At 42.2% G+C, this 72,089-nt stretch overlaps 1 protein-coding gene across 3 annotated transcripts; it reads right to left on the reverse strand.

Moving 5' to 3' along the window:
* Positions 1-4,542: 4,542 nt before the first annotated feature.
* On the reverse strand, positions 4,543-33,590 carry CD96 (CD96 molecule). 3 transcript variants are annotated; one of them, XM_082062171.1, is made up of 15 exons: positions 33,480-33,590; positions 31,599-32,024; positions 27,230-27,339; positions 25,530-25,752; positions 21,201-21,256; positions 18,815-18,905; positions 18,292-18,468; positions 17,029-17,082; positions 15,114-15,158; positions 14,124-14,198; positions 11,328-11,402; positions 9,039-9,119; positions 8,297-8,386; positions 7,016-7,139; positions 4,543-5,502 (listed from the first exon to the last, which is right to left on the reverse strand). In XM_082062171.1, the coding sequence occupies exons 1-15, from the start codon at positions 33,535-33,537 to the stop codon at positions 5,394-5,396; spliced, it is 1,794 nt and encodes a 597-aa protein (XP_081918297.1). In that variant the 5' UTR covers positions 33,538-33,590; the 3' UTR covers positions 4,543-5,393. The 3 variants fall into 3 exon arrangements, with proteins under 3 accessions (XP_081918297.1, XP_081918296.1, XP_081918298.1); XM_082062170.1 differs by having other exon boundaries at positions 11,328-11,405; XM_082062172.1 differs by lacking the exons at positions 25,530-25,752; positions 27,230-27,339 and having other exon boundaries at positions 11,328-11,405.
* Positions 33,591-72,089: the final 38,499 nt, after the last annotated feature.

The following is a 72,089-nucleotide window of genomic DNA, read 5'->3' on the forward strand; positions in this document are numbered from 1 at the left end:
AGAGAAGCTAATTGCTCAACATTTCATGTAAGTATACTCAGACTCTTCCAAGCTGTTCATTACCATTTTTACCCTGACTGCAATGGAATTATTTAACATTTAAAACCACCAAACACACTCAATCGCCAAGCTCTGCAGACATCACTGCATTTGAAACACTGCTGCTTCAAATGTGGTAGACCAAAGAGTGGTGTTCATGTCCCATTTTACATCGGGTCAGGAAAACACCGTGACTATCACAGCACTTTTTGCATTTCCTAAGTTCATTGCAAATACTTAGCTGTCTATCATGTCATATACTCTTTATAATGTTGACTTCCCTGCTTTCTCTGTCCATGGCTCATAGCCTCAGTGTCAGTTCATATCAATGTCTTACCTACTTCTCTCTCTTGCTTTTGCTTGCCTCTTTAAGCCAAGCACTGGCATCTGTGAGTCACCTGTTTGACAATACCGAGCTATTCAATACTTAATTTACACCACATGAGGTATTTCAAGCTATGTAGGATGCCAGAGTTAATTTGGAAGTCCTCCTGTTTGGAAAGGAACCAAGGGGCAAACAGACACCTTTTTTTTTTCCCCCACTGATTAAAAATCTTATTGGGGCAACCTGGTACAGGAGACTTTGAAACGAAAGAGATGTAACATCACATGCTAGGAAACAGATGGAAGAGGGGTTTTAAAGACATAATCCGATGTTCCCTGAAATCAAATAATCCTTGCTGGGGACTTCCCTGAGCTTTGTCTTGTCCTTAAGGAACCATTTTAAATATAATATGATTTCATATTATTGCCATTAAAATCTCCTCAGACAGGATTAAGTAATCATTATCCCCCTGCAGAGCTTTTTAGAAGCTTTCCATTGGCTTACTGCTCAAAGTTAATTGCAGAGTCAGGAAGAATTATCTGCTAACATAAACAATAAATGAAACAAAATTTCTACTTCATATACTGATTCTTCTGGAGTTAAAGTGTACGCAGATCTTTCTAATGTTTGCCTGCTCTGATAAGTGATGGCTTTAAATCTAGCAAAGACTATGCAAGGTAACTAATACCCTGTTCTGTTTAGCGGGTAATTTTGGTGCACAGCTTTTTAAAACAAACACGTACGTGAAAATGAAGCCAGAGCACTTCACAAGGCTTTCAACACAGCTGCAACGAGGCAAACATCTCCGTGAATGAGAAAACTCTGGGTCCATGTGAAGATGGGCTGTTTCCCCAGGAAATCCCAGGCAGCAAAGCCTATTATCAGCAACTCTTAACTAATGAATCAGGCCTTGGGATCGCCAGGCAGCCTGTGCTCTCCCACAGCCGGCTTCTGTGATGGCCAGAGCATGCTATGCAAACTATAGGGGTGCTTCTTAAATAAAGAAGCCACGCTTAATTAATTTACAGGACAGAAAGATACCTTGTAAAAAAAGCTACTGCAATACTGTGTAAGAAAAAAAAAAGTGAGGCAAAAGGTAATGAATAAATAAACTTAACAGCAGAGTCAATTATACTGTTGAGCAGCATTCTTCATTTTATCAGTGCTGGGGAACCCTGGGGATCATCCTCCATAAGTGCTCCAAAGACTGGATGTTCTTGTGTTGCTTATTTTCACATAATTATTACATATGCATTACAATTTTTTTTAAATTTGGACGTATGATACATCTATACTAAGAAATAATTGATGATGTTAGTTATAATTGTTTAGTTTCTTACTTACAATACATGTATTAATTATTAGTTAAATATAAACTAAGCACTCTGCTTCTAAACAATGTGTCACTTAATCTTTTGTCTCCCTCTTGTTATGCAGAAGGATCTAAAACTTGAAAAATATCCCCTCATTTTGCAGGTGGTCAGAAAGTATTTCTCTCATGCCAATTGGTTAGTGATGGGTACGTCTTTTATAACTTAATCACGGTATACATGAATTTGGCAGCTTCTCTTCAGTAATTCAGGATACAGGTAGAGGCTTGCCAGGACCAGGGCATCCTCACAGCTGTCCCCTGTGTGTCAGAGAGGTGGAAACCAGGCAGGGGCTGAGGGGGCCCACCTGCCCTATGCACCCCAGGGGCTCGGGGCTGGCAGCCCTTCCTACGCCCCCGGTTGCAGGGCCCAGCAGCACCAGGACACAGCCACAGTAACACGAACTGCAGAGGTCTGGAAAAGGTCACTCCTTCCACTGAATTTCCCAGGCCCTGCCACTGACTTCACCAGGCATGTTCGTAACTGAAAACAAATACAATTTTCTTGCTTCTATCCATAAGCAGATGAAAGCCACTTGTACGCAAAAAGACCTTGCTGCTTAGCTTTCCAGTGTGTTGCTTTTACAACTGCATTATGCACGTTTTAAAGACCATATACAGCAAACCCAGGTAATGTCACAGCATTACATTTGTGTTATACGTGACCTCAGATTCTGACTCAAGTCTGCTTTACAGGTTTCATCATGCCATGGAGTTGCATTTAGCGATGCTTCAAGCCTCTTTTAAAAAATCTTTTCTGTACCTACACAGCAAGCTTTGAACAACTTACTCTTACAGAAGAGCTTTTATGTGACACTCACATACCCATTTTCAGACATTTGATAACTTAGACTTCCATCTGGGCCAAATTCTTCCAGGGTTACTGGAATCCAAGTCCAAGCTCAATGATTTAAGCCACATACTGGGGAACCTCATGCCAGAAATAATGGCTTGAAGGGTTAGTGTTTTTTTTTGTTTGTTTTTGTTTTGTTTTGGAGTGTGTTGTTGTTTGTTTGTTTTTATTTTGTGTGGGGTTTTTTGTTGTTGTTGGTTTTGTTTTGTTTTCTTTTGTTGCTGGTTGTGTGTGATATTTGGTTTGGTTTTCACTTTAAATTAAAGCAGGGAGGGGTCGATTTCAAACCTAATCACAATTCTTGAGTCACTGTATGTTACATGCCTGTCCTGGTGAGGACCAGACGAAGTCAAACAGAAATATAAACTATTCTACACTCAATTTAGCTGGGAAAAAAAAAAAAAAAAAATTTGGAAAGAGGGTGGCAGGCAGGAATTTTCTCTCTCTCTGCCTGGGTACCACACGGCGATGCCCAGCGGCCATCGACTCATGTTCCCTCTCTGGAGCTGGCAGGGGCGGTCAGGAGTCCTCGTTGTTCCCGCCCGTCACGCCCGGTCTGCCAGGGGCCGGCAGGAGCCGCCGCCCCACCCTGGCACCCCCTCTGCGCTGGCTCCGGCCGGGTCCCCTCAGGCGGGGCCGGGCGGGAACGGGCCCCGCTCGCCGCCGGCTGCGGTGCTGCGGCGCCACCTGCTGGTCGCCGGGGGGGAGGTACCCGCCCGTACTTCCCCAGTGTAGGGGGGTGCGAGGACGACCCGCCTGTCCCCCCGGCTCCTCAGCCAGTCGCCTGGAGATTTCTTTTCACTGCTGATCCGGGTTTGTGGAAGCAGCAGCGTCCTTCGGGGATGGATGGGTCAGGGACCGGGACACCGCTGCCGGTAGCTCGCTCCTGGCAGCCTGGATCCCTCAGCAGGGAGTGGTGGGAATCACGACAAGCCTGAGTGCTTCTCAAGGCGCCCTGCAAAGCCTCAGTGTCAGAGGGGACATCACTCACCAGAAGCAAGCAAGGGGCTTAAAATATCTGAGATGATAAAATAATACATCTTTGACAGGTATGGTACAGACATCCTCAGTTAATGACAAAGAAGAGAGTCCTGGCTCTCCACATCCCTTGGAATATGGCTATCCAGCTGTTTTGTCTCCCTCTCTCTATTTTTTTTTCTTTAAGAACAAAAAGCTGCTTTCCTTTGCAGTGACTGATGGTATGACGAAAGTCAAACTACTTTGCTTCTACAAACTCACACAGACAAGAAGCGCTCAAATTAATATTGAGCCTTCTGTGCATGCAAAACCTGCACAGTTTCGTAAGGAGGAGGGTATATTCTGTTCAGCACAGATATTGTCTTAGCGATGGGTTTAGAACTGCTTGTGCTATAATGTAAATAACACAACGAAATACTTTTAAAATGTCTGTGAGATTATTCTTTCCAGTAAGTGATTCATTCATCTAAAGTCCCGGGAAATGCAGTGCTCTGAACCCTGATACTCATCGACCAGCACTTAGCAGTAAATAAGACAAATCCCATTCCTAAATCAGAATATCAATTTTAAGCTTGACATAATTGAATTTTAGTTGATTTGCATTAATTACAGAAATACCATTGTGGTAAAAATATGTTTTCAACTAAGCTTGGAGGGACAGTTTCTTGGCTGCCAAAAAGCATTGTTCCTGCTGTATCTCTCATGCCTTGCATTAGTGATCACCCAGCTGCTGACCTGGCTGAGAACTGTGCAGTGGCTTAAGCTGATCCCACCCCCAGCACAGTCATTAAATCATTGGTGTCAGTGCAAGGAAATAGGCAGCCTGGGCAGGATAAGGGTGAGTCTGGACCATCCCTTCTGCAGGTTTAAGCCACCTGGGAAACTACCCCGAGGTCCTGAAGAATGTGAAGGTAGCAAATGCCAGACACTCATTAAGAACAAAGGAGAAGAAAACTATTATATTCCTTTTTTTTTCTTCACATATACCTTAAATATAATTTCAGAAAAGCACATACAAAAGTAATTATTGTTTCAAAGGCACAGCAGTTTCAAATGGACTGTCATTTTCCAGTACCCTTGCGGTCCTTATTCACTTCAGTCCTTAAGTCTTTGGTCCATAGGTGGCTTGTATATGAGTCCAAAGTTAACTTTTTCTTCTGACTTCACCAATGGCAACAGAGTCTTCTTCATGAACACTTCCACTGTGCCCTTTCATCTCACCAACCCTCCCCGCAGTCCTGGCCACAACCCGGTGATGACAGATGCAGACTATTTTATTTCTGCATAAGGTGCATATTATTTTTGTTTGGTTTCACAGTGATAAGAAATTATATATTGGATCATACTAGTCAATACTTGCAGAGGAAAAAAATAACAATTCTAAGAATGGCTTGTGTAGGTATCAGAAAGCTTGTGTTACACTAATGATTCACATGTAATCATGGTGTCCATACGGCAGAGCTGTCATCTCTATACACTTAGAAAAACAAAAAGCTTCAACACTCTTCAGGCAGGCTGGCAGAATGATGCGTTAATCTGCTCCCATTAACAAGACAGAAAATTCCCAGTTGATCACCCAATTCAAATTAAGCACATGTAATCTCTCTGTGACACTCACAGTGGTGTTAACATAATGCATACATAGAGATAGACAGAATGAAGTGAGTTAAGTGTCCTCAGGAGCTCTCAGCTTCCAACATTAATGTCATTTAGGCACTCTGAATTTTAATATGGGTCATTAACACCAAACTCCTGTAATTACTGTTTTAAAGACAGAGCCTTTTAGCTGTGTCAGTCTTCTGTGCACTATACAAGGGGTGTAGGCGATGTTATAGGTTCTCCAATTCGTGGCAGGATGGGGGTGTCCCATCAGACTCCACCATGGACATGTACTTTATCGGAGGTGGTGGTGGCTTGAAAGACGGAGGTCTGTTCATACTGAAACAGAAGAGAAAAAAACATGCTATCACACAAAAGCTGTATAAAAGACTGTTATAAAACATTCACAGGAGGAGATAGATGGACACTAAATCATTATAAGAGCACCTGACATTTGCTCTTACATACTGTGACTTTCCTGTTTCTGTTCTGCAGCTCTAGTGCACCTCCTGGTATTCATTTGGCTTTCCCAGCTCCCACCTCACAATTTTACTTTATTCATGCTTTAAAAGAACAGATCATGGTCCTGGTGAACTATTCAAAACTCTTGCAGGGATCATTTGCTCACTCTAGTCTCTGAAGGTATATTTAGAGGCTCATAACTTTTTTTTTTTTTGGTCACTTTATAGGCCAACATAAAGAGAGGCCCCATCCCAAATGCTGGAGAGGGTCCAGCATAGGGCAACGAAGATGATTAAGGGAGTGGAGCACCTCCCTTATGAAGAAAGGCTGAGGGAGCTGGGTCTCTTTAGTTTGGAGAAGAAGAGACTAAGGGGGGACCTTATTAATGTTTATAAATCTATAAAGGGTGAGTGCCATGAGGATGGAGCCAGGTTCTTCTCGGTGGCAAACAATGATAGGACAAGGGGTAATGGGATCAAGCTGGAACACAAGAGGTTCCACTTAAATTTGAGAAGAAACTTCTTCTCAGTAAGGGTGACAGAGCACTGGAACAGGCTGCCCAGGGAAGTGGTGGAGTCTCCTTCTCTGGAGACATTCAAAACCCACCTGGACATGTTCCTGTGCGACCTCACCTAGGTGTTCCTGCTCCAGCAGGGGGATTGGACTAGATGATCTTTTGAGGTCCCTTCCAATCCCAAACATACTGTGATACTGTGAAAAAAAATCAATCCCATTTTTACCTTCAATATAGAAGATTTGTAGTCACGTTTCAAAAGGGCTTTCTAGAACTGCAAATGATTCATTGTCACCATGATTTTTCAAACATTTTAGTTATGTTAGTAAGATTAAAAATAGATACTACTTTCATCAGTAGATTGTCAAGTGCTTTGGTAGGGAATTAAACTTTGGCAATAATTACAAACTCAATGCTTCTTTGAGTGGGATTAAGTTTCAGGTAGCCTACTTTCACATATATTATTCACAACTCAAATAGTGTTGCCCTAGAAGTACGATTTCATTAAAACATGTCCTCAAGTAACCATGCAAAATGAGAGAGCAAAAGCAGCTGGCAGGGAGGCTAATAGAAGTGGGGGGCTCTGGGGAAAAACGATTGACTTGTATTCTTCCCTCACACCCTGAAGCTGTACCGTGGCTCTTTTTTTAAAGTTTATTTTATAGAGAACCCATAGAACAGATAAAAGGACTGAGAACACTCCATGTTTCGTATTGCTGTATGAAAAAAATTGTATTAGCAATCCATGAGCTTAAAGGCCTTGTGCACTACAGATAGTCTCAATGAAAATGTGTAAATCCAAACAGCTGGGTTACAGTTTGTGTTGTCCTATGTGCCACCACTCCCACCCCTGTGGCTCCCCTCCTTAGTACTTACATCTCTTTCTGGTACCGACACCATTTCCTGATGCCTAAAGCTATTAGAAAGCTGCAGAAGAAGAGCAGGATGGCCACCACTGTTGGCCAGGGGAAGTGACTGGATTTCGTGTTCTTCATGCCACCTGGAAGGGACACAGGAGACAGAGCTCAGCCAGATGTCCACAGGGGAGGAGAAAAATCTGGGCTTGCTGTCTGTGGCTCGCTGCTCCCGACTGGGCACAGTGCTGGTGACAACGCAGCCCCAAATCGACACCCGACTGCCGGGTTCCCAAGCTGAGGATCCCAAACTCTGGGCATTATAGCTCTGTTTCATGGACTTTTAACCCACTTTTGTTCTGACTGGGTTTGTGGGCTGATTTCAGCCAACAATCAGTTCACATTATGAGATTATTCGGGCACAGCCCAGCAAGCATTTAATCTAAAACCCATCAGTTTTCTTTATTCCCCCATGAGTGTCTCTGAGAAGAGGAAGCGTGTCCTGTTGCAGCCGAGCATAGCTGCCCACCCCAGCCCTCCTTCACACCAGCTTATTTTTCACACTGCTGACACCAAACCCTGCGAAAACATCTGGCCAAGGGTGCAGCCGCCTTTTGAGGTGGGGTCTCACTGGCAGTGCAGAATCCCCACCTCACTCTGGCTGCCTCTCCCCACCAGAGTGCTGGGATCCCCCTGCTGCCCCCTTCCGCACAGCCACCTTTGGGGTGCTGATGGCTGAAAGAGGTGCGCTCAGGGTCCTGGCTATGAGGAGAAAAGAGAGGAGGAACACGATGCTCCTCCAGCTGCTGCTGAGGATGCAGCATTGGGCTGGGTTTCAGAGAGGGCTGGAGCACGAAAGTCACTGGGCGATGCCACTTCAGTGTCACCTCTCATGTGCTGGCGTCATGACACATTGCAAGGTTGGTCGTACTGGTACGTCACCCAGCCTGGGTTTGAGCCACAGTGGCAGCCAGTGCCACAGCCGGGTGCCAAGTCCACCATGCTGCATGAACTGTGAGTGGCACCTGGGGCATGGGAGTGTGACCGGCCAAATTTTGCTGCTGGAAGAAAAGATGCACCAGGGCATTGCTTGTGGATGGAGAAACACGTCAGTAATGCCAAAAGCCTGTGACAACCCGCGATGTGGGGACACAGCAGCCATGACTCTCCTTTTCATATCTTTTCCCTTTTTTGAACTCCCCTGCTCAAATGTACGTGATGCTTCAGGTTTCATGCTTCTCTGCTTTTCTTGCTCACTGCAACAGCATGCTGAAAGAAGAGGGTTTGTTTGATAATGTCTCACCAGTGCTATTGAGCAGACTGCTGGTAGTAAAGAAATCTTTCTCTTTGGTAACTGAAATTGTCTGGTCTGTGATGCTGAAGGACAAGTTACCTAAAAAGATAAGGGCACAAAACATTTTTAGTAACTTCTTTTGTTTTGGTTTGTTTAGTTTTTTGTTTTGTTTTGTTTTGTGATGAAAGTTGTGTTTTGAAGCCAGCTATTCACCCCGCTGAAGACTGAGAATCAAATCCCAGAATCAGGGTGTCAAAATTCACTTGCCAAGATGCCTACATTTTTGACCTACAACATGACAAAAAATGTGCTTTTATCAAATTAAAGACTATTAGAAGAAAGAAAGACTATTAGAAAATACCTATTAAGCTGTTCCAGCAGGCCAGCATTGAGCTGCACAGCAGTCTGGGAGAATGATAAGCTTTTTCCCCCTTTGATGGTAATGAAAAAGCTAAAGATATTAAGTGGCTTAGTGGCAACACAAAGAGTCTGCTTCTGCCGTGACTGAGTGAAACCTCAGTCTCCTCTGTCAAGTACTGTGTCTGAACCACAAAAATCATCTTTCATCTGTTTGTAGGCAGATATTTTGCTTTTCCTAATACAGCTAAGCTACCTACGTTTAAGATCAGTGCTGCCTAAGGATACGTTCCTGTTTTTTCTAGCCATCTCTGTGTTTGCATCTTACGAAATAATAGCTAAAATATGCAACTAGACAATGGCACAGTGTTTCCAGAGCTGCCACGACACTTACAATGCACCAGGGTTGTATTCTCAGGGGAGCGTGTGGCATTCCTGAGGCTTTGAGGGGATTCAGTGGTGGAATTGTTCAAATCTGTACAAAAAGAAATAATATGCTTCAATTATCTCACAAGCCTGAACGTGACTGCTTCATTAGGCTCAACTGTGTCTATTTTATTCCCTTCACTTTTCTCTGATGCAAACAACAAATGAAATAGCTGAGATACCTGAAAGTCTCTAGTATAACTGCTGATTTCTAAATCTGAGAAAAACAATCCATTGTTTAAATTATGTAAACGAGTAACTGGACAGAGCCAGGAAAACCTCTGTCTCATGAGATGGTGGCTCTGATTAAAAGTGACCACACGGGCATGTGTGTGTATAAAAATAAATATCTATATGTATTAAAAAGTTTTACCAAAATCAGTCCAATTTTAGGGCAATCTAAAAATTCACTTGAGAGTTTTGGACATTAATTCAATTCAGTTCTCATTTTCTCCTTGTTTATTGGGTGTTCAATTTTATGCGGATAAGCATGGGTAGATATGACATTTAAAAAAGTTATATTAAAAAAAAAGGACATACGCTTGGAGATCTCATAATACTGTGCTCTATACAGCATGCCGATGAGCATTACTTATTATCTCTATAATGGCTTGTGTTAGAGCATCAGAGGATTGAACTGGTAATGGTAACCCCTTGTTATATGAGGCCAGTGGTGCTGGGAGGGCACAGGGACGGGCTGGTAGGCCTCAGGCCTCATCTGCTCTGAGATTGCCCTCAATGACATCCACAGGCCTGAAGACCCTCAAAGTCCTCTGGTGGTGAGGAGGGCATGACAGTAGGGAAAGCAACGAGTGGTGCAACGCATGGTACCTCCCACAGATCGCAGCGTAATTAAGCACAATTTCAGCAAAAATCAGAACCAGCAAGCCACGCCGGAGCAGGATTGTGAAGCATTAGAAGTTGCCACAAGGTTTCGGTCTAATTGTGTGGTTGTGTGCTCTATGCTGCCAAAAAATATATTCAGAAAATGGAAAGCGCCTGCTGCATTTACACTTCAGCTAAAAGATGGCTGTCATACAAATGCAAAAGTGCATTGACAGGTTCTGCCTGTTCTGAAAGCACAAAGACAAACCAAAATGTTAAAAAAAGAAAGTAACTCCTAACTTTCTCCTGCAGAGCAGAGATTTTCTAAAGGGAAAGATTTGTGAAAAAATGTCCACCCCTAGGGGGTTTTTTTTATTGATTTATTGATCTTTAATGAGGCTGCCTTTCAATGTTCTATTAGCCAGCCTTTATTGCCCCATATTATCTCATGACTTCATTGCTACTTTGTGATTTTATTCAGCTTCTCCAGTAATTTATGTCATCTATAAACTACCCTTAGTACTCACTACATTTGCCAAGTAACTCTCTCAATTTTAATATTATGAAATTAAATACTTATAATAAAACTAGGATACTCAAATGCTTTTTGTTCTTCTTTTGCTGCTGCAAATCCTTGACAGCTTGAAAGACTCAAGCCTTTTTCTTTTAACTCAGTGCAACTCAGCAGGGGAATTGTTTCTGTGAAGTATTGACAAGCTGGTACAGATTACGCCACCCGAATTTTGGCCTCTGCTTGGACACAATTTTTCCATGTTCAGTAATAATTTTTGCATGATGTGGTGACTATCAATGAGCAGCTGAAAATTAGCACCACAGAGCTAATATTCTTGGCAGAGGTATCACAGACTGAGGACCATGTAAAGCTGAGTACCTGCTGCTGTACTTTTTGCAAGATAATCCAGATCCCTGTAGATTTGCAACCCAACACTTGCTAAATTTGTGACACATTTTCAGCACCTGTATTTAGCATCATAGAATCACCTTGGTTGGAAAAGACTCTCAAGATCATCGAGTCCAACCATAACCTAACTCCGGCACTAAACCACGTCCCTAAGAACTTAATCTACATGTCTTTTAAACACCTCCAGGGATGGTGACTCCACTACTTCCCTGGGCAGCCCATTCCAATGCTTCACAACCCTTTTTTTTTTTTTCTCCTAATATCCAATCTAAACCTCCCCTGGCAGAACTTGAGGCCATTTCCTCTCATCCTATCATTTGTTACCTGGGAGAAGAGACCAACATCCCCGATGCTACAATCTCCTTTCAAGTAGTTGTAGACAGCAATAAGGTCTCCCCTCAGCCTCCTTTTCTCCAGGCCACACAGCCCCAGTTCCCTCAGCCTACATTTAGCTACATAGCTCCCCTGTTAATAGTCCTATGAAGCAAAGGAGATGCATCATCTACTCACGTGCCGTTGCCAAACTCTCAGTGAATGCTGTGGTGCTGGTATAGCTTTTTGTCTCCGTGGTAGAAATCAGTGCTCCTGCTGAAAAACATACAAGCTGTAGAGGACCCTTTTACTTGTTAATTTTTCCCTCTTTCTTCCCTGTTTTCTGACTAAAGAGGTCAAAGGGTTGTAACCTGCTACCTGAGATGCTGCCTTCCCTCAGACATGCACACAAAATTCTGAATCTAGTCTGTCACAAGCTGAACTCAAGAGGAGTTTGGTGAGATAGATGAATAAACTTTAAGAAAACATATGGGTCATTTAAGCATGCGTTTTTGGATTTCAGCTGAGTTTCAGCTGAAAATCTGTTGTTCTGTGTGCACTGGCTTGCTTCAACCTGAAGGCAATAGAGTCTTATAAACAAACCTACATAAATCAGAATTTAGACAGGGTTTTGCCAGCTCCAATGAGACAAAACTGTTTCCTGAACAAGAAAAGAGAAGTTTTGAAGACGTTAGTGTACAGGAGTCACACCTGCGATGCCTGGTGCCAAATACCATCTTATTTAACATTTTCCTTTAATCTTTTTTTGAAGTGCTAAGTATTCTAGACCTGAACGAGATATTTATCTGATATTCAGACACAGACAGATGGTAGTTAGCAAGTAGACCTCTATTTTCCCAAGAGGACTATTTCACATTTACTAAAAAGTGTCCGTATTTCCTAACACCTGTCACATTTCTGGAAAAAGCATCATTAAGCCATCTGAACAAGCCTGAGAAGGTGAAATGCAGCAGTAACCCAGCACTCAAAGCCTGAGCTTCGTTGGGCTCAGAGGTAAAACTATTGTGGAAACTAAGCAAAGACCAGCCTGCAGCATTAACAGCCTTGGTTTTGTCTCCCCTCCTCCTTCTCTGGTCTATTTCTGTGCACTCTTCCCTCTTATCAGTTCTCAGCTGCCTCTTGGATTTCATTAAAAACTTGCAAAACAACAGGAAATGAGTCAAACCCCTTTTTTACAAGGGTAGACTTGGACTTGGTGTCTTGAGTCAGGTGCAGCCCAAAGGGGTCTGCTCAAGAAGCTGCTGGTGGCACTGATGTGGGAAGCAGCAGTGAGCCAGGAGGAGAAGCACTAACCCATGGTTGGAACACCATGACTGCCACACGTCAGGGGCATTGGTTAAAAGGCAGATGTTTCCTGGACTATTTACAGTAGAGAAGTGGCTCAGCTCCAGCTCACACTGTGACTTTGACCTCGTACCTCTTCAATCAGTGGAGATGTACGATCCAGCGAGGAGAATCCCCTCTGTTCACATTGTGTATTTATAGCCTTTGTTGTGAAATTGTTTGCTGAGACAGAAGGGCTTTCAGTCCACTTGGACAAACACTTTGCTGCCCCTCTGTCAGCCAGGCTGGGCAAGTGTTCGTGCTTTGGGGATGGGGAAGGCAGCATGAGAAGCAGCACACTTTAATCCCAGTGCTGCTGCAACCTGTGCTCCTCCCCTGGAGTATCTCGATTGTCATGCCCCAGGGCTTTATGTTGAGTGATTCAGCTCCCAAATAGCACTCTGCTGGGGCAGGACCAAGCCTCGTGTTCAGTGTCTTCTGCCAGCATTACCCCACACACTGCCCATCGCATTACTTGCTCGTCTCTGGGTAAATGCTGCTATAGCCTAATATAGGCTACTTTAAGTGCAGGTTGCACGACTCAGTTACACAGCTTAAGGAGGATGTTCAATGTCCCATAGACTCATGAAATTTAGTCTGTTGCAACTGATTTTTTTTGGGGGGGATGGAGAGTGTGGGGAGAACAAGGCTGCCACAATTACCAATGGCCAAATTGTTATTTAGCTGCTTCAGTGGTGGATCAATTCCAAGCCAAAGCTTCAGTGCTGCTATGGAAGGGAAGATGGCATCCAACAACAACTTGTCACATTGCCTCTTCCCCATGCTGCCTGTGCTGCCATTTTGCATGGGCTCTTTTTGTCTCCAAAATAGGAGTGTGTGCCATGCCTGTGTTTATTCAGACCTCATAGCAGTGATCACATACCTTGCTGTTGGTGAAGGCAGCCCCAATGCCTGTCTAACTGCTGCTTAAAACCAGCCGGTCCTACAGGGATCAACAGCCAGGCTTCAACTTGGAAAGAGACTTCAAAGAAAAAATTGCTCACAGGCAGGCTGTGCTGCAAGAAAATGCGCTTTGCTGGGCATCAACCCTTTATTTTGGGATCAGAACCCAGCCGCTCAGCAGGCAAGAGCTTCCCCTGCTCTCCATTCAGGCTGCTGCCTGCCTCAAGGTGCATGAACCTCTTCCTAGGGGGGGCGAGGTTAAATCCTTTCAAGTGAGTCACCCTGACCTCCCCTGGCCTTGGTGTCATCAGCTCGGAGAACAAATCACTGAGCTGAGTCACCTGCTGTAAATATTTTGTTTATCAGTGCTTAGTATTTGTACTCCCATGCTCAGATGTTTGGGTTGCACTTTTTCTAGCTCTAATGTAATTCTATTTTTGTACGATATTTAATTAAAGATATACAAGGAATATGTATTGTAAAAATATATACACTATGTGTATTCACTTGTTGAAATTACTGCACATATCCTGAATGGAGCATTAGAAAAAAAATAAATTAAGACATAATTTTCTCATACATTGATTTTTGAACTGTGGACTTCCTAGTGTACAATGCACTCAGAAAAGAGCTTCAACAGACATTATATTGTTTGCTACAAAAAAATGCAAGATGGTTATTGTGTTTATGTAACTTTCTCTTACACTCCTGAGGTAATACAGAAAATATTTTGGCCGAATTTATTACCTTGTGTTGTGGAAATAGAGGCCAAGCTTGCCTGACTTGTGAAATCCAGAGAGGTCAAAGATGTCAAGTGATGCTCTAAAGACAAACAGATTACACAGTATCACATTCAGTCAATAAGGTCTTTTAAAAATTATATTAATAGATCATAAAACAACCCAGATCAAAGAGCTTGCAGTAACTGTTGGTTAAACGTAGACTCCATGGCAGGAATTCTGTTATCATAGTTAAGGTTAAATGTTTAGACAACATCCCAAAAATTCAAGGGGCAATCAGAGACAGCTGACTTTATCAATGCAGAGCTTTTCATATGGGTTAGCTGTGTGTGTTATTTATTTACATTTGTATACACAGGGTTCAATTTAACTGCTATGGGGTGGATTATGCACTTGATGGTGGGATGGTGGTGGTCCCCTGCCTATCCAGGGCCCTGCTAGAAATGGTTCTGACAACACGCAGCAGCCATATAAGCCCAGGAGATCACCTACTCTTGCAGATTTTCCTCTCAATTGTTTGAGATAGTTTTATGTGGTTACCCATATGTGTGGTCTGGTAAACAGTGTTATTTTTCTTATGTCACTAATGAATGGGAATGATGTGCTAATATTGGGTCAAGGAAAAGTGATGGTTTTAACTTTTCTGCCACATGCACCTCTCATAATTTGTCATAATAGGACAAATTTATTCATAGTTGTATAGGGTTTTAATTTGATTTTATAAAAAGACATAAGAATAATATGTGATATTCAGCATGCATTTTACATGCTGTCTTAATATGACAGTTTTAGCAAGATTTGTGTCAGATTTCTTCATGTGTAACTCCATAGGTCGCAAATTCCTGTCCAGCAGCACACAGGTTCCATCCATACCAGAGCACACTGACCTTTCCCCAGCACGCCTCTGGCTCTGTGTACATGACATTTAAGCACAGGTCAAGCAGAGATCATACATCTATTGATAGAGTAATAAAGAAGGCTCTTTTTTCCCTGTTACCTGAGGTAGTCATGACAGCTGATGAAAGTGCTGAATTTCCAAGGCCTACGACAAAACAAAGCAAACACTTTGAGAAAGGTGTTTATTTTGCTTTAGAAAAGTGGCTCATTCAAGGGTTCAAGAGTAAGAGTGCATCACACTTAATTTCCAAATAATCTTTCAATGCAAAACCCAACCAAGTGATCCAAATAGAAACAAGAAGTACCTGAGGTAAATGTCCTGTGAAATCCCTAGGGAGACAAAGGTTTGGGGGAAAAAGGTTTGAAGCCTCGGGCACCTCCAGTCTGCACCTCAGCTCCAAAAGCAGAAGTGAGTTACATGGTTTTATCCTATACACAGGCACCTTATTGGCATGCAGGTTGAAATAACACACATGACTTGGTGGTGGCACCTGCATAGTTCCATCCATGAGGCATTTCAGAGACTGCAACCCTGACAGGAAATTTCGGGGACACTTTGCACAGAAAAGTGCAAGCTGAGTCCTCAAAGAAGGGGAGAGAAAGGGAATTATTCCTTGTAATTAAAGGACTGTTATCCAGCCAGCAAAGCACAGAAGAAACACTGCCGTGCCCAAGCAATATTATACATTCTGGGTAAGAGAGTTGTCTCATTTTTATTTATTTATTTATTTATTTTTCACAAGGGTTCAGGCAAAGTATCCCCTGAGTAGATTAGGAGGAAGGATTTAATCTCCCCAAAGGGTACCATGAGGGAGGTGAACCACGAAAGCGCACATGCCTCATTAGAAAAACCTCTGGGAAAGCAGGCCAAGTACCTCTGGGTGGTCAGGCATGTTGGGAGAGTGTTGGACAGGGAGTGACCCTCTGCAGACTGTATCTCAGCATAAGCAGATAATCATCAACTTCGCAGCTGCTTTCTTTTGCAAGCATTTGCACCTCCTTTGACTGTTTTGAGCATTGCTCTTCCATTTGCATTGCATCTTAGCATACCTTGTGCTAACAAGAATTTCGTAGGAGATAGGTCCTCAAGAGGATCCCTTAACAAAAATGCAACGGGTCTAAAACCAGGAGTAGCGGGGCACCTCGAGGTGTGCCCAGATCCCATTATGCTGGTATGTCACTACAGAGCGTTCAAGGTGAAGCAGAGTGGTGACCTGACACAAGCTGCAGGGACTGCTTTGAGACATCACCTTGCAGAAGCCAGTGAAAGAAAAATTCCCCTCCCTCTGTGACACCCAGTACCTGGGACGGCTTTCTGGTGCCCAGCAGGGTATTGCCCAAACCCCCAGGTCTTGCTATAACCTGCACACACAGAAGTAAGCTCATATAGAAAATAAGACTTCTTTCCATGCTGTTTGTCTACAGTGTTTCTCAGGTGCACTCATGTAACGCAGTGCTGGAACGCAGCTGCCCCCCGTGCGGACCAGAGCGAACAGCCGCAGGAGGTGTGTCTCCAAAAGGCTTCAGCTGAGGTGCGGAGGGAACGATTTGTCTGTCTGCAATAAGCTGATAATAAGACAAACTTGCAGGGGCAGAGAGCAGATTTACCAAATTTACACAAATTAAGAAATATCCCTTTCAGTTCTTTAATTAGGCAAAAGTGTCGAGGATCTTGGCTGTATGCTTAAGCAGAAGGTAGAATCATTAGTAGGGCTGTTATTTTTAATTATCAGTTTGATGCTGAAAGAGCTATATTCAAATGCCAGCTGAAGAATCAGAAATAACATTAAGTGCCCCTCAAGGCTGGAGTTTAATTATGCTTGGGCTTAATTATGATAGATTACATCACTAAAATATCTGCTTATTGTAATTTCTCTGAAGTCATAGCTGCGGAAAGGGGTACCTTAATACCCATTCAGAAACACATTTGCAAAACCACTTCTCCAACAGCTTTAGGAATGTGTAGCCACACCTCTAACATAACCCAAGTTATTCTGTGCTCTAATTTATCCTACCTTCTGAAGCCATGGTGGTAAAAGCTTGGGATGAGGCTTCATTAGACTTATTGTCTGTGAAATAAATAAATAAAAAAAAAAGATGAAAGGAGTTCTTAAAAGTAGTTAGGCTTTTGTTATAAAGGCTGAAAATTTATTTTGGGGGTTGTATCATGCTGTGCATTAGTATGGCACCTTCACAGAATATAGCTGAGAATTAATTTAATTCTTTCTTTTCTGTCACATCTAATACATTAACATTTTTATACAGATCTATCTGGATCTATCTTAGTGCTAGTATAGCCTGCAGGCAAGAATGTAGACTTCTTTAATTGACATCTCTCTGATTTGAATACATTTCTACAAAACTGCAAATTGTGCGAAATGAGCCATTTTGGAGAAAAATGATTATTTATCTGTCTTTCCTCTGAAGCTATATTTCCAGGGGAGTAAGCTCTGGTTTTTAATGCAGTCTTTCTTTGTGGAAAAACATACCAACAAGAGTATCCAGAGACACAGGTGAACACAGCTGAGCTGCAAGCAGGTCACCTAAGGGTCCAGCAGTTCATTTGTACTATCTGTGCAGCAAGGAGCACACATAGTAAAAAAACCCAACCAAACAAGTGTATTTGTGCATCTGCACCTGAAGGCAAAGCATGCACAAGAGGGTGCTAAATGAAATTAGCCCTTCTTGCTGGCCAGCCTCCATCCTCAGGAATGCCATAAACCTTTGGACTGCCACGTCTCTGGCTTTCACCAACTGCTTGAGACCGTATTTCCCCACAGTTCCCTAATCTCGTAGGTAATTCTTATAGTACAGGTTATGGAGGAGGTTCTCTATTGCCCAAAAAGGTTTAGGGGCCCTTTGCAGGTTTCATTGATGATGTGCAACATAGCCCTGAATCCAAGGGTTTGATTTTCCAGAAAGCTGCATTGCACATGCAGACTTTCTACCAGGAGTGCTCAGTGAGAAACACACAATTATGAAGTCTTACTGGTACTGTATGGCTGAGCTAGTGTATTTTTGGGTATGGGAAGTGCAGCAAGATGCTGCCTAACAGATAGCAAGCATCTTATGTTTGTGCAGGAGTTTCTTAGCTCATTTAGAGACTTGAACAGAGACTTGAGCCAAGAAACCACAAAGTTGAAGCTATGTGACAAACTTGTACAATAAACCTTCCATATATTTGGCATTTCTTCAGTATTTTAAAAAATGGAGAATACATGTATTTGGTGTTCTTGGCATTTTATGTTTCAGATATGTCCTGTCTGTGAAAAACATACCGAATGAAACAAATATTTCTTCTGATGAAATATTCAATTTTTCACTCCCGAGGAAGGAAAACAGACATGCACATGAGAATGTCTTATGTGCCTGGTGGGTCTCTTGCAATATCAGTGTTGATCTCAGCTGATAGAAACCTTCACTGTCTTGCGAGTCTTCTTGTTCAACAGAAATTTCTTGGGGAAAGAAAAAAAAGAAAAGCTGCAAGACCCTGTTATTATGCTCTAAACTATAAATCAGAGCTGTGCAAAATAGTGACACTGAAAAGCAAGCTCATAACAGCAGCAGGTTTCTTTTCTGAGACACTATCAAAGATTTGGCAAGAGCAGTGCAGTTATGCCAAGCTACTGTTCCCATTTCAGGGGGCGATGACCACAGCTATTTGCCAGCTGTTCCCTTTGAGGTCTTATCCTCCCCTTCACCCTGACAGGTTCCCCACAGCAGGAGCAGACAAGCAACTATCTCTTTTCTTTGTAACTGCTTCCACAGCTGCCACATTGCCCTATGGACAGGTTGCTTTACCTCCAGGCTGCTCCATGAGGCTCACTCTGTCCACGTACCACACAAGGCTTGGCTTGGGAAATGCCTTCCTCACCACGCAGCTCACGTTAGGCTGTGGGCAGCAAAAGTCAGTCGTTAGCCTCTGGCATTTCTCACCCAGCTGCCAGCTTCCAAAATCCCTTACAGACAGAGCTTATTAACTCACCATCCTGCTTGGGAAGGAAGCACTTCCTTCCTCTTCATTGCATTTCTTTCTATCCCATTTTCCTGGTTGCTGACACCATTGAATGAGAGCCCAGGGACATCCTCATCACCCTGGGCCAGGTTGGGGTGTGACAGGCCTCCAACACCCTCCAGCCCTGTGCTGTGTCTGGAGAGAAGTAGAGGGACCCTTCACCCTCCTGCTCCCAGCCCAGCAACTTGATGACAAACACCCACGTGGAGAAACAGTGGAATCAGCAATGGGCACGCTGTGTGTGAGGGCAGAATGAGATGCCTCCTGATTGCTGTATAAATCCTTTCTTCATTTGGCAGATAGAGACAAAACCCATGAAAATGACTGCCTAGCACAATGCTATGTTGAATATACAAAATTAGACACCCTTGTAGAGGGCATGATGTGTAAGAGGTTTCGAGAAGTCACAAAGAATTGCATGCTTTAGATTCAGTAGTCCTGGCTGTATGCCAATTGCTCAGAAAAACTCTGTACTCAATTTGATTTTCCATCAAGCAACAGATGGGAAAGACCTCTAAATCAAGGCTGGATAAAAGGGCTGGGCACTAGCAGGGTGGGACATCTCATCCTCACGCTGCCTGGATGTTCCCAATTATGTTTACTTAGCAGCTTATAGCACTAAGAGAAATTGCCTTGTCCATTTAAACAAAGAAAAAGAAAAGAAAAAAGCATGTGCTACTCATGCAGTACAAACCCTCTTGCACCCACTTTTGAAGGAAGTGGTTCACACATTTCATTGAAAGCAAGATTGATGCATTTCAGCAAGCAGAAATCAATCAGTCAGTATGAAGACTGAAACTGCCCATCTGGAATGCTTTCCTTGTCATGGTAAACAACCTTTGAACTCATAGTGTAATTGCTTTCCCCTCTCTTCATTAATCCCTTATTTTTCAGGCACTTTTAGTTCATAATATTTTTATAAATACATCCTATGAAGAAATACAAATCTAGCATCCAAAGTAGATTTAGGCCCTGCAAGAAAGGGAGGAAAAGAGAACGAAAGGAGTTGGTGTTGGTTTGGAGGTGAAGAAGGGACAAAGTCTCTTGGTAGAGTTTCACCTGCTTGGTCCCATGACAGCAGCACCCCTTGGTCTGCTCAGCAGAGACGGTGCAGACAAAAGCCTGCAATGTCCAACACTACACCTGGAAATTGGCCACCAGGAAAATTATACCGGTTTTGCAGAACCAACTGACTCATGGCTTGTCTGAAGCAGGTGGATATGGTTAGTACAAGGTTCTGCCTGCCTACAAGCACTGCTTCCAAGGAAAACTTTCTTAATTTGGGTTTCTCACGGATCAGAATCTTCAACTTGGATGGATACAACAGGAAGCAAAGTGCCATAGCTAGTAGTCAGAGTGGTCTGCTACTCAGTTTTATGGGCCACAAATATATTTTGTGCTAAGAATGGCCAATGCGGTACAGCAGACCTTTAGGTTTTGCTGTTACCAAGCATGTGATAAAAGACAAAGGCCCCAAACCACATGTGTAACTGCTCAGGCCTAAATAGGGGCCCTTAGATCCAGCCATGCCATTGCATCTGATTGCTCCAGCTGAGTTCTGAATGCAGCACAACACATTATGCCTGACATGACCATCGCTTTTCCGTCAACACACAAGGCCATGTTGGTGCCCCAAGTACTGCTCCCACAGGACCTGCTTCTCCCTGTCCCCAGGAGGGCTGTGTGGCAGGTGGGGGCTGACACTGCCTGGCCCCTCGGAGCAGCATCCCAGGTAGTGGATGGCCTTCTTCAGAGGGGGATTTTAACCAGTGTGGAGAGAACAGGTTGAGGCTACTGGGTGGTAGCCAGCAAAGGGGGAGGGAAAGGGAGTATCACACCCCCCTGCAACACCACCGACTCCTCACAGCTGCTCAGCCCTGTCCTGGAGACTTCCCTAGGGCTAGAGCAAAGTCAGATTCTATCCACACCATGGAGAAGCCCTTAGCTATTTCCAGTTTGTGCTCACTGAAGCAGTTCATTGCTGTGGAGGTAGGAATCTCTCAGAAGAAAGGGCATGGATGTCTGACATTAACACATTAACTTGCTTGTCACCCTGTGAGCTCGGTCAGTTTGGAGGTCTCACCTATAGCAGATTCAGCTTAGCCTGCTTGGCCCTGCTGGGATGGCATGATGGCAGTCACAGGCATTACTCTTTGTTCCAAAATTGCTCACCTTCTGCAAGGTGCCAGCTGAGCCCTCCTGCAGGCTAACAGAGATCTCAGGGTAGGCTGGAAAGCAAACAGAAATGTGTTAGTGTAATGGATACCAAAAGGTCACAGTAACAACTTCTAACGAGACTTAACAGCCTTGTTTCGTAAAAAGAGTGGAAGCTAAATCGTGCATCTACCTACGCACCTAACAAGATAAAAACTTGCACAGCTCCGATTTGAGGTCAAGGAAGTGGTTTACAAGCATGTATCAGCAGCTGCTACCACAAGATCCGCGATGTATTTCACTGCCTATCTAAACTAACTCTCAGGTGGCTTTGCTGGAGAAATGAGCTCAAATCATTCTGCAGTCACAGCTCTGGCAGCAAAGCCACCCTTCCCTGGCTTGCTGAAGCAAAACACTCCCCAGTTATAGGTTTCTCCAGGCGTTCGCCAGTCAAAGTCATCTGCAAAGGCTTTAGCCATGCCCAAAGACATTGTCTGACCTTGGTACCAGCTTTCCACATCCTGTCGCCTGGGCAGACGTGTGACAGGCTCACACCACAGACACTTCCTGCCTTGCCAGGAAGCCCAGAGCTCACCTTCATGTCACAGCAGCGCATCTCTGATGGACACATCCACAAGAAATGGAAAAAGCGTTTTCTTTTGTTTTAGTAGCATTTTGGTTCTAGGTGCATCTGACTGTATAGGTAAAAGCTGTCAGGTACCATAAGCCTCTCCAAGTTGGCATTTCTAAATTAGCCATTGGGATCACTGGTTTGCAGTAATATTAACTGACTTATTAAGTGAGGACTGTTTAAACTGTGCTAACATATAGCAAGTCTCAAAAGCCTTGGATAAATTGTGCTTCTGGACATTTCTGAGCCTTAAAACTGGACTGGAAACAAGTTCAGCCCCTGGATTGCTTAGGAAATATGTAATTCTTCCCTTCTAACTTAAACCTCACTTAATCTCTACCATTAAGCATTCTTTTTTTTTTTTCCTCCTAACACTGTCAATTGGTATGGGTTCGCCTCAGTTCATTACATTCCCCTCTGACCTGAACAGCTCAGGTTTCCCTGTTGTTTTATACAGCGAATCCACCAAGGACTCTCCTGCCTTCTTTTTTTTTTTTTTTTTTTTTTTAAATTTCAAATTTTCTGCATAGTTTTTCTGGCAGATTATGCTTGGGAGTGATCTACATTTAAATATCATGACCTTAAGTTTTTCTGGACTTAGGGTACCTTTTTAGGTGGATTTTTTTTTTTTTTTTTTTGGGGGGGGGGGGGCGGTTAGGGCGGGGAGGAATTCTTTCTATCAGAAAATGAATGTCTTCAGATTTTGTCCTTGTTTCTGCCTTGCCAAAACTGTCAGATGGTAGTGGGGCTGGCAGAAAACAACCATACTTTTTCAGACATGAGGAAAAGTCTGATAAACTGTTTGTTCTAATCTCAGCTAAAAGTTGGCTGGGAGGCTGAATAACATCTAGTCTAGTATCTGTATCTAGTCTAGTACCTGCTCCTTTTCTTTTTTTTTGTGAGAACATATATGCTTTTCCACATCTGCCTTGGATGCTTTTGTCTGCTTCTCAGAAGGCATGTTTGTTGGGTAACTATTCTGGCAGGCAGCTTTCAAGCACAGCTCTGAACGATCTAATAGATATTTTCCATTTAACATCTCAGCCCCTGTTAACAGTTTGACATTCATTTGTCTTGCTAGGATATTTACCAATGTTTTGGGTCTAGCAGAAATTCAATATTTAGTGTAGCAGTTTCTGCTGCTAAGCTTTTACTCTCACAAAAAGGAGAAATCAATATTTGGCAAAGTTAGACATGAAAAGGCCATACATTTTCTCAGAAACTTGTATCTAAAAGAATCCTGTTCTAGAAAAGAAATATTTTTAAAGCATTTCAGTCCAAAAGTACCCTCTTAAAAAAAGCTCTCTAGATTGAATGTCTGTTTTTACTCAACCTATCAAGACTGTCAGCTTGAGAAACTTGTTCATGCCTTCCCCATCCTCTCCTGCCCAGCTCCCAGTTGTACTCGGGCCACCTCAAGCATCTGTGGGGAAGTGCCACTGCCACCCCTCAGACTTGTGCTGTCTATGGTGTGTTTAGCCTTGAAGCATTTTTCAGAGGGAACGTGGACAAGGAGCTTTCCCCAGGTGACAGTACCTTCCTCTCCTCCTCCTGCCTATTACAGCACCATGGTACAGCAGCTGCCCATTGTCTCTGCCCTTCTTCCGTTCCCCTCCACCCGTGGGGTTCAGTTGCATGAGTGTTTGGGTGATGGGGGAGTGCTGGCTTGCTGAGATGAGAAAATCTCCCCAGGTCTCAGCTGGCCTTGGTCCTCTAGCTATGTCCTTTCTAATGTCCAGGACAGCAAATATAACCAGTATAATGTGCTGTTAACATTGTATGCACTTACTATTACGCTTTAGATCCCATGCTGGCCATTTGAGGCTGGTTCTACCTGCTAGGACATAACCATTCATTTCTTCATTCCCTGATCAGATTTGGCACAAGGAACAAGAGAGGTGCTGTCATTGGAAGTGGCTGTTTGTCTATGCCCAAATGTCAACTGGAGATTTGTGGGTTATTGTGGCCACTGTCTTTGCCTGTTCTCTGCCTGTTCCTGCTCTGCCAGGGCAGGGGCCTGTGGGCTGGGGCAGGGGCGGCTCTGGACCATCTGCTCTCAGATGCTGCTCTCCCACTGCAGCACAAGTGAGGTAAATGGAGAAGAGCTACTATGACGCAATTGTAAGCAGCCTGACCTCAGCAAATGGTAATGGAAAAGAGTGAGACCGCATGCAAAGTAGTTATTTTACCTGAAAAATATCAGACACGAAATGGCTAAGAGCACAAAAATGCACTTCCTCAGAGATCTGGACTCTATTGGCTTGAGGTCTGAGAGACCTTCCTCGGTACCCACCACAAACCATCTTTCTGGGAACCCCTCCACCTAACTCTGCCTTCAGGACACCTGTGAAAGAGGCTGATGGCACAGCACCCCAATCCAAAAACAGCCAGCAGTTACTGGGAGCATCACAGGCTGTTCACCACCAAGACTCACGGTTGCTTTTTCTTGTTCACCTCTCTCCCATTGTGCTAATCTGCTAATGTGTGTGCATGCACAGGGGACTGCATGTGATGCAGTAGTTCAGAGAATAAGCCAAATAAAGAAACCTCTTAAGCTAACAGGTACACAAACCAAGGCAAGAGCATCAGCAGAGATGGAGGGAAGAGAGAGTTCAAGTATGTTAGTATACTTGAATGATTACCCGGGCAACACTGTAGCTATTTAATAAATGTTGACTTTTAAAAGTAAATCTATGTCTGAATCATGCAGACGCAAGAGGAAATTTCAGATTACTAACTTCTATTTTTATTTCTCTTGTGTCAGAGGCCAACAGCCCCCAGATACAGGTTTTGCTTTTTTTTTTTTTTTTTTTTTTTTCCCTCTCTGCTCTCTGTTGGCTCTTTCTTTGCATTCAGAGCATCAGCCTCGCATATCCATGCCATCCCAAGTCACGGGCTTCCTTGGGCAAGCAGCTACAGTCAAACAATTCTAAAGGATTCTTGACACCCACTGTTTAGCACCCATTCATTTTAGGAACATTGGAAATATGCTTTCCAGACCCATTGCTATACAAGCAGAAAATACAGCTCAGTTTTCCATGGGCAGCACTGCTCTGACTTGGTTGTACCTTGGTGGCTGTACAGTGGTTCCTAAGCCTCTAGAGAGGGAATGGAGCAAATAACTAAAGATGCAGAAGGCTTGCAGCACAAAATGCCAGTTCATGTGTTTGAATTAGATGGGCCCTGCCACTTCTGAATAGTTTGAGACCATTAGGCTGGACCTCATTTTCAGAACCAGAGCGTTTGGCAGCAAACATCACATGCCTTTGAGGATGCAACTTTACAGCACTAGTTCCAAACTGCTTTAGCTTGCTAAATTTTGGCCATGATTTCCTAAACACGAGCAGCACAGTCATTTTGTAACTGGGGCATAGAGATCTTGATCACCGAGGTGCTTAACTGTAACCTGCAAAGTGCCAACATAAGCTTACACATCAGGGTGAGATAGTGGCAGTGTGCATGCCAGTGGTGTTGATATATGTGTAATGGATTTACTATTTTTGATGCCAGAAATTGAAAGAGTGGCCTCAAATTCTTCCTAAAAAGTATGTGGTTATTTACTAACATTTTAACTCATCGCAGCTGAAAAAAACCCAATGTACATATGTATATATATCAAAAACCCAGTGTATTTCAAAAGCTGTTGCCTTCAGAACCAGACAGGAGTGTTATCTTTCCATGTGCAAGTAAGCGGGCAGTTGGCATAAGCCCCTTACCAAATACTCTCACGGTGGTGCTGCTCTTCCGGACTCTCTCCGGGTGGTACATCACGTGGCAGGAAAACACCCTGCCATCATCCATAATTTTGGTGGGGAAAATCTTTAGAGCATTATTCAAGCCCAGGCAGACTCTTTGCTTGTATGGCACACTGCCGTTCCTGTATACTGCAGGGCAGGAGGGCTCCTTGGTCACAAGTTCCTCTTTCCTGCCATTTTCCTCCTGTGAAAAGAGTGACCCACACAAAGTGTGAAGACCAGACACGCCCCATAAATAGTTTTGTAGACCAGCACTATTCCCACTATTAAAATCTTTGCTTGCACCCCCAGCATCGTGTAATAGTAAGTGAACACTTGCAACGTCTATTTTTTTCCAAATATATTCTCTCTCAGAACTTCAAAACCAACAGCAGTCATCATCTTACTAATCAACTATAGAGTAAATAGCTGTGTCCCATGAGCCCTGGTCTCTGTAGCCCACAGAGAGGGAAACAGAGCTGCTTTCTCATTGTAGCAATCTTTAAGTTGTGCTGAACACCCCATTCAGTTGCATTTAACATGTAATTCCAAAAAAATCCGTGCTCTTTTAGATTTTAAATAGCTAGAACCTGATGATAATAGCTAAAAGTCTCTTAATGCCCTCATGTACCCTTAGATGTAGGTACTGCTGGCACATCTTGGACATCTGTGCCTCTGTACATATTTGCAAGCTATTCTCTAAATTATGTATGGCGACCCACATATATTATTGTGCTGACCTTTGATTTTTTTCTCTTCCCCTTCCTCTGCTACTTTGTAGAGTGAACTAACAACACTAAAAAGTGGTAAGGACAAGGACGTCCTTAAGAATTTTAATATTAAGAATACACTGCAAAGGAGACATCTAAATAGATAATGAGCAGGGACAAAGGACTAAAAAACCTAAAATATTTGAGAATCATCTTTAAGAAAACCCTCAACAGTTACAGCTCCTCAGTGACAATAGATAGAAATTAACAGGCAAAGGTTAAGGATACTGCTGCCTGATACTTATCTTTACATGCTGAAATTAATGCTAAAAGGTTATGTTAAAACATGCATACAGATATTTATCCAGAAAGTGAGATACAGTACAGAAATACCATTAGCTTTATATCTCACAGCAATTTGCTTAAAAATAGTTTTTATGTGGTTAGCTAGATAACTGGGTTTGCGTGTCTTTGGTGTGCATCTGTGACACAGAGGTTAACAAAAACAACAACATTGTAGTTGCCTCCCCCCGCCCTCCCCTTTTCTTTTTCTATTTCAAAGCAGCCTGATATCTCACTACCCTATGCAGTAACCATGTATTTTTCAGATACTAAAGCTTCACTACAGCAAAAATCCCTGAGAAATGCAACACAAGGAATATATTAATCCTGATACATTTGCTAAGTTCTTTGCTACTTTCCACAGACCTGCTCTGCATATATTCCTGAAAAATTATAAGCAATGAAGGTGGTATTTTCCCTCTTTATTTCTTTAACAGCTATTGTTTGTGGTGCCTTTGTTGCAAAACCATGTTTGTACTTTTTCTCTTTATTATCACAGTCCAACACGACTGATACCTTTTGTTTAGAAGATTCTGCAGAACACAGTGAAGTCTAACATTTCTATTTCAATCCACAAAAAATACCCCATAGTTCCTTCTGAAATTTATCCTGGAGATGAAAAATACTTACCACTAGCCATTTCAAAGGGTAATTGGACAAATTTTCTGAGGTCGTGTCCTCAAGGCATGGGATTTCTAAAGTCTGGTTTAACCGCGCTTCCTTCACATAGTGCTGCTCCTCTTTTGCAATTGCAACAACAAAAACAGCAACCAAAAAGAAAAGCCCAAGAAGGAAAATCAGAAACATGGTGTTCATTGTGCTTTAAAAGCCAATGCTGGCTAGCCTTCTGTTCAAGGAACAGGCATTTTTTTTTATTAGAAGGGAACTGCAATTTTCAGTCATTACCCATAGACACATTTATTAAGTGAAAGACCTGCATCCGATTCTAGATGCAGTTTCATGACTCCAGTTCACGGCTTCAAATGGATTTTTTAGCAACTCATAAAAAACTTTGCTTAACTGCAGGATCAAGATGTCTCATTTTGGAGATGAGACTAATTTGAAGCTTGAATTTTTCTCTTACAGGGTTGTTTTTTTTTTTTTTTTTTCCTGCAGCAATAAACCTTCACATCAATTCCATACACCTGTATTTCCTTTTCTCTGACGATATCTGCAGACCTCCTTTTCACTTAGCAAGTTGTTCAGCCTGTCAGGCAGGTTAAGATTAACCCCAGTTGTCACTGTAAGTGCTACTTTTGTTATTCTTCAACCTGCCTGCGAGCAGAAGCAGAGAGCTTGTCACTCCTTTGTCGTCAACTTAAAAAAGGACTTCAGCATCTCCTGCCTTACCCATTCCCAGGCCAGGGCTCCAGCCCACCTGTGGAACGGCAGGGTGATGCACTGAACAGAGCACAGACGTGGTCCAAACACTGGGTCTGTGTGCACATGTGCATCTGAGCAGGAAGAGCAGCAGTGATGGCCAGAAGATGCTATGAGTGCCTTGGTGAGCACTGATCTCTCTGACTCTCAGCCCAGTGTCGGGTGGTAGCCCCGTGCAGCTTCCCTGTTGCATCCTGCCTGCCTGCTGCTGCGCTGCACAGACCTGCCTTCCCTCTTCTCTGCAGGCAGGCACCAGCACACACCAGAGGGAAACTCTTGAACTTTTCTCCTCTGGTAGCTCTGGTTTGTATATTGAGATAGAATAGATATATATTTGACTTTTTTTTTTTTTTTCCTGAGGGGACAGGGAATATTTATCAGTCCCAGACAGTCATGTTATTTGGCAGTGGGGACTTTCTGGTTGTTGCCCCAATTACAACATGTTGACTGTTATTTCTTTTATGTCTGGCACCCATGCCTGGAGTGACAGAGCCAGCAAGCAGCCTGTGCCACAGGGGCACGAAGACAAGCAGCACCCAGAGTGCTACCCAGGAGACCCAACAGCCTTACCAACTTATCTCCACTCTCCAGCAGAGTGAAGCAGATGAGGAACCAGCAATCACAGTGGGACACAGGCTGCACAAGCCCTAAAGGGGCTGGATAATATGGAAAGGAAAAGGCAAAGGAAACAAATCTGTATCTTCCCTGGGAAGAAAACGGCACAGGAGACTTTGCTGGGACAAGATACTGTGCGAAAGTGCCATGCGGCATTTGAGAAGTGCAAAGATGAGTAGTCGCCCCAGGAGCTCAGACTGCAAACAGCCTCTGCCTGTTCTTAGTCACGTGTCCCCAGTTCTTACTTCTGCCACTGTCTTTGATTCCAATCTCCATTAACAGCCTGTTGGCTAAGACCTTCTGTGTTTGTCAGTCCTACAGTAGGCCTGCTGCTGTGCAGGCTTTTTGCAGTGTCTACAAGTTGAACACATCTCAATTCACTTCACTTCTATGTAGTTGGGAGCTGTACTTCATTAGTGACTAGAACCCTTCTCCATCCCACTTGTAGGCTGGATTAAGGTCTTTTGTCTTCTTTTGAGTGGAAGTGGTTCATTACAGAAGATCTGGTTACCTTAAAACACAAATCTGCAAGAGGTGTGTTGCAAACTGAATTTTTCAGTTCTCGCTAGCAAGCAGTTTTCAGTCACACAGCTTGCAGCATCATGCTGTAGCTGAAAAAAGCCACAATGATGCTGATATGAACAGGAGCTGCCCATGTGTAACTTGTAGACAGCAGTAACAGCATTAAACATGCCAGTATAAACCAAGGGCATCAGCAAGAGAAAAGGAGCAATGCCCAATTAGCACTATTACTGTATTGAGAAAGACACAGGGAAATTAAAAAAGAAAAAAAAATCACATGAAGAACAGAAGAATGGGAGGGTTTTATCTGGTTATCAGCACTGTTTGTACCTTGCTGTTCTTTGCTCGGTCCAACCCCTCTGCCCTGTGAAGTGCAGGAAAATTCCCAAAGGGGAGCCTACTGCAGCACACCCCTGTACAGCAGGTGAAGTCGCAGCTTTGTCCTTGAAACAGTTATCTAGTGCATACTGTTTAAACACACTCATCCTCTACAGGATGTGCAGAGATACTGGCTCTAATTTTGCCTTTGTAAGTTCATCAGGGCAGGAAGGTGCTGCTGGGTTACCCCTGAGGTGTTATGCCTCTGGGATAACAGCACCAAAATGCTTGGAGCCATCACCATGCAGGGGCCATCAAGGGATGAAGCAGGAGCTTGGGTTAAACATCACTGTGGACGAGGTTTGCACAGAACCTTCTCCTGCTGCAGGACCAATGTGATCCACCATGGTGACCAAGGTCTCTCCCGCCTCCAGTCTGGCCTCAAGATGCAGGCTAAAGAGGTGGTGGGAGCCCTTTGCTACCCCTAACATCACCTATGGCAATCCTGGTCCTAACCCTTGAACATTAGAAAGGGGGTGGTTAGTAGGTCGAGAGAGGTTCTCCTTCCCCTCTACTCTGCCCTGGTGAGACCATACCTAGAGTATTGTGTCCAGTTCTGGGCCCCTCAGTTCAGGAAGGACAGGGAACTGCTGGAGAGAGTCCAGCACAGGGCAACAAAGATGATTAAGGGAGTGGAGCATCTCCCTTATGAGGAAAGGCTGAGGGAGCTGGGTCTCTTTAGCTTGGAGGAGACTGAGGGATGACCTCATTATGTTTGTAAATATAAAAAGGGTGAGTGTCAGGAGGATGGAGCCAGGCTCTTCTCTGTGACAACCAATGATAGGACAAGGGGTAATGGGTACAAACCGGAACACAAGAGGTTCCACTTAAATTTGAGAAGAAACTTCTTCTCAGTGAGGGTGACAGAACACTGGAACAGGCTGCCCAGGGGGGTTGTGGAGTCTCCTACTCTGGAGGCATTCAAGACCTGCCTGGACACATTCCTGTGTAACCTCATCTAGGTGTTCCTGCTCCGGCAGGGAGATTGGACTAGATGATCTTTCGAGGTCCCTTCCAATCCCTAACATTCTGTGATTCTGTGATTCTGTGATTCTGTGATTCTGTGATTCTGTGATTCTGTGATGTGCTGCAACTACAGCCCCAGGTACAAGCAAAGGGGGTGTGTGGGCCTTGCAGCTCTGAAGTGCAATTGTGCCAGGTTTGTTGCATTTACTTTAATCCTTCTTGGCTTGTTAACAGAAACCTGGGTCAGGAAGAGGTTTCTGGGGTCACCAAATCCAGTCTCCCATGTGCACAACAACAAGCTTGCCAAACATCCCTGCCATGCTCCATCTTCACAGTAGTTTGGACTTTTGCCCTCACTGCTGGCATTAAACAGCTGTTCTCAAAGTTGCTGCACTAATGGTTGCCACTTTTGTTTAACTTGTAGTCAAAACCATTCACACCCTATTTAAACCTTTGTTTCTTTGCCAGGACAATTTAAATATCCTCCCTGGAGTTCACACTCTCCCCTGAGGCTTACTTACCAAGAGCAGTCATGTTGCTTCCCAGCTTCCTTTTGGCTGATAGAAGCAGCCAAGTCTCTCTTCTCTGTGATTGTCCTAAGCAGTCTCCTGCTTTGCTCCACTTTGGTTTTGACAGTGAGTACAGGCATCCCTCCATTGAGCTAACGCCCAGCATGCTCTGCAGATGCCAGCCCTCAGCCTCAACCAGACAATACCGTTTTCTCTTTCTGGTGGCCAGTGCAATGCACCCATAGGAGCAGCACAGCACAGTTTGGAGATCCAGCAGCCTCGGTCCCACCTTATCCTGAGCTGCTCTTCCAGTCTCCTCCACAGCATGTTTCTCGAAAACAAAAATGCAGAAACTGCCTATCTTACCACTTTTATCGTCTTCCTATCTAACTTCACATTCCTCAGAATAAAAAAAAAAAAAAAGGTTTTCTAATCACAAGCTGGATAACAACAGTTAAAGAGTGCCTGGTAAATAGGAAACTGTGTAGTCAGCAGCATTCGGCAGCACCATTGCAAACCCCAAACAAGTCACCATCACCAACCAAGGAACCTTCATCTGTCCTGATATTGCCCCCACCCACCTCCTTGCCCTGTTACAAAAAAGCAACATCTCATTCATAATCACTTACCTTCTGCCTTGACAATAAGTTGAATTTTTGCAGCCTTTGTCCCATGCGGGAAAGTAGCAAAACTGCACTCATACCACCCACTAAGGGAGGTGGTAACATTTTTCAGATGCAGAGCCCACCAGTTGCATTCAATTTTGGCATTTGGATTGGGAGAACACAAAGTCTCTGTAACATCCCAGTTGCAGCACTTTCTTGTACTGAAGGACACCGAAAAGTTGTAAGAAGCCTCAGGAAAGCTGAAGTAATGGGTGCCATAAACGGGGTGATAAACAGCTATTCTGGTAAGCTGAGTGTCATCAGTCTTGGACCACTGTGTCTGTATTATATAGGTGATGTGTCGTTTTGGGATGCTGCACACCAAAGTCACATCAGTACCCGGCAAAGCACGGACCAATTCTGTTTGTGTAATGACATCTTCAGGCTGGCCTTAAAAAAACAAACAGGACCATTTTCAGAGCAAGTAATGTTTAAACAAAGCTTTATCCAAAGCCGCCTTTGACATAATTTGGTACCTTAGCCACAGACAACTATGAAGATGCTACAACTGTAACAACAGGCTTTCCAGCAAGGAGCTTTACAGCAGATCTCCACCAGTACAGACTGTGGAGAGAGAACTGGGAAAACTAACACATTCTTATCTGGAAGAGGGTGGTAAACTCCCGTTGTGCTCACGGGAGAGAAATGGGAGCTCTGAGGGCCCATGTGTAAACAGAAATCTTTCAAGTGATATAGATAAAGCAGAAGCTGAGCCCAGTTATTCCCCAACTTTATTTTTCCAAATCAAATGTTGTCCATTGGCCCATACTTGTGCTCCATCTGAAATTCCACAGAGTAACTCCTAGACATTTAGACGTCTGATTGCCACCAGAAGCATGGTGGTGTCCACTTTCACCTTTGAGTGACTTCAGTGAGGATTTCTTCCTCAGAGGAAAAAAAACCCAATAGTCCCATTTTTCCCTAAATAATATTGCTCTCCTGCATGTGCATGTCTTGAGGATTTTAGTTTTTTCTTTGCATCTGAGAACTTTTATTTTCTATGAATATACGTAGGAAATATTTTCCTTCCTTTTAAAATCCAGTTTGACTTAGTGATGTAGAAAATAAGAACAGCCTATGCCAGATTTCGAGATGCATCTTGCCATATCCATCAAATACGTGAACTTTTTCTTTTCTTAACTGGAAAATTGCATACCCTACAAAATTCTTCTTCCTAGCTGGTGATAAGTACTTCTGTATTCAATATGGTTAGCCTGTTGGGGGAGGAGTTATGAGCAGCTAGGCTTTGTTTTGGTTTTCCTCTGATTGTTTTTGTTTTAAATTCTTTATGATGGGGATGCAGTTCTCCTTAACTTTCCTGGGAGTTCTACTCCCGATGACAATCTAATTTCTCAAGCCTTTAACACAGCATGTAGGGCTGGGTGGGAAAGAGGAAGGAAAGAATCTATTTAAGGGCTTGCAGATGTTCAGTATATCCTTGCCTTTAAATGTTTCAAACTCTTTTTCTCTCTGCATACACAGGTATGTGTGTGTGTGAGAGAGATATTTTTTTTATTTGCTCTTTGAAAGCAGCTTTCCTTTTTGCCAGTTGCAGACAGGCACATGTTGCCCTAAATACAAGTGATCTCATCTCAGTGATTATTCTGGTGAAAAGAGGTGAGGCATCTTGAATAAACTAATCTGGTAGTCAGCACAAGCCGTTTACTCCTTTCTAGCTGCACCTTATAACCAGGGTTATTAGAAAGCTGTCAGGAAACAGAACAATATTACCAATAGCTGCAGCTCGTACTAATGAGACACACTGACCCCAGCCTGCACAAGCCACCCTGCCCCTCGCCACCCTCTGTCCCAAGCTGAGTCAGGGCGTCCTGCTGACATGCTTACCTGCAATGCTGGGCACTGAGAACAAACAAAAGAGGGAGAAGAGCCACCTTTTTTCCATCTTCAATTGATGAAGTTTCGGTAAATACGTAGCTCTCTTGGCCTGCTCCCGACAGCGTCTCAGAAGAGTAAAAATGCTCTGCCCCGTGCAGACAGGCAGATGTGCGACACAGTCATGCTCATCGCTTCAGCGTGACTTCAAAAGAAATGCTTCATTAAATGCGAAAGCCTCAGTTTCCTGCCAGAGCGATAAAATTAGTACATCTTGTGAACACTTTACACGGAAAATACTACCTGTACTCTTCTTTTTTTTTTTTTTTTTTTACTTTGTCTTTTCAGATAAACCCATAGTAAGCAGTTTACTGGGTTAAACTGTCTTGAAAACTTCTCAGGTATCTGAAGCTGAATATCTGGTACAAAGCATACAAAAAGCCCGATTTCCTCCCCCTCCCCTCCTTCATTTCCTTCACATGTTATTCCAAAATTGCTCAAATATACTATTTTCCAGAGTCCCTACACTCACTGTCTTTTAAGAAAAGAGCAAAATAACAAAACCAATCTCCCTAAGTTAAAACAGAGTGGCTTGAGAGTTTTCCAGATTCACCTCTTTTGTTCCTGAGAAGAGAAAAAGAGACCATTAATTATTTTCTGCAAGATGAAGAATCACAGCATCACACATGAGAACATCACTTGATGTGGTTAACCCCCGCACCTCGCTGTGTTCAGCTGGTGGGTTTGGTGTTGGAGAATGGCTCCTGCCAATCCCATGACCTGTCATTATTGCAGGTCACCTGTAAATCCTTCTGAATTGTTCTTCAAACATACTGCATTTCCATAAACTGAGCATATGCTTGTCAGCAAAGCATCTTGTTGCAGACAGGTCTTATGCAAATTGGACCTGCTGCTGGCAGCTTTTCCCAAAGAAACAGATTTGCGTTCTTACTTACCACACTTCTTTCCCCAAAATTAAGAGAGCAGGGCAGGACACCTCATGTATGCAACATGGATGTATGCAATCTACTGGCTCTTCCTGGGATGGGATGGGGTGGGTGTTTGGAAGCCCAGCTGGGCAGGAGTCTGGTTGCCCCAGTAGCTCCTTCCCTTGGGGCCTGAGGACAACCCACCCTTTGGCTTCAGGGAGATCAAATCCAGGTGGGCAAAGAAAATTAGTGGCCTGGATGGCACAAGCCCTTAAACAAGCACCTCTCTCCATCAGCAGTGCCTTCCCTTGGGTGGCTGGTCCAACCTTGGGTTGGACTCACTGGTCATTTCCCTGTTTTGTTCACTACCAAATGCAAAGAACAACTATACCACTTCCCTAATTTGTGCACTTGCAAGCCTTTGGTAGCAAAGGCTAAGGTCTCCAACTGGGACAGCTGGTACTGCTGGCCAGGTTGTGGTCAGGCCTCCAAATATATCTTAGAGGATAAGTGCTGTTGCACAGTTCTCTTTTTGTTTACATTTCTCCCCTGCCTGAGGAAACACACTAAAAGCAGCTGTGGTGAATGCACTGGATGCTCAGGTTACTGCTAAGGGAATACCCTCTGGGGATTAAATGTCTTCTTGCCATTCAGAAGCCTGACAGAGAAACATCTCTCTGGGAGGATCGAATACTCCTGAAGTTGAGAAAGAACAGAATATTCAAGCCATTGTAATTGACAGCCACAGAAGTGAGTAAAAAAAAATAAAAATAAAAAGGTAAATGTTCTGGTTTCCAGTTCAGAGCAGAGACAATAAAGAAGTGGAGCTTATGTTACAGAGACTATAGTCCAAGAAAATCTGAGTTCAGTCTAGAATTTGGGCTTTCATTCAGGAGTGCTCTTACCTTAGCTTCTCCTGCTGATCAGTTCATGCAAGCTTTGTACCATGAGAGGCTATTTTGTGCAACATGAGGAAAAAAACAAAAAAAATCTCAAATGAGTCTTTTTGTTGATCTGAAGCATATATCACAATTCAACAAGACAGTGCTATGTCGTGTATTCAACAGCCACAGAAATCCCTGAATAGCTTGTTTGAGTTACTAGATCTCTATGTTTTGCCCTTAGACTTTGTTTCCCCCGCTAAAATAACATCCTAAAAATATACTGCTGCCATGTTGCATTGTGTTGGCTGAATGTGGCCACCCAGCAATTTTGCCAAGCTTAATGATGAAAGACAGACAAGAAAGAAACCTCCCAGTTTGATGGATTTTTGTTCACTTCAGGATTGTGTTTTGCCCCAATTCTTAAGCCCAAAGTCTAAAATAGTCATTTACACTGCTGCTGACATTGATGTGTGTGAACAACTAAGGCCTGCCTATGCGTTCAACATCAAAAAATACTTTCGAGACGTGCTACTTATCTCAGCCTACTGTCAGGGAGCTGTCTCTTCCCTGGAGCAGACCACAAGGTTCTGTTCATAACAAAGCAAATTATTACGAGAGGTTCCTCCCCCACCACTCCTTTCCTGAAGAGCTACTCACAGGCAGCTTGGTAGGTGCCACAGTGGGATGTCACACACCAGGTTATGGATGGTGGGGATGAGAGGAGGTACTGAGACAGACCCAGGGGCAGCAGACCATATTGGTAGCTGAAGGGAAGACATACCTATAATGGGCTTTTCTTTGGTGGGGCAGCTGCAGGGATGTTTTTCTCAGACTTGGGATGCACAGGTTTTTCCATCACACTACACACGCCTTTCTGGAGAAGCACAGAAACCGTCACGTGGCTGGGAGGTTTTAAAGGAAAAGAAGCTCTGCCCAGGCAAAAGACATGTCCGGGGATATGTGAGCCTCAATGTTGTCTTTTGAGCTGGACAAGCAGTTGGCCTGACTGCTCCTCATGGGTCCCTCTGTCCCAAGTGGTGGAATTGCTGGTGGGAACCGATGGGGTTTGAGCATCCCCTGGGAGGGGGCCCCAGCAGTGCACTGTAGCCTGGGGCTCTGCCGGGTGGGGATCCTCTAATTACTTTATTTTCACCACTGAAGGAGGCATTTTGAGCACTACAAATGACACTTTCCATGGCAATCATCCCTATTATTTGTCATGCTCACAAAACCCTCAACTGCAATACCATTCTTCTACCTCAATTACAGTAAGCTGCACCTGAAGAAGCAGAGCTGCAGGCAGACCCACAGAAAAACAAATCTTGATCTTCAGAGACAAATTCAACTATTCACAAAGAGAGCCTTTTCAGAAATGCTAGTGCGCAAGCTCTCTCTGCCAGAGGCAAGGATGATTACCCTTGCAGACTGGTGTTCTCTAAACATTGCTTAAAGAAAATGCTGCTCCCCAGTGAAAAAGAGATGGAGACTTTGAAGCAAGAATTTCATTAAACAGTAAACTAACCTTTCAGGTCTGTTTGGCACTTGGCACAGAAGCTGCCACTTAGTCATTGTGTTTCAGTTTTGAACTTCCTTGAAAACAGTACTAGTGACTCTGTAGCTGGCAGGCAGCTTTGGCCACAGCACCTCGTGGAGCAGGGGACAAGTGGGTGGCAGAGGCTAAGGGGGCAGTGTGGCAGGGGACGGAGCACTGAGGTGACAATGGGATCCCCACCATTTTTTTTCCGGTGACCTCCTGCTTCCTCCATCTGCCCATCTGTAGCTCTTGTGCCTCTCACCTGCTTGCAGCACTGTCTCTTCTGCATGGAGAAGAGAGGGCAAGGGGGTTTCTCACTCTGCTTCCTCCTCCTCTCCCACGGCTACAGGCTCATGTCTGTAAGCTGTGTTTGACATAACGCAGTCCTGGTTTCAGCTGGGGTGTCTAAGCAGCATGGCAAGCTGCAAGCATGCTTCCCTCTCAACAACAATTTTTCCAGCTGAAAGATGTTTAAAGATCTGAGCAGACTCTTCATCCCTTCTCCCTCACTGACAGCTCAGAGTATGCTCAGCCTCGGCCACCTCCCAGCTCCAGTTCAGCCCACCCTGACACCAGGGCTGCTCCATCACCTTCCCCAGCTTCTCCACTGCTCCCAGTGCTGATGCCAGCAGAATTCAGGATGGCTCTTTCTACAAACATTTAATTTGCCATTACACCCTACATATAATTTGAGGCTGAATCCAACTGGACAGTAGCTCTTTAATTTTGCCTTTTGCTCATCCCACTGGTAAATATAGCTTTATTCACTTTGTAAACAGCACACTTGCTTTTGAGCGGCCTCACCTGAGACTACAATCAAAATAAATGGATAGGCAAGGGCTACAGCCCTTAAATCCTCCCTTTTTGCTGTCTGTGGGAAAAATCTCTTAGAGACCTCTCTGTGTTTATACAACCTTTCAGATGAGGCAATAGGGTGCCCTTCGGGAAAGAAAGGGAATCACAGAGAGTGATCTAGTGCTGGTTTCCTCTGTGTGCACATCTCTGACTCCCCATTTATTTGATATAACAAATGGACTGCAAAAGCTGGTGGTAGTTTTTCTACTTAGAAGGCCTAACTTACAGTTCATATTTCAGAGAATTTTGGGGATAAATGGAAGAGAATTGGCTCCCTCAGCTTCACTGCCATTCTAGCCACAGGTCTCTGTGGTCCTCTGCTCCCATTTAATGCCATTTCTGATCAATGATGGTCCATCAGGGTAAGCTGTTCAACATCACATTGTGTAAAGTGCAAGTTACTGAAAAAGCAGAGTATAAAAATTGCAACCAATAAACAAAACAAAAATAAAGCACATTGACCCAATAACTACACTCCAAGGAAAAACTACTGTGTGAAAACCAGCCAGACATTTCCAAAAAAATTAAAGACTCTCTGGAGTCGTTATTTTAAAAATGAAATAGAGGACACATGTGAGACCAGCTCTGCTTTCTCTGTTTGCTTCCTGTTTTCCAAATATAGCACAAATCATGCTTTCCACCCATTTTGCACAGCATCAGCTAAAGGCTTTTCACTTGTACATCTCATGTTCCACATTTTGTATTAAAGTGTTTCTAAGTAGGTTAATAACTGTAACAAAATATAATGGCACACATAGCTTTAAAAAAGGCAATTGCTAGGAAAGGGTAACCCACTGCCAGTGTTTGGGAAACATCTGCTCACGTTAGACTACAAGGTCGAGGTTTCCACTGAAGCCTTCCAGAAGGGCCATGTCATCCCCTGGTCACTTTGGCAGGAGTTTCAGAGGCAGTGCTTGGAGCAGCTTCCATGAATCACGCCAGCAAGAGCGAACAGAATGCTTCTTGAGAAAGGGATTTTCACAGACACAGCTTGTGGGGCTTTATCTTGAGGTCTGCCTGAAAGAGGAAGTTCTCAAGGCAAGAAACAGACCACTCAATCAGAAGTAAAAAGCTTAGGTTCACATCCAAAGTCCTGTAAACCTAGATGGGCTGTAAGCTGATTTTACTATGCAGACTGTCTCTAATGGATTTTGTTCCTTGATTAAATTCCTCCATGCTATTGTATGCAAATACCTTCTCGCACACACACAGATGCCTGGCCAGAGTTCAGCACAGCAGACTGGTTAGAATTCACCACTGAAGAAACACATCAAACAGAAAAGATTAAAGGTGTGAAAGTTAACTTCAGATACAGTAGCAGTGTCAATTTGAGGGCAGCAGCTGTCTTTTCGTTATAAAAGAAAAATCAAATAATTTTCAGCAATAAAAGGCCAAGTTACAGTGACAGTAAGAACCATAACTTCGATTTTTTTTTTTGACAGAAAGCTTTGAAACCATCAGACATTAATGAGTTTGTTTGCAGACAGTATCTTTGTGCCCCTATAAATACCTTTCAAGCTATCAGCATGTCAGAAGCAAGCACAGGAAACCAAGATATCTCTCCCATCACATCTATCATCTATTAAATTGTCCAATACACCCTAATTCCACATCTCTTTAGAAAAGGTGGTGAAGTACAAATAAGAAAAACAAAGCAGAGGTTGTTTTTCATGTTGAGCCTGACCCTGCAGAGAAGATACTGTACCTCAGTGAAGCCCATGTTTGGAGCCTTGCAGAGCAGGACCCCTCACCCATGTCCTGGAATGGTCACTTCTAGAAGGCAACACAGTGCTCAGTGCACCTTATATGAGGGCAGCGTAGGACAAGTGTGTCTCAATAGAGTTAACAGCCTGTAGTTAGATGGGATGAATACAGCACAGAAGTAGCTAGAAGGTAAAAATGGATAACATGAAACTTCTTGGATATTTCTGCATAATTATATTTTGCAGATCACAAGCAGAGTAACATTTAGCTATTTTACATGTGAATCCGAGCTCTGTGCTCAAAGGCATAATGTCAACCTGCCCCAAGGAGCTGGTGAGGACTTGATAGAGCAGCAATGTGCGCTGCAGACCCAGCTCCTTCCAGGGAAAACTTGGCCAATAACTAAAGAATAGGATAGGGAATTAAGATAGTTTTCAGCTGAAAACACTTCTCTCAGCATTCAGTATGACTTCCCGAAGTTTCAACCACTACTAAAATTAAGGAAGATTTCTATTATTTGGTTGGTTTGTAAGGGTCAGTTCCCATGGAGGGAAAAAAAAAAAAAGAGCAAACAACAACAAAACCCAATGGTCAGTTTCTAGTTGAGTCTGTCACCTCCTGAAACAATACTAGGAAGAGCCTGCACTGCTTCTCTTTGTTTCAGTGAAACACTATATCCCAACTAATTGGGATTTAAGAGAGTCACTGATCACACATTTCTTGCCCAAAGTATAGAGAGGGATGATCGTAATGAAAATTATTCTCAGGTGTCACCTGATCTAGAGTTTTGGTTGAGAACAAAGAATAGGCTGGCAGTCCTCTCCTCCCAGTTTGATCCCTTGTCCCAGACTGTATTTCCATCCCAGTCACGGATGTGCGACTCACCCACTCCCTGTTCCCAACCTACCAACCCACCGGCACTGCTCTACTGAACACCGCTCTCCCTCCTGCCTGAAATGAGGTTATGCTTTAACTTCTCCACAGCTGATTAAGCTTAGCAATGCTGCTAATGGCAATGAAATCATTTGAGACGTCTACCAGAGCATTTAACTTCTATTTTGCATGATTGCCTCCATTTTCAAAATGAATGTGCAGTGACTTATTTGGTTTAAGGGCCTTACCAGAGCACTGCCCAAGTTGATGGGTGGCATATGGGCACTTCCAGACTGTGTGTCCCAAAAAGAACACCATTGCGTAGACAAGGGATGTCACTTGTGTTCCCCAGGTCTTGTTTCCCAAAAGGCTGAATCCACCTTCTGCCCTTTGGAAAAATCAATGATTCAGTAAATTAATTTCAGTCTGTTACTGTAATTGGATTTAAAAAAAGAAGCATCTTGCAAGACTTTCCTTAAAGTCAGTAAGCTGGAGAATTGCACTGTGACTGAGCACAAATCAAATACTTCTAACATTATTTGACATTTTAATTGCAAATGAGGAAAAAAATCTCTCATTACAGAACTGAACCAAGTTGTCTTGTTGTGAATCGGGCTCTCCAGAGGACACTTCCCTCCCCTACCCCCTGCTCAGCTGCACAGCAGCCGAAGCAGCAAACATCAAGCAAACTAAGGCAGCCACAGCCCACACCAGTCATCCTTTCTCCCTTCAAAATTACACTGACTCACATGGTCTATTAATAATTCTCTAGCAGATGCTACTGTACAGCAAAGAGCTTGTCAGGAAGGAAAAAAAGCCCACCGCAGAGTTGCACGAAAAAGCAAGTTTAGAAGCTCCATAGATCTGTTTACAGGAGGGTTGGATCAAAATCATTTCAAGCTCGTTTCAGCGATTTACCTGAATACTCCAGAGACACATTTGGCTTGCAATGCCTCTGGAAAGTCTTGGCTGTGGTCTTGCAGAATGCAAGAAAAAGTATTTGGGTTGGAGATCGGTACAGCTGACCAGCTGCTCTGAGCACAGGTACAATTTTAGAAGTATGATTTAATATCTTGTTCTACTAGCAATGCCCACGGCTAAAAGGGAAATAAAACTAATCTATCCTTATTAGATTTGGGCTGTAATCTCATATCACCCTCAGATATTGGACTTCTCTGGCAAGCTTCCTGCTTTGCACTGGCTCTGCTTCCCAGGAAGCTGAAGAGGGCAAGATGGATAATGAAAGAAGCGTAAGTGCAAAGAAAATTCACATGTAGTTCAGTGGTCTGCACAGTACGAACACTTAATAACCCATATAGGAAACAAAAAGGGGAAGAAGCAGTCTATGGATGTGGCGCATTCACCCAGAAGAAGTGTTTTATTATACTAATAGGGATGATGCCCATGTCTGAAAATCCTGGGTGCAATAAGCATATTTCTTTGAATCCTAGGGAAAATTACCCACTTTTCCCGAACAGAAAAAGTACACACGCAGCTTTATGTGGTTGGTGCCTACATCATATACTAGTTGCTCGGAGGAAATAACTAGGATTTTTTCAGGGAAGTAATCTGATTTTTATAAATGGACAAAATATTGAACAGAGCCATATTAGCCATCTTATGCTTAGAATTATTATACATAAAAATAACAAAAAAATAGCTTAGGTACAGTTAATCTTGCTTTGATACAAAATGCAGAATTCGATCTCCTGACAGGCTCTCCAGCATGTTTTTCTGCGATTTTCCATTTTTCAGTTGCAGTTTCCAGCAGTCTTTCTCTATGGGTGACTTTTCCTTGTCTCATCAGAATTGTGTTTTGCCACTTCCTGTTCTTCTCACCCAGCAGCTCAAGTAGATGGGCAGTTCCTCTGGCAAGGAGATCCTCAGACCTAGAAGAGAGTTACATCTCCTGCCACCCCTCAAAAGGCAGGGATGACCTCCTGTGATGTTATTTAAACCCTTCACACCAGTTCTCAGAAAAAAAGCTTTGCCATCCATTGTCTCTACAAAAAGACACAAGTTCCCTGCTAACAAAACCAGCTTTTTCATAGGATCTGAAGCATACCTAAGAGGTAAACATTTACTAACTCGCGTTTTCTAGGAAGCTGGATTTTGCTGCCTGCATTCAAGCACCACAAAAGAGCCTATATTTTCTTTTTTCTGGTTCCCCATGCTGTGTACTTTCTCTTTGGGAAACTGCCAAAGTCTGCCTCAGAAGGCTGTTATTTTGCTCCAAGAGACCCCAAAAAAATAAAAAAAATCAATCTATCAATCTGTGGCTTGGCAGCATTAGACAGAAGATTAGGAATCTCAAGGCAGATTATAAATACAATCCCCTCAATTAACTTCTCTGGGATGGGCTAGAGGCAGTTAGATCCTTGTTAAGTCAATTATTAACACAGATGGTCAGTGTGCATATTTTTTATGACAAATCTTATTAATTTCATGTGCAAAGCAGTAAACCCAGAAAAAGGCTAAGAAGCAGGGCTGCTGCCCTACCTGCTGGGGCATGGAGGACAAGCTGCTGATGCCGTGGGAGCAGTTTGACGTGGGTCCTTCTGCCATGTGCACACAGTCACCCCCTTCGGCCCGCAGCGCTGGGACGCTTCCCAGCCCCCTCGTTTTTCAGGGCTTTGAGACCACATGCCCTGCCAGTCCTTCCTGACATATTTTATAGACCCATCAGTAATGGAGAGGGCTCTGATTTATGCAGCTGGTGTTGACTTCTTTTCTTAAAGCCACTAGTTTGCACGCCAAGGCTAGCACTCTCAATTTGGAGTGGGGAAAAGGCTGGTCAGGGCATCTCTACTGTTGCCTTTCACAAAAAAAAAAGTCTCATGCAGCTCTCAAGAGAGAAAGCTCAACAGGCACCCACAGTCCCTACAAGCACCAAAACCTTGTGCCAAAATTGTTCTAACAGCTTAGCCCTGATGCAGTTTTGCTGCCAATGCGATCAGCATCCTCAGAAAGCCCTTTCATAATACCTCACTGCATTTTTAACAACTGAACTTTGTCTGCCTTCTTCCAGACTTCTTCAGGATTTGGCCTTAAAATGATAGCAGCTAGAGTTCATCTCTCTGCAGAAACCAGTTACTTGTCAAGAGGATGGAAGGTAAGTATGCAAGTCATGCTTTTTGGGTCTCAGACCCTGCAAATAGAGGCCAGTTTCCCCTGCTGATCCATTTCATGCCTGTGAGGCAGCTTCCTCTTCTGAGTTAGGGGATCAGCCTCTGTATTTGAAAAATGAAGGTATTCAAAGCTCTGCCAAAGGGGAAGAAAAACCCAGCCCTTAACACTAAGGGCTGATTGAATTCCCCTACAGGAGTTCAAAGGAAAGAAGCTGAACTGTGACCCAGAAAGACTGGAATTAGTTTAAAAACATCCTGTTCTATGACACAGCACTATATCCATGCTCCTTGCTCGGCAATAATTTATTAAAACTCCTTCCAGCCTGAACAACATTTAAAGGCAGCTAAATGAGCAGTAGCACTGTCAGGCAGTACCCTGCACTGTCCTAGTGAGTAATTAAAATGGTGCCAGGCAAGTGTCTGATTTAACCTTTTGTCAGACTCCTGTAGTGCATCACGTCATACAGGATTCTGGCAGCAATCGCTGATCTCCAGAAAAAAGAGCCCCAAATTGTTCCCCTGTGAAAGGCTAGCAGATGTACCAGCTCCGGCGGCCGATGTACTTGGCAGAGCCTGAAGAGTGAGGGGAAGCAACCCAGTGAAGAGAGGGAGGGTCTGGCAAGCAGCTGGAGACACCCCGATGCTCTCAGCAAGGAAGACGGCACGTCAGCCAGACCCACCCATGAAATATGTGACTGGCTAGGAGCAGTGACAGCTTAAAGCCGAAACTCATTCTTGTGTTCATCCATCTGGATAAATATTTGTTGCTGGTATGTGTGCTCACCAGTGGGAATACATGATTAAAACATTTATAATTTGCAACGCCTTCAAATGCATTCATGTCAGGCTCAGTTCTTCAGGGGTAAATAGTATTTATAAATCCTCAGTCTTCTTTCTAACTTCAGGTATTATTGCAGGTGAAAAATCAGAATATTTGTACTTTAACAGCCTGTTAGGAGCATGCTGCCATTTGATGAAGATTCTGATGTGTAACTGCAACCCCAAGTCAAGCTAATCTTCCTAGTGAATATGTAGCTGGTACAGATTGACAATGGAAAAAGGCAATAAGTAGTTTTTGTGAAAAGGTGATCTATCTTATCTTACTCATCTTTTTGGTCTCTGGCACTACTTCAGCACATTTTTGGTCTGCTCAACACTCCAGCTTTACAGGATTCAACATCTGACATGTATTACCAGGGTTCTTACCTTATACTGTTCAGTGCTACAAGTGGCAATCTTTTCTTTCTTACACCTCTTTCTTCTGCTCTCTCTCTATAGGCTAAAGTAGCATCGGTCAGACCAGAAAAACAGGAAGCCTAATTACTGGAGCTGTGCAACTGAAATGACGGAGTTTCTTAAAACTACATCAGAGATAAGAAGCTGCCTAATAAACAAACAAGCAGGCTGTCTGTAGTCCATCAGAGGAGTAATCGAAGCCTGGGTAAGACACATGGGGTACTTTAAGACAAGGCTGTGCAGACTTGGAGAAGTCCAATTACAGCATCTCAATTTATACAGCATAAATTTAAGACAGGGCTGAAGGTGAACAGATCTGGAATGAAAGCTGAGCACTTGGCAGAAGGCAGTGATTGACAAGGAAATGCACAGTTCCCTCTGTAAAGAGCTTATTTAATTTATACAAAAGGAAAGCCCAACTCCAGCCTTCAGAAAATAATTTCTGCAGTGCTGGACCCCACCAGGTGCAGTGTTGCATTTGGTACTTTTCAGCCATTCTACTTGAATAAAGAAAGTTGGGGATGACAAATACAATACTGAATCAGATCTGTGCTTAAAGACAGCTGAGTAAATTAGGATTCCTGGCTGGGGAATAGGAGGAGGCAGAAGGGGCAAGGACAGCCCGCTGAGCACTCGTTATCACTAGCTGGTGATTGAAAGTGACCAGCTTCAGCAGAGCTCATCAAGCTGCCGCCATGCTGGTAGGGACTGGTGGGAGATGCAGCTCCTGGGGAGAAAGCATCAGCCATGGCTGCATATCAGTGCTTGGAAAGCCCAGCACAGCCTTCTAACAAAGTTTGAAGCATTCATAATTAGAGAAGCAGCACAGTCATGAAGAATTTATCCAGGTTAATTTCTACCATGGCTTTCCAAAAAATGCAGACAGGGCCACCCAATCTTTTCATAATCTAAAAAGTAAACAGGAAAATTGAATTAAAAAACAAACAACCCAAATAAATGAGCAAACAAAACAATCCACATATATACCTTTTATTACAGGAGCTTTAGTGGTGCAGGAAAACAGAATATAGCTCTTGAGCTGGTCAGGCTGAAACCAAAATACCTGCCCCCTGCTCCCCATGCACTCTGTTATAGTTATAGTGCTGCTTCTGGGACATCAGCACCAGATGCTTCAAACTCCTGGATGCCAAAGACAAAGATGAGTCAACAACATGATCCTGATCATTGCACGCTATGAAGGGACATGATCAGCCTTCATCCCAGCCCTCAACATCCCACAGCTGCTCCCTAGTTTCATCAGACTGTTGACTATCATTGAACTTTTCCCCGCCTCTCAGCTGGGGCACAGACAGCTGCTACCTGTAACATCATGCTACCACACTACAGACCTTTAATTACAAAAAAAAAAAATTAAAATTAAACTCTTTAGAGACTGCATAGACCTTCTGAGGCCAGGCTCAGCTGAACACACATGGCTCTTCTTGTCCCCTATCCAAGGAAGCCATGCTACAGACACCTTTCCAGCCCTCCTCTTTGCCATCAGTACCTAACGAGTTGCTAATGAGTAAGACAAACATTTTGGAAGGTTAAACTTTTTTGCAGCTGGTCATGTCATTCCTCCACAATTAAAGGCAAATGTCTCAAAGGTACTTAAATCCTTGTTTGCTGCCAAGACAGCTACATGTCTTAGAATGGTAGGCTTAAATCTTTCAACAGAACTTACATTGCTGTGCCTCCATCATTTATATGCTTTCCAGAGATATAGCAATTGTTATGCCTCAGGTGAAACATTGTAAAACAAGAAAACCTCCCATAAATCAGAAATATTTTACCTCAGGACAGGTAGAATCATTAATAACAACAACACTGTAATACATGGTAATTAGATTTTTAGCAAATGTTTTCAAGGAAAGAGACACAAGGCTGTGCCACAGGCCGATCCATTATTACTCAAGGCTTTGTCTTCAAAACAGAGGTGTGCTTTAGAGATATTGTGCCTGGCAATAACTTGTCCCACCCCCTCAGCAGGGATATCAGCTGTCTGCTCTCACATTTTTGTTTGCACTAGTGGCACTCTCCAAGCTCTTCTCTCTGCAGGGCCAGGTTGAGATCACACAGAATCAAGGAATGTTGGGGATTGGAAGGGACCTCAAGAAGATCACCTAGTACAATGCCCCTGCCGGAGCAGGAACACTTAGATGGACTGCCTCAACTTACTTTCAGTTCTCCAGTTAATTTATTCGAGCTCTCCTTGTCCCATACTGCTTTGAAAGCTAGACGATATCTCACTGCTGTTTACCTTATGGCAACCTCCCACAACTTTCAAAACTTCAATTTTCCATCCTTGGTGTTTGCTGCTGTGACCTGGGAAGTCATTAATAGAAATTGGACTTTGAATTATTATTATTAGTTCTTTACAAGGATGACTTTGCTCTTCTGCTCCTTCAAGTTAGGACTTTTTAGCATGGGAAGCTTGTTTGTGCATTTGGTCTTTGCAGAGGACTTACAGAAAAATCAGCTTCGTTAAACTTAGGCTCAGCTCTGTCCACGCTCATCTCAGGGAGACCAGATGCTCCTGAATGACATGTACTGACCTGAGTTATTTTATTAGCATTTATTCTATTTTGAAGCTTTGCTCTCAAACCAAAAACCTACAGAAAATAAATCCATCAAACCCTCCATCCTCTCAGTGCTTTGCAGAGAATTATCTCCAGGCTCTCAACTAAGTAGGGGGTAGCAATGCAGTCAGGTAGCCCCATCAATGCCTGCTGGTCTATACAGAGAGATTCCTGAATACATTGTGCCTGGGGTCAGGTCACTGGGGAAAGAGCATCCACTTGAAAACCAAGGGCAGCAGCAGAGCGCTGCTCCGCACCACCTACACTGCTGCATCTATGGTCAGTAAGGCATGTCTAAGCGGAAAAAAAAGGGTTGAACTGAGAATCATCTCCCATCCTACTAAATCCCGTCAGCACCCTCTTGCTGACTCTGCTTGGCGGTAGCAGGAACTACACATTAAAAAAACAAAACAACAAGAAAAAAAATCCCAGACTGCCTTTCAAGCTGGGACAGGTCACTGGCCCTGATAGCACCAGTGCAGTGGGGTGGGTTATATGAGGACAGCAGGGGGGGTGTGGTGGGAGCAGGTACACAGGAACACGCTGAGCCCCGCAGTCCCTGGGAGAGGCACGGCTGCTGAAACAGGCTGCTGGCACCACGAGGTGGGGACATGGAGTAAAAAGAAAAACAAAACCAAACCATGTGTAAATAACCTCTTTGAAAGCATGCCAGCAATTTGTTTGCACACAAAAATCAAAGCATGCCTTACAGGAAAGCCTTGCCCACCCCTCCCTCAGTGCTGCCCTGTCTGCTGAGCTCAGGCTGTCTCTGAGCCTACAGTTTCCTGGTGCCTTTGTTTTTTAACTCATGGGGTTTTAGCCCTGTTAGCCCTTGTTTGGGGCTTCGTCCAGAAGACGTGGCAGAAGTTGTTTTTCCTCTTTCCAGTTTATCTGGTGATTGGGAGGCTCCATCTCTGAGCCTACTTATTAATTATTTTCTTCCTGCCTGTCATTTAGCAGCCACCTCTGCTGGTTCAATAGACATAGTGACAGTGCATTTTCAAACGGCTTTAAAATTCAAATTGACTCAAATTTTCCCGAGGTAATTTACCCATAAACTGCTAAGGTAAGAGCATCAGATTGTCCAGGTATCACCGAAGCTAAGAAATAAAGCTGCCTTGAGTACACAGGGGCAAGCTCCTTGTTGCTCAAGTCTTGAATTGCTTTTAGTTCAAAAATTCACCTGAAAGCAGACACACAGCAGAATATCTTCCAGTCACTGCCAGCTAATGTATTTTGCAATGTATTTGATTTTAATACCAGAATATTACAGTTTCCAGTACTGAGAGATAATAGGCAAAACACAAGGGTTTCCATGGGACACTGGTATATTTTTTCTTTTATATTTGTTCTGTGCTTTTCTTTGGTGGTACAATACACTTATATGCCATTACCATAAATTCAATTGTTTGCAAATTCTCTCTCAATTTTCCATCCTCTGGCAATAAAGCTGCATTTAGAAAGGGCTGTCTTTAACAATTGCTTGTCATCCTTTTATTGATGGGTTCTCTGAACTTCTCATCACACTTTTATTCTATTATCTGTTTAATGGTTTTCTATTTCCTCCAACATACACAGCCCAAGGAATGTTTTACCACAATAGATGCCACTTCCACTCTCTCCCTGGGTATAGGCTGGGGGTTGGAGAGGGAAGAATGGGGATTTCTTCAATTTTTTTCCATGAATTAATTTTTCAAATGTACTCTACTTTGATATGCCAGAACTTTGGTGCCTTGAAGAGTCTTCTTCCTTATTTCTCCTCTCTCAAATATAGGGATTATGCATTGAAACTGACATTTAAAATTCTACTAACATAACTGTTGCCTGTTTAAAATATCTGACTTGTATCACAAAGAACTCAAACTGAACAATGTATTTTGAAAGTTAGTTCAACCAGATTTAGTTTACTAAATGTACCCAAAGACATTGTTATTACTGCTAAAAACAGGGGATAGATGCCTAGTTAATTATCATTATTTACTTTTTATTTCAATCTCTCTCATTTAATCTCACTTCCCAAACACGATGTGCCTCAATTAAGAAGGTGCAAATGTTTCTTAGAAACATAATGGTCTATAGATATCAGTGAGATCTGCAAGGGAAGAGACTGTCTTTCACAGAACCAGCTGATACAACTGTAAAAAAAAACATGAGCCAGGCACACTGTTGTGCATGTGAGATTTCTGGTATAGAGCATAAGAAACTATGAATAGTTTTAGTTATGATACACAAAATGTCTAACAACAGAATTATAGCAAACTTCAGTTTCACTATTCTTAACTTACGTATTAAGCCAAATTCTTCTGTTGTTTAAAAAACAGAGTCAAACAATTTCTAGAGAAGTGGTATCTACTCCCTCTACAGTATCAACAAAATCCCACATTCTGAAGGAATAATTTCCATTCATTAAGCCATTTAACATCCATCCCCCTAGATACCAACAAGGTCAGCCCTTTCATGACAGTGAAGACATTTTACTATTGTTTTGATGATCTTACATGGAGATAGCATTGCAACATTTAGGGAAAATTCATCAATTTTCTGTTATGTATATAGCAGGCTATGTATTTCTTCAGGCGGCTCCATTCACCCATGGTACTCTATGAACTGCTGTGTAATGAACAGTAACATATAAGCTATTCAAGGCATTTTCAGGATAAAACTGTCTTATCAAATGCAGCTTGCAGAAGCTATTTTCCATCTAAATGAGGTGCTGAGAACAGAGATTGGCACCCAAGCTCCTGAACTATGGAGATTTCCGTTTGGGTCCATGGGAAATTCAGGCACATGAGACTGGTGTCATCAGCCTCTGAGGGACCCATGCAATGCAGGGTTTCATTGGGAGGCTTCCACCATGCAGCGTATAGAGAGGGGTGAGTTCTGCCTTTTAGAAGGGCACATTGGCCAACACGCTTACCGTTACACACGAAATGTTGTCTACTTAAAGACCGAGTAGAAACAGTGAGGAATTAAATCTGGTATATTGACGAGGTGCAGTGAAATACCTATAATAAAAAAAGGGCAATAAAAAAATAACAAAAAAGTGCAATTAAATATCGTCTCAATGCTAAATGGTCACCAGTTTAATTTGATAACGCTTAAATTTTGGATTAAACATACCTAAATGTCTGAAACAAACTAGAAGTAGCCATTAAAATAAATATTCTACTGTGGATATTTGCCAGTCTTGTTTGAAGGGGCTTTTGTCATTGAAACATGAAACTAAGGCACACACTATATGTCTTCTTCAAAAGTTTTCATAAAAAATAGCTGAAGGCTGAATAATTCTCCATAGCATTGTGGTTGAAGAAAAAAAAAGTAAAACCAAACCTTTCTCAAGGAACACACGACAAGGAGAAGTAAAATAATGGAATTAAAAAATGAACAAACAAGCAAAAATACCACACTTCTCCTACTGTTTTTTCTAACTCACAACAAAATGGTCTTCCATTTCATGAATTTCAATGGGGCTGTGTACAGGGGCAAGCATCCTCGGGGCCCTGGGGGCTACTGCGTATGTTTAGCAGAGGGACAAGCCATCCAGCACCCCTGGGCCAGTGGCCCCAATGCTGCTTGTTCAGAGCAGCTACCAAGCAAACAGAAACTACCGCTAAAAAGAGCAAAATAATAATATAATAGTAAATGGTAGAATAATAGTACAACTTGACTGAACAGGTTTGAAATTAACTCATCCTCTGTGGAACAAGCTGGGTTTTATTAACAGATATGGGCATTTTGCAGTCATTTAGAAGATGAGTTCATTTACAGGACAATCCTGCAGGACGCAGACTGCCTTATCACAGCCTAGCTTCAAACTACACAAAAACTGACTGGCTGAACCCCAAGAAACTGAATAATCCTTCAAAGAGTAAGACTAGACTCCAGCAGGATCCGAATTTTCTGTTTGACCACAAAGAAATTGTCTTATTTTCTTTTCACTCTTCTTCAGCTGAGAAAATCATCATCTTGTCATGAATTTACAGATCATTTCATTCATGCAACAAAGGAAAGAAAACCCAGGAAGCACGATCTCTTTGTTTGAACTCAATCATTTATTCTACTCAATACCATTCCAGGCTGAAATTAAATATTTTCCTCTTCTTCACCTAAATAAAATGTGATCCAACATATTATGCAGTTCTAATCTATTTTGGCCAGCTACATTTTTATGCTGATAAAGGAAAATTAATTTAACTATATATGCACAGGAATATCATCACATTGTGCATGGAAGATAAAATCTCACAAGGCATTTGGCTTGTAAATGTAGCTTCCAGGAGGATGTTCATTTCCAATTGCATTTTCCCCCCAATAGATTCTTAATTTGCCTTGTTCTATATGGTTTCCAGTTATCGTTTTGTATGGCAATAAAAATCAGTGAAGCAGCAAAAGCTTACAGGCCTATGCCTAGGTTTGATTTATATAATGGATGGCGCAATATCGTTGGTCTGCATAATTGAAATTCATTCAGCTCCCACTGTTTATAATGTAGTTGTAAAGTGCATTACCTATTTATTGATAAACAATCATTTTATTTGCAATACTGCTGGAAAAAGTAAGGCGTTGCCTTCATTTTCTTATTCCACACAGGCTTTATATGTATAAACTTGTAAAGCTATGTAAAACCTGTTTATTACTATGACTTTCTGCTTCAAAGCCTTAAAGTAGACTCTCATCTCTTTACAAAGCACAACCAGTTAAAAAACACAGTCTGTGGGAAAAGGTCGGAATTTTAAGACTTGAAGTAGCACTCATCTATATGTAAAAAATCTGAGCAATGAGTAAATTCAACAGCTGACCCGAATGTGTCTCAGATACCCTGCATTCTCCCCCAGCAGGAATGCTGCAGCTCCAACCACTTTCATGAAGTTCAATTTTCCCCTAATCAGAGGAAAAACAATCAAAATGTCATTTTCTGAGACATCTCCCCTGTAAGGATTTTCTTTTAATAACATTTGTTTAAAGAAAACACTGAAGCCTCACTCAAAATATTCGTAACTGTCTCTTGCGCAAATTTAATCAGGTGTATTAATCCTGTCATCAGGAAAAATTTCATGCACTTTTTTTTTTTTTTTTAAATTTTTCTCTCGTCTTTAGAAATGCTACATGCTGTATTTATATCTGTGATTTTACAGTCACATTTTCCCCTTTATTTTCCCCCTTTCCTGATGGTGCAATTAAACAAAATCGTATTTTCCATAAAAGCTGTATTAATTCTGGTGAGGGTCATTAGACTGACAGCTTTGAAATAAAGAATTCTTCATTTACCCTACAAGAAAGCAGCATAACAATAACATGCCTTTATCCTAACCCTGAATGTACCAATTCTGAAGATGGGTCAGAGTAAATACAGTCTCAAGGGCCCGCTCCGGTTCATGACATCTCTCCGGGAGTGTTGTAAGGATCAATACTATTTCCTGTACAATGAGAATTCAACAACGTGTCCCTTCCTATAAGGATGCACCTGTCTCCAAAAAACTTATGCCACACTGGCCAAATCTAAGTCACTGAAAGGTGATCACTTTAATTTATGTCTGGATTGGACTAAGTATGTTTCAAGTGCTAGTTTAAAAAAATATGTGGCATTTTACTGCACCAGAACATGGACTTACCGTATGAAGGTTTCAGCAGGTTTTACTATATGGTGGAAAAGCCAACCAATTTATTGCATTTAGTTCAAAGACTTAAACTGGAGGTCTTCTGGGATGTCTCAGGCCAGCATTTAGACTTGAAAATCTCCTGCATTGTGTCCTCACCTTGGGATCTGCAATCACAGCTTCTTGATAAATGATGAAAATGGGAATTAACACCTTTGGTGCTTAGAAACAATTCTGAAACATGCTGCAAGGGTAGGGTGAAGAAAGTCATATTGTTCACTGCTTAACCACATTTCTTGGGGGGAGGAGAGGCGGTGGTGAGGGGAGAGGAGACTTCCCTCTCCATAGCAACTAAACTCATTTTTCAAAAGCATCGACCGAAGCATTGAACATGTGCCTTAACAGAAGATGGTTTGCAGTGCTAGCAGCAGGATTTCTTTTTCACTATTTCTTGGAGACAAAAAAAAAAAAAAAAAATCAGTTCTTTAATAATTCTTCAACAAGAAAGCCTAGATAATGACTCAGTTATCCTGATACTTATCTCTAGAAATGTTCCGTCTGTGAATGCAAGGCAGGTACCTTTATGAGTTGTTACAGCCTCGTATCTCTTGACATCTTCTGACCAAACATCCTCTCCTTCTAGCAATCTGGAGGATTGATTTATGGTGTTCAAAAGCCATTCCTGACATATATGGAGTCATTGGTATTGGCACACTGTGCTATTTCAAATGGACCTTACTATTTTTGCTCTTTCAAATGTAGCTGGCTATTGGATTTATGGTCCCCTATGAGGCAGCTTCAGCTGCTATGCTCACAAGTGTACACAGACTGTGCTACTTGCTTATTTACCTTTGATTTCTTGCCATTGAATGAAAGATTTAGGAGGTACACCGTGGACTGATTGATGCAGCAGGGCACCACACCGTTTTTTTCAGGTGCCAGGTCCCACTCATGGGGTTTCCTGTTGGGTGTTCTTGTGGTGTTTGACTTTAGGAACCTGGGCCAGGGACTTCCTCTCCATGCCAGCAGCGATGCCCTGAGGACAGGGAAAACCCCCAGGCATCTGAGAGGTGGATGCCAAGAGCAGAAAGCCCTGAGACAAGAAAACTTCAAGAACAAGCTGCTCTGAAAGCAACCCTGGTGAGGAGCCACCCCATATCCCTTGGTCTCAGTGCTTATGACAGAGGGAGCTGCAGACAGGGCAAAATGAGAAAACCAAAAATACATCAGGGAGCTTTTTTTTAGGGTCATAGGTGTGCCTTCGTGGTTCATTTCACAGTGGTACAGTGTCACCAGCATAGGTGGGAAGCTGTAGGTTTGCTACACTGTGACTGGCGTTATGCTGCAGTTGGATGTAGTCTATGAGGTGTCAGAACTGAGGCTGGGCCAGCCCATGGTTTTGCTAGCTAATGACATCTGGAGAACAATTATTCCATCCAATTTTCACCCATCTCACCCACAAATGGGAGGGAAAAAGGAACTGAGTTTGCTTCACATAAACTCTAAATTTATGATGGTTTTAAAAGTTAGAAGAAGCTGGAGCTTGAAATGGTATACAGTAATTTGCTTTTTCACATATTGAAAAGTAACATTCTGCTGTACAAATATTTTTCTTTGTCAGATTAATCTAAAAGATGAATTTCTAAATTACTTTGGTCATCTTTAATTTACTTAGACTATTCAAACATTCTTTTGAAACTTTTCATTAATCTTTTGCTAACATTTAATGACATCAAAAAAAGTTTTTCTTCTTATACTTCCCAAGTACTGAAGCCTTTTTCCCTTTCCCATCCTTTATTTGATTTTCTCTTTTGAGTCCTTACATCTTGTACATGCCAGCTTCATTGACCAATGTGTACACAAGAAGCTATCTGTGATTTTTGGCTCAAGGAAAACAATACAACATAACATACTTAGTGCACTGTAAAACTGAACACAGAAAATTATAAGACAACGGGTAGAGAATATACAAACTTGAGGGAACATATTTGAATGTTTAGAGCTTAAACAGAGATATCTTAGATTTGGGATTTTTTTTCTGGCACTTGCTCTTCTCCACTCCTAGAGAATACAAATCATTTTTTATAGTTGTCATTCAAATTTATAGCATGTAGATTTATTCGTGCTTACCTTTCCTCCCCCTTTTTAACTACCAAACTTTATTGCTTATAATACAAAATAATCCTTAAAAGACTTACCAAATTCTAAAAAATGTATTGGGAGAATTCTTCCTCCCCACCTCCAAATAATTAAAAAAGTCCACAACTTTAATAAACTCTGCCTGAAATTCAGGTACATTGATGTTATTTAGCATGCAGTTCTCAAGACACTCTAGCATGTACTAAAGAAAAAATTTAAAAATCCAGCTTTCAATAATGTGCCAAAGTAAATAACCATTTTTAATTTAAAAAAGACATGCCATGAAGAGACATCAGTGAAATTTAATGGTAGAAGTTTTTACATCCTTTTAGAGATGTTTTTGTAGGAAAAAAAATTAGTTACACACAAGAATTATTAAAACCCAGTGGGTAGGTTTCTCTCTCTCAAGTCAGTGGTTTACTTATGATTTACAAGACTTTACCCAAAGCAAGAATCTGGCTTTTGTAGCCCATTTATTTGCAAATTAAAATGGAGAAGATGAACGTAATTAAGCTCTTTACTGGCATAATAACAAAACGTATAAGACTTCCTCCCCTTCCCTGCAACAATGCTGACTGACTGAATGTGCTGTCGATATAGGAGATGGTCACAGTGTAGTTGTACTTCATCAAAGATGATGGTAGTCACAAGGAAGTAGGGTTTTGGATGACTCCTTGCTTTGTAGACTAACTGTGCAGTAGTTGACTGCGATAGCTTGCTTGATGCCCAGCAAATGCTGCCAATACTTTTTAAAGAAGTTTCTACAACTTTTTCCTTGCCACAAGGAACTTGTGCTCCAAAGCTGGTCACCTGAGCAAAACTGTAGCTTGTTAAAGCAAAACTCTCGGTGACCAATTTGAACAGGCCTGACAGTGGCTGGTTACTTAAAACCAAGTTTCACATACACTTGCCAGAAATATTTGTCTGTCTTTCAGGTTGTCAAAGAAAGCCTTGAACTGGTTAGGAGGTTAGCTAGGAAAACACTATGATAATGAAGCTTCACAGCTTCATTCAGTCCTTTTTGTGCATTTGCTTTACTAAATGTACGTGAAGATCCATGTGTGTCCAGATGTGGTGTAAGACTAGGGAGCAACAAGCTTGTGCAGCAAGCTGACCAGCACATAAGATGAAAAGAAAATTTTATGGCAGCTAATTACACGATAAACTAATGACTAAGTACAAATACGGAAAAAAAATGGATTTTTAAAAACTGCAGTTGTGATTCTACAAAGGGACATTTTGATTTTCTCATCCCAATGCTATGGAGTTGACCCAGTGAATATCATATCACAGCCTCTTCTTATTGAATCACAGCATCTCTTGACTTCTGAAAGCAAAAAGGAGACACATCCACAATAAGAACTGTTTCCAATGAATAATTCAGCAAGCTCCAGTCATGAAACCACAGCAAGCACTGCACGGAAGATAAAGTATTTTCCCTGCCCATCATTATGTATGTTCATGCCACAGGGATTTTTCAATTATTGAACAGTGTAAAGTTGCCTTTGTTTGTAGAAAATGTCAATTTGAATTGTGTGGCTTCTACACATTCTTTTATGTTTGCCAAAGGCTACTTAATGTTAACTTCGTTTTTCACTCCTCTGCCACACGAAGTTGCAGATCAAAAATACTGAATGATTATTAACATTTTATGAAGCATATTAAGTCGGATACTTTAACTGTCAAGACATTCCAATAATTTCCTCTGATATTTTCTTATCAGAAAAAGCCCTAGTAATTTTGTTTTTATTCACCGACCTAACCATTTTCAACAACAACTAATGTTACAGAAGTATAAGTGTCAAGAGTAACAAGAAATGAAAGGTGAACTAGCTAGTGTTAAGTTTGTAAGCTAATATCCCAGAAAATATTGCTGCTTTTATTTAATTCATATTGAAATTCAACCCACAGCTTAAGAAGGAGCTGTCTTTTCAATTTAGAGAGGGTATGAGAGCAGTGTTTTGAGCAGGCAACAATATTCTGCATGTAGATATACTGAGCTTCAGTTTAGTGATGTAAGTGACTGATTTTAGCTAGTGATGACAGGAATGAAGGAGTTCCTGATGTCTGAGCTTGGAGGCAAGCATCCACCATTTCCTGGGGCACCAGCAAGAATGGAAATACAACTTGTAAATTACAGTTATGTGTATTGTGTGGCAAGAGCTATTGCATTTATTTGTGAGTCATGGGGAAGAAGCTCAAGTTTGTTTTATAATTATAATGGTGTTATCAAGTCTGTGCTGGTTTGTAAATCCAGTGCATCTATATCCTTAATTCCTTGGTTCCAGGATTTTAGCAGATCCCCAAATAGTCTCTGCACAGAAGAATCAGTGGGCTGGTAAGACAAAAGATGGATGTAAGGCATGGTGTTGACCCAGCTCCTGGTCTCCATCACAGCAAAACACATGATATTTCCTCAGGAGGGAATTTTGGAAAATGCTAGATTCTGCCAGGAAGATTCCTACAATGGGTAATCTCTGTGCTTCAGTGCATTGATTAGCATCCTAGCTGGGGATCTGGCTCTCCCAGAGACTTCCCAGGCAGGTCCTGCTGCAGAATTGACCCAGTTCTGCACAGGTGGGACACTTGGAATTTATAGAAATAGTTCCTGCAGGTGAAGATACGGTCACCATCTCCTGAACAGTTAGGTGGTTTGTAGGTATTTTAAGATAATAAGAATGGGTACAATGCTGATGCAAAGGCCCTTACAATGGTGAGTCCCATTGCCATCCAGACTGCAAACAATCATCCCGCTCAAGAGATTTGAGTTCCCACACAACCATTACCCTTACGCGAATGTTCCAATACACTAGGAGATCTTAAATTTTGTTTGTTTGTTTGTTTGTTTTTTTGATTTGATTTGTCTTTTTAAGCACTCTGCATCTGCAACAACTGAGTACTACAGGATTGTACATATTACACTCATCTGGATGTTTTCTCCACTGGTTCAAATAAAGACTGTGCATACACTACAAGTCTTACACTAAATAGAGTATTCTATTAGTCGGACAAGTCAGACTCATTGTGAAAGCTGCATCACAGTTTTATAACAAAACAGAACCGAGAAATGTGAAGTAACAGATTTTTTTAACCAAAACTTCACAAAAGGGTATTCTATTTCATATCTCTGTATCATCAACATCTATGTATGATAAACCATACTCAACAGAAAGCCACCATCAACAACATAATGACAAAAATCACAACTAGAAATGTTCCTGGAATATCCCTTTCCTATTATTATATTTTAAACTTATAAACAACATATCCATAGCCTAAAACCAATCACTCTGATGTTGAATGAGCTGCTAAATGTTAGGCACCGGATCCTCATAATCAGCTTGTCATCTAGAAACCCATAGAATAACTCCTTTCAAAGTCAGTCCACACTTTCCTAATTGTTTAATAATTGACATGGAACAAGATGATCCCTGTAGAGCTGAATACTGTTACCTTTCTTAACCCTAAAATAAACTTCAAGGTTCCTGAAGTGATTTTGTTCCCATGGAGACAAAGTTAATAATTACAAATGTTATACCGCTCAGTGAGACCTGAGAGGCAACTTATTGATTATGAAGAAGTTTAACTGAGGAAGGTAAACTATAAAACATAAATGCAAAGTTATTCAGCAATTATGGATAATTAGTTCAACAATTTTGACTGAAAAATTACTTCTCAAGTATAGAACTGTGTGTATGTGTACCCATCCACATGCTGGTTTAACTTCTTGTATTTACTTGATGCTTTCTGAGTACTCCCTGCTGTTAAATAATTGGGAAAAGCCGATGAAGGAAAGTTCAGAAGAAATTAACAGATGTTGTTACATCTAAGTATTTCCAGAGGCTTACAAAGATTCTACTAATTAGCACACTGCAGCAAAAAATACAATGCAATTGCCTATTAATCACTGTATACCTTTTATATTTCTAAATGTGTGTAATCATTGTATTTTTTTCCTCAGTCCTGCACCTTATGTTTGTGGAATAAACATTAGAAATGCATACTCACCCTAAGATACTTGTCTGATAACCATCCAGCACTGGATATCTGTGATAGGCATTATGGGCATCCAAATCTAATGCACTTACACGCTGGATGCATTCCTGCGACATGTACATACCAATGCGCCCCTCTGACCCAGATTCCTTTTTGTGAATTGCAGCCAGAATCTCTGCCCTTTACCTCCCCCATCTGAACTCCTTTCTTACACAGACACCTTAAGTGAGAGTTACTCCTTTAACAAATGGGCCCTTGCAGCCATCACCTTCACCAAGTTCATGATGGCAAACCTGAGCACGCAGCTCATGAGTGGAGGGAACACAACCATCACCACAGGCTTTCCTGAGAGAGGCAGAGCACGATCTGGGACCAGCAGCCCAGGAGAGGTAACCCAAAAATCCAGTAAAGAAACCTACAACATTAAGACAGCTTGGAGTTACTGCTTGGTTGCTCACACAGCCCCTGGTCACCGTCGCTCTATCTATACGCCACTTTGAGGTAAGATCTCAGATTTTGTGGCAGTTCTCATGCACACACTGATCCTTTCCTTGTATGGGTGCCTCCTGTCAATTCTTGCCATCAATAGTAATCTACACCAGGCTGAAAAAGAATTATTTGATTATATGACACAATGATCACTCATTGGCCTCGTTTCTCCTTGGAGAAATGCATCTGAATATTCACCATATCTGACACTGTAACACCAATACACAGGGAAGAATTACCACTGGAATTATCCACCTCTGGTAGAGTTAATTAAACTCATAACATGATCCTCTCTAGACTCCATTTCCAGCTATCTGCTTACCGATGTGTTTTTCAAAGGTACAAAAGGACCAATGCAAAGGGATTAGAGAAGGGATTCATGATGAATATGAGGTTGTGAGCAATCACTGTGTCCTGCTCCTGACCTTTCTGATAACACACCACTTCATAAATCAGAGATATTTATGACATCCCCATTACCTAAGTCCCTTTTCCCACATCTAATTTGCATAAGTCAGAATGACGGTTATGCATCTGTGCTCTCCATAGACATTACGACAGTACCTCTAAAAAATGGTAAATAAGACAACTAACCAATAACAAGCTTAGTCATTAACAAGTTCAGCTGCAAATCATGATCTGATCTCCCATGCTTCAGTAAATAGTTTGTTCTGCCACAAGTAAGCCAGGGTAGCTGGTATTTGTGGGGGAAAAAAAAAAAAAAATAAAAAAAAAATCAGTTTTTCTATGTAGCTATGAAAAGAAACTGAGATACTTTCCAGACTCCAAATACCCCAACTCTGTTCTCAACTCCCACAGGCTTCACAAACCTGGGGAACCGGCTTTACTTCTCCATCCTTCAGCTCCCCATTTACAAATCTGAGTTCCTCTTTCCCCTCTGCTTTTCTGCAGGACAGGATCCCTACATCTTACACACTGAGCCTGACAGAGATGATTATTCCAGCCAGCGAAATCCCACAAAGTTGACATGTTTAAGCCACGCCAAGAAAAAGTGCCGATTTCAAAGCCAGCCTGGCTTCAATCCAACATTGCACCTGTGGGATTTGACACAGAGCCATAGGATAATTCAGGCTGGAGGGGACCCTGGGGGTCTCCAGTCCAGCCTCCTGCCTGAAGTGGCGTCAGTCATGGAGGGCTCGAAGCCTAAACCAAAGGGAGGGAGAGGCTGCAGCACTGCTGCATCACCACATCACAGAGGTTGGGTCAGGCCAGGCTGGGAAGAGGTGAGAGGAGCCACAGAGTGAGTCCTGATGTCTATAGCTGTGGACACAGGCTGGTCTCAAAACTATGGGCTGGCTTTAGTGGAACAGAGAATTAATAATAATGGGGGCTGGTGCAAATAAAGTGATTTGTGAGACTAACAGACAAGGAAGAGAAAATATATGGACCCACTGCATGGGAAATAAGAGATATTAACAGAGAAGGCTGTTTTGGTCAGACCCACTATTCACCCACCCCCTTTTTCAGCTCTGAAACAGGCTTTCATCTGCACATAGTTGCAGCTGGGAATGAAGAGGTACATTACTAATAGGAAAAACTGGGACACTTCATGCTGCTAGCATGAGATTTTCTGGTAGCGGCCTGATATGACTTTGGTGGGTTTTGGCTGGTTGTCACCCCAGTTATTCATTTGGGAATCAGTGCAACAGCAATAACACTGTTACTGCTTGTCTTCTGTCACATAAAAGTACTTGATGTACTGTCATACCTCACCTTTCGCTGCTTGCTACCTGAACCTTCACTGCAGAGCCTTAAAGACATTATGGCTCACCTAAGACCACACCTTTCCTGCAGACGCACATTAAAAAGCTCATGCATTTCACTGGGTGCTTATCATGTCCTTATGATATATTCCTTATTATTGTAACCTCATTTCCATGCCAATGACTCTCAGATCTGTCTTAGTGATGGAAAGCCCATAAGCTGCTCTAAGTTTCCTAGTTGCCTGTAGGACAAGGAAAGGCTGAATCAGCCCAGGCTTCCGTTATCAAATATGTTCTGTAGAGGCTTAAAATGGGTGCTGTTTCTCTCAGCCTCAGTCCCTGATCACTGTCTACATATTTTGATGCTTCAAAAGCATCACTTGAAGCCTGAGCAAAGATCACATCTGCAGGGAAAAAGCTCATTCTGAGCTGATTTTCAATTAGCTTTTTAATTAGGCAGACCATGAGAAAGATGAGGCTATCTTCCAGAACACTGTATTTTTTCGACCAGGTCTGTTGGCAGTTTCCATAAAATCAAGCCACACACTTTTCTTTGGACAAATTCAGGGCAACACTATGTTACACCAGCTCTATAAAAAATGACCTCTCTTCTTTCATCAGCATCTTCACAGTAAGGCTGCCAAAGAGCACTGGCATGAAAGATAGTTCAATGGGTATCATAGCAACTTTCTTTGGCATAGATATGAGAATGTTAAAGGAGAAAAGATTAATTTCAAGGTTATGGTGTTAATGTGCAAAAGCTTTTTAAGGGCAGAGCTCTGACTCTATTTGCAGTTTCATATCTGGGTATAATTTGCTTTTATTATTAATAGTCTAGTAAGACATTCCTCCTGAACCTTGACATACGGGTGTCTTTGTGACTACAACTTGCTAGATTTATGCTCTGTACATAGAAAGTTCCCTGCGGACTCTATGCCTGTGAACAAGCTCTGTTTTATTTTTGACTCCTGAGTTTTCTCTGACTTTCTGTTTATCACATTTCCCCTTTCAGAACGGCTGTGCTTGAAATGACCTGTTGGGGTATGCAGGGGCAAATTGTGCTTGTAACAAGCAGGTTTCATGCACTGAGGTAAGCAGTACATTTGGAAAGAGTGCATAATAGAGTTCAGCAAATAAATTAAGAGCACTGAAGGAAATTAAAAAAACAAAACACAAACAAACAAAAACCAAAACAAACAATACACCCCCCAACCAACCAAAAAAAACCCAAACCAAAATCAAACCAAACAAAAAAATCCCCACCAAACCTGAAAAACAAACTGCAAAAAACAACCAACCAACCAACCAACCAAAAAAACCCAAACAAACCCACATAGTAATTGCATATAAGTCTTAGAACTGGAACTTATTTCTTAGTTTTGCATTGATACATATGATTGAAGGCAAGTGCTCACAACTTTGTCCAGTAGGGCTGTGGACACAAAGGACTTAAGTTTGCACCAGAACTTCAGTAAGGACAGGATAAGCACAAGCTTCTGAATAGGACTGAAGAAGCAGGATAAACTCTAGGGGAGTGCCACTTTCTACTAGGAAACTTGGGTACAGCATCGATGTGCCTGCATGTAGTGCAATGACTCCACTGATAAAATAGATTTAGTCCTAACAAAATACGTAATCTTTTAAATTTTGTTGTGGTCAGCTCTCTACTTACTTCTAAGACCAGTACTCAAAGGCTGTGTAATTTGATTTACTTTACAGAGACCTTAGTGTCAATGCTGACCAATAGGACCAAGAAGGTTTGGAGCCATAAAAAAAAAAAAAAAAATTGGAGTTTTAAGGCTCTATTTTTTAGCAGAACTTACTGTTAAGTATTATAATGGAGAGGTTTTCCTTCTTCATCAAACACATCAAGTGACAATGGGAGAGTCCTTCCCATTTGTAACACATAAATTTTAAGTCATAGGTCAGGAATGTAAAGAGCTTGGATTGCTTTTAATGAAGCCACAAGCATTTTACAATGAGGCAGCAAAACTCCTGATTATTAGCAATCCCATTTTTAACTAGAGTATGAAATGGAATAATACATTTTACACAGATGATGATAATTAAAGTAGAAAAATAAGGAAGCATATCAGCAGCTTCTCATTTGTACATGTGGAAGATACCAACTGTCCTAGGCCCACAAAGGTTAGATTTCAGTGCAGGTTTCATTCCAGTATTGTATTAAGACCAGTGATTTATTCCATCCAGGTCAACAAACCTTGTTGCCCTTGCTTGAAGAGCAGGGAATCATATGGAAGGCTTCTTTCTTGCAGGTAAAGACACTGCATGGATGGGTTTTTTAATACATCCGAGATTTATTCCTAAAACCTCCATCACTGGTTTCTCCACAATCAAAATTCATCACACACCTCTGAGCTGATATTATGTTTAAAATCCTGAGATTACAAATAGCCAAAGCTCTTTTCCTACAAGCCTTCTTCTCCTATTTTTCAACATCATTACTTTTTAGCAAATTGCTACACTTAAGCAAGTTGTTTTGACATGCTTTTAGGAGGGTTTGCATCAGCCGTAAGGGTGGTTTTATAAGATGTGTGATATTAATTCTCCTCAGTCTCAGCATGCTTGAAGAAGAAAAAACAAAACAGAAAAAAACTACATGAGTTATTAGCCTCACCACTCTTCATATGGGTTCTTGTAAAGAGAACGCACAGTAAAACAGTTTCAGAGTCCCACTGCACATATGATGCATCTTGGTATTAGGGTGGAGAGAGGAAGGGAGAGCAACAGGATCAAAAGAGACAGAGACACATAGCCATTTCAGAAATGAGAATGCGAGTTTCAGCTTTCAAAAAACTTAATGCATGCAGGGGTGGTTACGAGGAAAAGCACAGACCTTTGGTGGCATTTGAGGGATCTGTGGCACCTCCAACAAAGGTACAGAGCAAATGCATCCAGTGACTAGAAAATAGTCCTGTTATGTTAGTAGATTTGGGGCAAGTCGAGGCCTTATACCTCAGCCTCAAGTTGTGCCAGAGACTTTGTGCCCTGGCCCCTGCAGAGAAGAAATACAAGGCTCTAATATCTCTCTTCCTTTCAGGACCAGCAAAAAATCATCAAGCCCTGAATAGATCTTAATAAACCAACTAATAAATAAATGTCTGTCTGAATAAATAAATGCAGCTGAAGGAAGCAACACAATATGGGGGGGGGGGGGAGAAAAACAACCAACCAACCACAAACAGCAAAGAGAAGAAACTAAAAAAAACTGTCAAAATCTAAAGACAAGTTCACTGAGTCAGGCCAGAATTTACAACTTGTGTGTAGACTCCCTAGATACACGCAGTGTCATGAACTGACTAGGGACATTTTGCCACCCTTGTTTTCAGGCTGAATCAGCTACATCACCTACTGTCATCAGTAACTGTGGTTTATCCTTAAAACATCACTCCAGGCCCAGCTGGCTCATTTTTTCCTTACAGACCTCCATGACTCCACTTACAAAAAACCAAAACAAAACAAAACAAAAAAACAAAAAACAAACAAAACCTTACCCCCCCAACTTTTAAAGTAAAATTTGTATTTTCCTGTTTATCAAGCGAAGTATTTAGGTCACTATGCAGAAGCTACTGCACGCAGGTAAAACAGTACTTAGCTTTACAGTGTCACATCTACCTGAACTAAATTACTGCATTGCTATGATCTTCACAGGACAAAGAGGATTCAATAGCAGAAAGAAGTAGTTGTTTATGGGACTGTAACAATTATTAGTTTAGGCTAAGTCAAAATCCAGGGAGTATGCTGTATTGCCAATTCTTTGACACCATCTGCGAAGCTCCTTGCTAACTTTGCAAAATATATCTTCTGTGTATGCAAGAGAAGTAAAAGCCTTACATCTTTCTGTGCCAGGGTTAAGCAATACTAGATTCAAGGGTTTTGTTTGTTTTCTAAAAGAAGGTTATTATACTCCTTCTTCAATTCAGCTTTCTCTGTGGAAGCGATGAAGCTTACCTACACCATGAATGGACCCTTATATCTTAACTCAAGCCCAACCTGTTTAAACAGATAATTTTTAAAAAGAGAGAACACCATCTGATTTACTTGAAACCTTTTTTTTTTGCAGCATCTGTTGCAACTCAAGGTCAATTTGCAAACAGCCAGAGGGAGACAGAAAGACAGCTGGTCCCAAAGGTCGTGAACACAAGTGGCACACGCTGATCTGCCACATTTCTTAAGGATTCATATCCACTGGCAAACACAAACTCCAGGCATCCATGGTGCTGCTGTGACTTCAGGGATTGGACAGTGGGTCTAACTCTTTGCAGAGAGATGAGCATGGGTATGAACAGCATCCCTGCCCTCATGCTTGGGGCGGAACAACAGTGTGGAAAACTGAGAATACCCGAGACACCAACATAGGAGCGACTTCTCTTTCAAATAGCCTTGGTATGCCCAACAGGCCACAGTGGCGTCATGAGAGTGTCTGCACAATCAAAGCCAAGAAAACTTTATGCACACCTTCTGCCATGAGAATAGAAGTTTGGGGTATGATTTTTTTTTTTCCAGTTCAAGACATCTTACACATCTTGCATTATAAAGGTGGTTGTAGGAGCATGAATTTAATGAGAAAACTATGACATTTTAACCAAATCTATTGCCAGCAACAGCAGCGTAACATGAAATGAGGATGATACTGCATTTAAGCCCAGGAGGCCTCCAAGACACAGCTTACAGCTCATCAGTAGTCCACTGTTGGCAGTCCATGAGTGAGGTTACTTGTGCTGAGGTTTGGTGACAGAACTAAAAAACAGTAGCTGCAAAACTGTTGCTTTGATATGCGGAGAGAGCTACTATCAAAAGCTGTTTCTGACAAAAGATGTTTCTGTCAAAACAGACTACACGGTTATGTAGGCATTTGGACAAGGCTTTATTATTACCTCTTTTTGATGAACCTTCGTTTCATGTTCTTGGAACTGAAATCTTTTCAGTTTTCTTAGAAAAATAAAATTAATTTTACTTAAACAAATTAGAGATTTAAATTTGAAAAAGCAAGCTGTAGTGTCAGGAAGTCTCCAGTGGGCTCCCCCAGCTTCTGTTTTCCTGAAGTTCACAGTACTCTGCCAGACAGGTATGTGTCATGAATACACAAAATAGGCCTTATCCACTGCGCATAGTGAATAACACGGCCAGCACAGCATGCTGTTCTGTGCTGCTCTGTTGCTGTACTCATAGCATGAAAAGAGAAAAGCAAGACAGTGAATAGAGGTATCAGCTGTGCCACTTCCACAGCATGGACCTCCTGGTATTTCACCATTTCAAGTTCTAGAATAGACACAAAATCAGACTACAAAACCACAAAGTTCAACCCATTCATATTCCTGAAGCTTTCTTCAGCTGACAGAAGAAAGGCCCTATATGAAAACAAATTTCTCTTTCATTAGCTGCAGCATTACTGGCAGCAGCAGCGGTTCCCTGGGATGCCAGTCTCCCATCAGCTTCAGTCCATCCATGAGAATAAACTTGCAGCCACTCACCCCATTCCCCTGCCCCCTGCTGTAAAGGCAAGGCTGGCATCCAAAAATCACATCACCAGCTCCTCTCCCCCTCCCCACACCCCATGTTCATGCCCACCCTTTGCCACCAGCCTGCTCTCAAGTGTCAGAGTAAGAATCACTGCTGGGACTGGCCGTGTAAAGGATCTGTTGCTGACAGAGAAAGGAAAGCAGGGAACAGACTGAAATGTCAAAGAGATTATATCAGGATGGAAAAAGGGCTTTACTCAACAACAGCTGAGATGACAAGGGCCTGAAGGACCAGGGAATATCATTCCCATCTGAATGCTGCCATCTACTCAGTGGCTACACAGGACTGTGAGTTTCTCCTCAAAACAAGGCATTTATTTTCACACTAAGGCAACACAGGTTGCAGGGCCACAAGAAAGGGCAAGACATGAAGAAAACCAACCCTTCAGACTTGCCCAGTTCACTTGCACGTTTAACCTGAGATGAAAGTCATCCTCTGCTGAATACAGGCTGACAGCTTGGTGGGGCACAAATGCTTTGGGTGAAGCAAGCAAGGACGATAACTCAAGAACTGCAACAGCTGCAGAGACCAGAGGTCTGTGCAAAACACAATGCATGAATTCAGTGTATTTCCTAATCACGGGCCAGTGTTCCCCACTCTGTGCCCAAACACCCTTGTGGCTGTCAGTCTGCTGGCAGTAGCAGCCTGTGCATGCATTGGGCTGCATGTGGCTGAAGGTTCCCCCATTGCACCAGACAGAAATCCTCTCTGTCTCTCTGGTCCTAGTGCAGTGGCCCCCATCCCTGGCTCCAAGAGCTTTCCTGGTTACGCTGTATGTAATTCAGAATTTCTTCACTGCTTTGTGTCATGCATGATATTTAAAAGAGCAAGCCATCCTCTTCTTCTGTCAGCTTATGGTGTATTTCATCTCCCACTATCTCATAAAGTGACAGTTTGATTATAATGTAATTACTTTTTTTAGTGAACCTAGCACATAATTTTATTTCCAGATGGGTTTATGTTCCTTATATTTAAGCTCATTATGAACAAGAAGGCTGCACAAGAAAAATACAAAGTAAGCTGCTTTTTTTTTTTTTTTCCTTTCAAAGGTGAAACGTTTTGAAAAGCCTATGTAGTCAGGGAAAAGATACCAATATCACACAGTAGAAAAGATGAATTTCAAACATGAGAGCACAAACGAGCTTGAGAACCCTTTAAGGCTTTTACATGGAAATTGAAAAAATAAATATTTAATTTTCATTGCTTGGAATTTGGTAAAAGCTAACAGGTGGAATAGCTTAAATATCCAAGAATCAAGAGCCTGAGAAGCTTGGACTGGAGAGCAGCTGCAGATGACCATGGCAGGGATAGCGCCAGTTCACAAATTGGTGAAATTAAAGTCTTTTTTATTCAGTCAAGTCTCTAAGCCTCCTGTGGCTGGGTACTTGCCAAGGAGCTCATTTGCAAGTCAAGTATTATTTGTTGATGCTAAGAAGCACAAGCTGATACATTTTGCCAAAACATGTGACAAGAAAATCCATGTAAATCAACAGTGCTTTGCAGCAGAAACTGTGCTTCCTGTCTGAAAACTGTCTTAGTAAAATGGCACCCTGGGGTTTCCTGGTTATTGCATCCCAGTGACTTCCAAATCAAACAGTATCAGCTCAGACGCAAGTGAGAATGATTTTTTTAAGTGCTGCTTCTATGAAAATAGAAATAAAATCACACAGTCAGGATGTGTTTCTGGCTCATGCATCAGCAATGTAGATCCTACTGCCAGTATTTAGTCAATAATCCTATTTACAACTCACAATTCAGTTTCCTATCATTCAGTTTGCAGTTTATTGGCATTAAAGGGAAGAAAAAAAAATCCAGAAGGAAAAAACCAAAATCCTAAAGAAAACATGTTAACTTACCCCAAAACTGAAATTGGATCCTCATTGTCATCCATTTCTTTAACAATGTTTTTTCATCTGCTCAAGCATTTGCTGATGTAACTCTTCTATCCAAACTGGAGGTGAAGGGCAGTGGACTATGGTGACTACATGTATGCTTTTTCTGAAGTGGAAATTACTTAAATTAGAACCAGTAGAAGCAAACCTTTTAACAGTATGGCTTGTGCATAAAACAGAAGCGAGAGATATGGTGAGTAAATCTGCTTCTCGTTGCCATTTTGCCATTCGTGACACTGCAGATGTGGCTGGATAATGGTGTCATTTGACATCTCTGACTTGTACGACTTAGTGCCACCACCAGCCAGGCTGCAACCTGGGACCAAAGAATGTCCTGCTGAAAACTCCCAAACTTTGCTCCTTGCAGCATGTCAGGACCTATTCCTCTTTGACAAGAGGTTGAGTCACATTTTATTTCCTGGAAATACACAAAATTTTAGTTTAGAAATATATAGTTATGCTGTTTTCAAACAGTTGTGGGATCATTTCCCCATATTTCTGTTTTAGGCCACTGATAAGCAACCTGATCTGCTGTAATGGGAGTATTACTCGTTTTCTACACGGCATCTGTCCAGCATCTCTCCTGAGACACTTTAAGCTAGCATGTAATATTTTGATATTCCAGTCACGTATCCCACCTTGTTCTATTGCCTTGCCACAGACCTCAGCGCACCAACTTAATTCTTCATTTGTCTGGGCCTGTCAATTCCTCCATTTCCACACGCCCACCTCAGTACCAGCCTTCTGTGAGATGGTGGGAAAACTCACAGATTATCACATACCACAACATCATTTATTTACTCTATCAAACAGGAACTATTGATTGATTAAGCTCGTTCAGTAGCAAACCTGCAACATAATTTTAGCAAGATATAGCTCAGTTCCATGTAAGAATTGGACACTAGAAATTCAGATAAAAGATTTGAAACACAGTTGCTTTGCTGTTACCTTTTCAAGTGAAAAAAATTAACACTGTAGCAACAAAAACTAGAGAAAAGAAAAGGAGACCTCATGTGAGGAAAAAATCAGAAATAAAGAGGAAAACAGCTTATATTAAAGCTTACCAGTCACTGGTGGTATCATGGAGGCTTCTGAATGGATAAAGCATTTCTATTAATTACAATGAATTAAACAAGTACTATTAACTTCACGTTTGCTGCAAAATATCTTTAAAAAAGGGACAAGTGAAATTTTATTTTTTTTTATTTATTTTTCCTGAAACCAAGTTATTGTCTCAATTAAGTGACTAGGATCTGTCTACCATGAAAGCTTTTTGTATTACATCTTTAACGCTTAAAAAAGTGTTGGTTTTTTTGTGGTTTGTTGTTGTTGTTGTTGTTGTTTTTACACAGAGCAACCTATTCCCTTCTTCCTCAATCAACTCAGATTAACAGTTTTTGTAGATGAGCCACAGAGCATCAGAAAACAAATATCACTATTGTCACTGCCTTCTTTTAAAGCAAATCCAGTGGAGGAGGTCAGAGAAGGTTCAAAATCTCATCATTTTTGGGCACATTTGGATTTTCATCTGAGGTCTTCTGTCCCTGCAGAGACCTCCAGACTCCACTTTCTCTTTGTTTCTCTGTGTCACTTATTTAGGCTGTTAATCAATGCTGAGGCATCAGACTTCTTCCTGCTGTTTCCGTAGAGGTCACTAAACAGCCCAGGGACACACAGGCCTAGAGGAGTCTATGGCTGTAGAGGTCCCAAATCCACAAAACAAAGATTTTGCAAAGTAAAGCCATAAACGGGACCAGAGAAGGCAGTATAAAAAACAGTTGGAACCCTCCTCCTTATCCAACAGCACAGAGCATTTCTCGACTTTAACTTGCCTGATTCCTTGCCCACCTTCCAGAAAATGTGACTCATAGCTGAAGGTGTCTTCTCAATGTATTTAACTGCTCCTTTGTTTCTTTCTGTTCCAGTCTGAAAAATAACTGAATTAAGAATTTTAAATCATGGCAAAAAACACATTTAAAAGCAGCACTTACCAAAATTCCTATTTTGAAAGCACAAAGGATGCATCTTGAATTAAGGCCACAGCACCAGTCCTTCAGGTGATAATTCAAAGCAGCCTTTGGCTTCTTCATACTGATGCAATTAAACAAATATTTTCTTAAGTGGCACAGGACTATTTAATTTTGAAGTTGTGTTTTCCTCAAATGAGGAAGTGGCCTAAAGGTCAAAGTTCTATTTGACAGAGAAGTCATCAAGCTGGTGACACCTTTACAAAACAAAATGCTGAAGTTTCTGCTAAAAACCAACTCCATCAAAGAAAAAAAAAATCACGTCAAGAGTCTTATTATATGACTCCATTAAGAAGATCTTTTTAATCAATACATGGTATGCAGTCCACATAACTCAATTTGAGAAAATTTAAACTAGATTATATCTTGGCAAGATGACCTTATAGGTCACTTTAAACTCAATTTTTATCTGTTCAAATAATGAACTGTAGAAGGGTAAGAGATTAGCACTCCAGAGTATATTTTAGTCCAATCAAAGGTTTCCTGAGAGGAGGCTATTGTACTGAATTGTCAAAATCTTGTCTGGATTATCATATAGACAAGAAAAACCCCAAGAATTAATATCTGTCAGTTTCCTCTGGCAAGATAAATAAGGCACAGACAAGGTGCTAAAGAAATGCAGACAGTCACTTCCATTAATGAAAAAGCTTACCCGAAACAACTGAGGGAATGCTAAAAAAGAAAATAGTAACAAATTCCCCAATGCAAAACTATAAAGATGATAGATATCTGTGAGACATTATTCAAAATATAATTAAATGTCTTGTTTCCCACAAGTAATTCTTGACTCTTCATTCTTTTCAGTCACAAATGATTGCTACCTTTCTTCAGATTTCCTTCTTTCCCATGAACATCAACACCATAACCCAACTTTTACCCTGCGTTTTTATCTTCAGCTTTTGGGCAGAGTAGCAGGTGCAAATCCCAGCATTTCTATCCCCTCTGGCTTGCACTTCCATGCACAGAAAGCAGGAGGGGGAAGAGAATTAAGAGGCAGCCTGACCTGCTGCCTTCCAGAAGGGAAACCCCCCTTCTATCTCTGTCGCTTTTGACAGACTTGTGTCTCATACATTCTTTGGTGACTGCCAGGAGCTGAAATGCCACTACGTCCCCAGGCCGTCTGTTCCCAGGTTTCCCCATCTTTCAGCCTTGAGAAGATTTTTTCTTACTTATATCTTAGAGAAAGTTGTTGTGGGTTTTTTTTTGTTGTTGTTTTTTTTTTTTTTTTTTTCCCCTCTCTACCAAGGATGGGGAGAATTGAGCATCTTTTCACTGCCGCAGTTCTTTACCTACCCACACAACACTAAGTCCCCAGTTTCAGTGATCTGTGCTGAACTTTTCACTTCTTCCAGCCCTTCCCAATGCTTTCCAGTCCCTGATCACACCGTGGACACAGGAAAGCCTGACTTGCAGAGTGCTACCCCACCTCTGAGATCCTGTGCCCCTGGCAGGGGCTGGGGGCACATGCAGAAGCCAGGCTGCTGGCTCCAGT

This window comes from Streptopelia decaocto (assembly GCF_964273445.1).
Source record: "Streptopelia decaocto genome assembly, chromosome: 1".
Taxonomy (NCBI): domain Eukaryota; kingdom Metazoa; phylum Chordata; class Aves; order Columbiformes; family Columbidae; genus Streptopelia; species Streptopelia decaocto.

Bases quoted from the DNA above. Each gene is read 5' to 3' on its own strand.
- CD96 (XM_082062170.1), bottom strand. From the start codon at position 33,537: ATGGAAAAAAGGTGGCTCTTCTCCCTCTTTTGTTTGTTCTCAGTGCCC. The intron at 27,340-31,598 runs GTAAGTGATTAT...CAATTGCAAAAG, and splicing joins ACTTATTGTCAAGGCAGAAG to AGGAGCAGCACTATGTGAAG. The intron at 7,140-8,296 runs GTGAGACATTAT...TGTCCCTTCCAG, and splicing joins CAGTCTGCTCAATAGCACTG to GTGGCATGAAGAACACGAAA.